Here is a 72089-nt window from a genome sequence, read left to right as displayed (position 1 = left end):
GCAATATTTTTACACAGCAATGGAAAACTAATACTCTTGATACCCTGTAGAGGAAGGTGTCTGAATGCTTAAAGGGATAAAAATGCTGGAATGCATCTATTACAAGCAAATCGCTCAGCCACTCTCTTATCACAAGGGGAGGACCTAGAAAATAGTCCTTTGACCAGATATTAATAAGTAACTGCTAAGTGAAGCACTGTTACCCTTACAAAGCTCTATGGGAGACATCCTTTGTGTAATGGAGAGGATGGTGCGGATGCTGCGATGGAATTGTTCTCCGATCCCAATGGGAGGAAGTGGATGTTTGAACTGCAATGGCAACTTTATTGTCAGAGATACAGGAGGCATCTTTAGCCTCTTCATATTCTCTCTCCGATACTGCCATCTACCTAATCGCATGAACAAAGATCCTCTGGATCACATTTTCCTCTATTTTTCACATTTTTCAAATGCGTGCCATCTCTTCATCCATAATATCATTGCCTTCTGTGGTGGCTTTCTGCTTGTCAATTAGCTAAGCCGAGCCTTGTTTGCCAGAATTCTGGCCACTGAATATTTCCAAGCCAAATTTGACCATGACAGAAATTTCTAGATTTGGAAGGTAGAAATGGAAAAGCGACCATTTTTGTGCTCTGAAGGTTCAGAATTATGCTAAGTGCTTTTGACTTACACGTTATCACTGATCTGCTAGCTCTCCTTGTTGGGCAGCAGCTGGTCAGCAAATTCTCCAGAAATGACAGATCTTCTTCATCAGCACATCTGAATCCCGAGCCAGGCATGTGTGCAGCTCTACAACGATGGGCACCAGCTATCACTCTCGAAGAACAGAAGTGTCAGCAGTATATCTGCTCATTTTGCCTGGAAGGAAAGGTGGCCAGAGGTATGGATCTAATGGCTTGGCAGGGACTTAGAGCACACTTGATAACAGGAGGTTTGGCAAAGAGCTGTGAGCATAGACCATTCAAAATGGTCACAGAATATCAATATATTTGTATTCTATGCAAATGCTACAGAAAGAATGACTTCAGCAGAGAAAGACTAACAAATCAAACAGGATAAATCACCCTGTGCATTGCGGACTTTCTCTAGCTACCTTTGTTATTGCCTGATAGGCTCAGGTACTGCTTTAGTGGCAAGGGTGGATTTTATACATGGACTAAGCAAAATGACTTCTAATCACCAAGACCTCCCTACTTTTAACTGCTGGTCTGTTCTCAATCTATCCATAGTGGAAAACAACCCTGAGTCCCATGCCACACTATTCCCAGGTGGGATCGGCCAGCTTCCTAGTGGCAGGGTGCTAATGATAATCAGTTCTATCACAGAAGGGACAGGGCATTGTACTCCCTGGAACAGACAATTACCCTAGGTGTGTTTTTGCCTTTTCTGACCCAATCTTTCTGTTAAAACTAAAATTCTTGGGCTTATATTAAAACACCTGATTTATTCTCTTAGTATCACACATAGTACAACTCCTGGTCAAATAACTAACATCCCAGTGGGTTCATGAAGTGTGGCAGTGGGGTTGATAATTATGGAGTTCACTGGTCTTATAATATTCCCATCACTGTGAAATGTCTCTCCCAGTACAATGGTGGAATTCATTTCTGACATTAGTTATACACCAGCGGGGAGGACTAGCACGGGCTGACATTAGGTAATGTTTTCCAGGATGTTGTTCAAAATTAGTATCATTAATATCAGCTGTGACAATGTAGCCTGTGGTAGAAATAAGGACTATAATTATTATGAGTACTTCTTCATTCTGATCAGAATATATTTGTATATATACAAACATATTCCTCCTTTTTTCATTTCTACCACTTAATGTATTAATGTAAATTTTTGTTAATTTTATATCTAGTGTTTAAGATATAGACTATTAAAGGGGAAAGTATATTTCAGCTAGCAGAGGAAGGAACATTTGCTAATCACCTAGAAAAATAAAACAGGAATTTGTATTATTCTTGGGCAGAGGGTTATATGTGGGCAACGAGCATAACGTTAGGCGTAAATATGACTTTCATTCCGCACGTGGCCCATGTCAGAATTGTCCAAAAGGAAGTTTGCATGAGAGTTGGAAGGGTGAAGTGAAGTAGCAGCATTTTTACCTTCTGCAGGCTACGGAATGCAGGTATTAGTGCAGTTCCCACGCACTGTCACCCATCGGCTGAGTGACTTGTTGGTAGGGACAGCAGCCACATTGGTCCAACGTCTCAGTTACTGTTTCTGCTTCATTCAGGCCAACAGACACAAAAGCAGCGTCCGTATATAGACCACTCAACCAGCTCCTACAATTCTATAAGACATGATACCAGCAGTGGATTGCTTGTTTTCTGTCATTGTAACTGATTTTGATTTTCTGATCACTCGTCATCTAACACCCCAGATTTCAAGCTCTCTCACTAGTTTTTGACAGCATCTCAGCTCTGAAATCTATGGTCACATATCTCTGCAGGTGTTGGAGAACTATTGGAGATGCACCAATTGTGTCTGCTCTAGTTTTTATGGGAAAGAATATTTTTCAAGATGAATCTGCATCATTTGACTTTCATAGATATTAGATACAACTATTAAAATGATATTTCACGTCCCTGTGGCTGTAGCATCCCACGGTTTTACTATGCGACCATTCTGTAGCCCCTGTTATTAGGCAACACTTAAAAGGTGGCCCTCAGATATGAATTGGTCCATCAGCTACGATGTTTCAAACAAGAAATAATCATAATAAAAACTGAAGAATTGTTATAACTTTTTTAGTTGGTTTAATTTCAGTTTTAAATTCCTTAATCTTGAAATATTTTAAATTCCTTAATCTTGAAATCATAAAACTTACTTCAGTATATTTTTCATTAAAATATGCTTGATTGGAATATAGCTATAGTTTATATAAAATTTGGGCTTGTACCAAGTACTTACTATTCTCATACTATACTATACTAACTTGCTTTAGTTATCCAACTTATTGTAAATAAAACCACCTGAGGACCTTAAGAAATATACATTATTTGGTTTCATCTCCTAAAAATTTGATTTAGCAGATCTAGGAGGGAACCTCAGGAATCAGTATTAAGCAAACACCCAGGTGATACTAATACAAACCTTCTGCTGAGACTGCCCAGTCAAATTACTCATTGAATCAACTGAGTAAAGTGTATAAAATTTCTATTCAATTTTATCTACTGAAATATGCAATACTTTTTAAAATTCTGCATCTGAAACTTAAAGGAGCCCATTGATTGTGGTTTATTCTCTGAAACTTGCTCTGAATCTAATGAACTTTTTCAGTGATGAATAGAAATCAGAGGTAGTAAGAATACAATTTAAAGTAACAACTTCTCAGGATGAAGGGAAACATAACAAAGACTGAAAAATGTCCTTCTCCTAAAACCAATAACACTGCCTTATTTTAATATTTTCACCGTGTTTTATAGTTTTCGAAGCACTTTCAAATATTATTTCATTTGATTCTCACAAATGAATAAGGTTGGAAATTGGATTTATATTGCTCTTTTCATGCCCCATGCATGAAAAAGTGAAGTAACCACACAAATGTATTTCATGTCACCTTTTGGTTAGGGACTGAGCTGATGAAATGCTACAGGGAATCTCTAGGAACAGGAGGACCAAAACAGAGAGATGTAAACTTTTTTGGTAGGTAGAAATTTTGAAAGTCAAAGGGAGTCAGAATGTACCTGTTTTACAGGAAAGTACTAAAAGCAGTAAAATCATCCACAATTTATGAAGATCTAAGTGGAAGGATTTATGTATTATCAGTAAAGTAAGAAGATAACTGAAAAAGAAATTCATTTTGATATCTTTCTGTAATTCATCTTTATGTTATTAAAAACAATTAAAGACAGACAATAAATACTTTATATTTTGAATAAATTGATAAGATATAATTCTAATTATAATGTTTTCATGTATCTACATATTTTGAGGCTATATTGATGATTTCCTACCTCCACCTATTTATTTTATAGTCAGTATTAATGACTTGGAAAGCCTAGTTGGAAAAAACTTGCACAAATTTGAGTGATTAGGATTAAATTATCCATAATAGAAGTGATGACTTGGAGACAAAAACATTTATATTCTACAGGTTTCAAACACATAAAACATCTTTAAATATAAATATTTGTTCTTAAATAAAATATAGATTTTATAGGTTCATAATAGATCTAAATGTAGAAAGTTTTTCAATACAAAGTGACTCCCTACAGTGATATTTCTAAGACATAAATTTGAAAAATAAAATTAATAGAAGCATATTAGATCCCAATAATTTTGCATACTATTATCAACTACAATTTTAAATGAATTCTATGTGAATTAAGAAATCAGCTCTTAAAAAACAAATGCAAGTTCTGGTACAATATTACGGCATTGAACACAAAAACAAATGTACTTTTTAAATATTAATTAATATAAAAACAATTGCTGAAACAGTGCTAAAACTCAGTGTCCAAAGCTACACAATTTGACCTGTCATGAAAGCTAGTTCTATTGATTTACTAACGCAATTTAAAACTATAGAGATTAAAAATAAGGCTTCTGTAAGACCTATGAAACCATAAATGTCATGTGTGATGCAATTAAAGATAATGGGCATTTCTGGATGATATTTATGATGCCCTCTGAGATTCTGTGAACAGGTAAAAACATACTAGTTTGTGTAAAGTGTGGCTCTGTTATCCACATGGTGCTAAGATTCCAATTACCAATTTAATAAAATAGAAACTCCTGGAATCTCTTTCTTTCCCTGTCAGTCAGCTCAGTTGGCTGAGTTCATTTAAGTAATAAAGAAACAATCCAGGCTTTGAGTTGTGGATTTGTGAATCTGGTTCTGCAGGCTTTCCAATACACGGCTGCAGTTCACAGAGAGCTGTTTATTCCATATGTAAGACAGCACTTAAATTTCAGAACCAAACTCAGGGTGAGTTTTCCAACTCCACCCTCCTCATTCCTCCAATTATGCTGCCACTTTAAATTACAATACTCTTATTGTATGCTAATTATCACACCATACTGCCATTGTTTATGAGTGTTTTTTCGTACTAAAATCTGTTTCTTTGCAGTAGTTTATGTAGTATTCTTTACCTTTGTACCCTTAGATTTTGCTTCCTTTTCTGGAATATAGTAAAAAGAATCAATAAATGCTTGCAGAATTAAGGAGCAAGTAGAAGTATAGAAATGATACAGTATATATGGCAGAGAGGTTACACATTTGATAATCCACATGATTTCATTACTATTAAAATTGGACTCTGCTTGCAGAAGACATCTGCCCCAGTCCACCTCTGTGACTTTAATCACACAAATCCAAACAACAGAATGCCATTTCTTCTACCCCTGCCACCCCGTTATTGCTTGTCAAAATCAAATCTGCAAGATCAAGCTCACGTTATCTTTCCTTTGTGAAGCCTCTTCTGGACTGCCCTACAACCCGCTATAATCTTTTGTTCAATAAACACCCAAAGTAATGTGGTTATCATGAGAAAAACCTATTCATAGCCTTGCCTAGAAGAATTAATGAACATAATATATACTTGTCAGTTGTCCCACCTGTGTGCTGACATACAAAAGTACTCACATACACGCCTTGTTTTTTAAAAACCCCTTAATAGCTGTTGGCTCTTACTCATTTCCATATTCTTTGCACACGTAGCATATTACCTGACCTGCATTACGGGGCATTCAAAATATAATTATAATAAATAAATTGTAATGGAAGTTTTACATAAGACTAAACATTAAATAATGGTTTCTCTTATTTAACAAGGTAAATATAAAACCTTTTTATTTTAAAATAAGTTTTAGAAATCTTTTGGTAAAGCTGTATGGATTTTTTTCAAGAAAAAATAACTATAAAAATATAATTGTGTTGCTAACATGATGCTTCAATATACATCAAAAATAGCTACATAAACAGCTATTAAGATGACTGTTTTAAATTACTAGTGCTACCTAGTGAGTGTGGTGCGCACCGTCTGGGGGGTGGACACGCTGGAATCTCTGATTCAGGTGGGGCAAGGGTAATATATGTAACCTAAACATTTGTACCCCCGATATATGCTGAAATAAAAAAAAATTAAAAGTTACTAGTGCTATATTTTACAATGTTTTTTTTTTGTGTGTGTTTATATTGCTTGCCAAACACTGTTCTTTGCCTATGTAGTGCCTGCATTCCTTTAGGAGCTGTTAGATTCCCTTTCACCTTGCAATCTCTAGACACTTTTTAATAACAAAACTGAAGTAATATACATTTAAGATATCATAGAATCAGTTTTGGGTTCTTTTATGTCTCTACTTACATGTGATTTGGTAAAAATGACTTTACCTACAAAATGCTTATTTTGAGGGAAGATACAGGCATTCTCCTTGTAACTAGCACTTATCTCACCTTATTTAACTTCTCATATTTTCAATCTTCAAAACTTAGACTTGTCGTCACTTTTGTGGAAGCCCCCCCCTTATCTAAGTCAGTGTAATGTATATGAATTTGCCCTGTGATGCTAAAACCCATCGAATTGTGCACATTCATTGGGCAAATTGTGTGCTATGTGAGTTAAATCTCATGCTGTTTGAAAAAGTAACACATAAAAAATAATTTCTATTTCCTGGTGATTTTTATGTGTATGTATTAAATTTCCTTATACCTCCATTGGCTATTGGCCTATATTTCATAACAAAACCAAAACAAAACTCTGTAACCTATAAAAATCCACAATTATTTATCTTGCTCACGTATCTCTTGTTTGGCTTGTGATTGGGTGATATAGACTGTTCTTGGTATTGACGCACATCTACCCTTTATGATTTTCATTCTTCTTGAAGAAGGAGTCTACCCAGCTTTTTCATTCTCATGGCAAGAGCAGAAACACAAAAGAGAAAGCTTGCCTGACAAACAGCGTGTGCCATGTTTGCTAGTATCGCAGTGGATAAAGCAAGTCGTGCAAGTAGGTCCATGGTAAAGAGGTAGAAAGTCAGTCCAGTCTCTATTGGAAGCAACTCCAAGGTCACTTTACAGAGTGCAGGACATGGATGCAGAAAGATTTGAAGAATTAGGGCAGTAATATTACCAAAATTACTGAACGACTTACTGCAATTAATCAATTTCTCTCTCTCTCTCTCTCTCTCTCTCTCTCTCTCTCTCTCTCTCCCTCTCTTTCTCTCTCTGTCACACACACACATGTTGTGTTTGAAAGGTAAAATAAATAGTAAGCTTCAAAGATTTTAAAATATTTAAATGATTGAAAGAGAGATTGGGCCTTTTATATGGTCTCATATGTTCTTCAGTATTTGTAATAAACACTGTAGTTTACACAGCTGTCAGCAGATATGAATAAAATGACCTTCAGTTGCCACAGGCCTCTGGATTGTTTTCATTTTTTGTGCCAATTAGTTACTTATTTATTATCAAAACGACAAATTATCTCTCTCCCCTTTTTATTTAAAGTCTATGAGGGTTGTGAATCTCAGCTGTGTTTGCTTTTCTTTCTCCCAATTAACAAAATATGTTTCCTTTAGGGCTGTTCAGGAGATTTATATCAATAAATGATATTTATCAAAAAAGTATATTCTCTAAAAATCTATTAATAAGTTAAATCCTTAGGCCTTTATAAATGCTAATTCAATATTTTATATATAAATATACTGCCTTGCAAAATTTTAAGATAATTCCAACATTAAAATATGATTTTAATTACTTTTAACTACCTAGTATTTAAATAGCAATTTTACATATTATTACAGTTATGTTATATGTCAAATTTCATTAAGTATTGGATCAGTTCCTACTTAACCCCATTGAATCTAGCAGTTTAGTACAATTGATTGTGTAAAACAGAAGATTGTTACCTGCTAGATATAAATCTATGAACTGCATTCTCAATACCTTATCAAGTATTGCTGAGTAGTTTGCTTTTTTTGCTACAAATAAAATAATATTTTATTATAAGCTTAAGATTGAAAAAAGTATGATTTCACATTCACATTCTAGCCAAAGTCACTGTTCTCAGGAATAGCTTACTGTTATGCCATTTCCATCCCTTGTCAAAAGAGGTTCTTGTCATTCCAATGTGATATTTTAAATGCCACCCCTAAAGGAAAATCATAGTTGTACCACACTGACTTCTTAGGTGTCATGTTCTTTGGTCCCCTGATCATTTTGCTGTTTCTTGGTTTACAAAACTCTTGTTTATTATGAGAAGTAAAAAAAAAAAAAAATCCCCCAATCAAAATGTCCTTCTATGTGACATGAATTAGAAAAAAATACACTCATGATTTTAGGTGATACACAGCACCTAATGTTGGTACATAAATACAGAAACACACGCACAATAGTTATAGGCACTATATCAATGTTTCTGTTTTTATATTTAATATATATCATAATTAATATGGTACAGAATTTTATCCAAATGGGTAAAGCACTATGTGCCATGGGCAAATTTTAATGCAGATACAAGTATTTTTGAAGTAAAAGAGTCTTTTATCTGCTTTTATATGCATTTGTAATACAAGTCATACATAATGTATCTAAATTATAAAATGTGGAAATTCTATTTATAAATGCACAAGTAGCATCTTAAATACATCTAGAACTGTTATTTTGGCCCTGGACATATTAAAATGTCTGTCTCCATTATAATCCAAATATGATTTTTCTTATCTTTAAATATCTAGCTATACGTTCATCTTCTAGATCCAAACTCATATAATCTGGATGAATGTCTTCTTCATGTTCTCCTAGTGATTTGTTCCCTTCTACTTTTGAATATCTCAAATCATATTATTTTCTTTTAGAGCATGACTGCCAGTTTATATATTTAAATTTTTTCTTTTTTTATTTATTTCAGCATATTATGGGAGTACAAATCATATTCTTTCAATACATAGTACAGTGCCTTGTAGAAAATACCAGTAGATAGTGTGTTGATTTTTCTGTGCATTTTTAAAACAAGAATAATTAGAATATTACTTTAATAAGGACATATTTTACATAGGAGGGAAAATAAAGAGAAATATGTTGTTGAATGTCATCAACTACATTTTACTTTAAATAATTACTGTTTTTCATATGACATTTAAGTAATTTTTAATAACATCAATTTCTCTCATCAATTGAGCATCTACAGTGTACTATCTATATTATATTAATTTTATAGCATGCTAATACTCTGTCCAGGAGGCATCAATATTCCCTTTTTACTAATCAGTAGAGGTTGTTTTATAAATTTATAGCAATTGACTAAAAGCACAAACCGCCAAGTGATAGATCTGAGGTTTGCTAGCATGGGTGTCGGAAGGTACTTTCAATGAATAAGCTATGGTGCTTTTTTAGAACGGTATGTTCAGTAAAAGATCATTTCTTCCTATATACACATATATATTTAGAACAACAGGAACTTTCTATTGCAAATACAAAATCCTTTGTTATTTGTCCAAAACAGATATTCTCTGTTTCAGTACCAATCTTTACCACTGCTTTTGCAATTTAGAACAGAACAGATTAAGACAGGTAGGCCATGGAATTCCGGGATGTAGTCTTCTCTGAAACTCGTAAACAGGTAGAAGCTGCACTAACTCACTCACCATAAAGTTTGAAGGAAAAGAATGCCGTTTCTAACTTACTTTCCACCTACCATTGATCACTGGAACATTTAAGAATTTTAAAAATATTTCTTAAGCGTGTTTATGAAAATAGATGAAATATGTTATTAAATGTAAAGTGTTCTGGAAAATGAGTTTGTACGATCCTCAAACTTAATCAGCTAGAAGATTCTTTCTTTGTCACATGGAAGGAGAAGGCTTAAGATTGAGACACAGGTTTGAACTAACATCATTTGAAGTTTATGCCATCACATTTTAGAAGACACCTTAGCTAATGATAAAGTTCCATTATTAAGATATTTACTGTTTATGACCCCACCACAATCTTACTTATTTTAAGATGGTCACCTTTGTTCTGTCAGTCTTCATTAACCGACTACCAAGGCTTGCTCTTTTTAAAGAAGTTCTTGGCTAACACATGTTCTCGTTTGTACTTTCCTTCTTCTGATTTAGCACTTGTAGCTACCATTCATTCTAATCCTAATTTCAGCTGGCGGTTGATCTCATTGTGTTAACTAGCAATCAAGTCCCAATAAACAAAAAATTAACCCATATGTAAAAAGTTAGTATTTTTTCCTCTTTTATGGAAAATAAATTTTTATTGTAAGAAAGTATTAAGAAGAAAATTTTAGATTATAAACTTCCAATGATTTCTTCAGAAATCTTCCTACTTATATGGTCAAGCAAGACAAAGAAAATTCTGGGGAGAAGTTAATAATAATCTACTTACTATTTAGATGACCTTATACAGCAATGGAGAGAAGTCGAAGGTTATATTTGGTAGTTGCTAAGGATGAATTGATGAAGACTGGAAAATACAGAGTAAAGACGTGTGCCCAGATGTAGGCTAACAACAGGACGCTTGAAGTCTACTCTTCTCTGAGAAAAATGCTGAACAATCAAGAAATTTTAACATTCACAATGTAACCCTGGATTCCGGGCCGCGACCCCTTCCCGCCCTCTGCCGGTGACCTCCGCGCCCTCGGGCAGCCCTGACTTCTCAGCCAGAGAGGACGGGAGGCTGCGGGGTGCGGGGCCGGCCGTGGGGCCGAGACACTCCGCGCTGCCCCTGGTCTCGCCGGCGGGTCACTGTTGCCCAGCAGGGACGTCCTCTGCTCGCCCCTGCCCGGAGGGAACCCCGAGCCAGCGGGAAGGCGCCGTCTCCCCCAGGGCCCGCCGGCCCTGCCCCGCGGGGAGGTGCCGCCCTGGGGACGGCAGCGGCCAGCCTGAGGGTAGGGACCCACGCCCCGGCCCCCTGCACGGCCTCCTCACTGTGCAGAGAACAAGGAGGCCGCCAGGGCTCCTACGGGGGGGAGCCTGGTCCTGCCAGGACAGCCGCAGTGAGAGATGCCACCGGGCTCAGGGCAGGCTCTCGGAGTCACACAGAACACAAAACCACGTCACTCCCTGCTCCCGGCTCTAGGGCGTCCTGCAGCCCTCAGGCCCCCTGGGGTGTCCACAACGTCCAGCTGCCCCACGGCGCTGCCACAGCCCTGGGTCTGGCCCCACGACCCTGTCCTGCCACTTCCTGCCCCTGCGTCCCTCCCTCCCCAAGAGGCCTCAGTCCTGGCCGAGAGCAGGGCTTCTGAGCCAGCTCCGGCCTCCTGCCCCCCTTTGTGCTTCGTGCGAGGCCGGACTAGTCTCTTGACCACTTGGGCCTCAGTCTCCTCCCTGTGAAATGGGCTGATCACGGCGCCCACCCTCACATTTGCGGTGCAGAGTGAGGTCGTTGCCGCCAGGCGCTCATCCTGGTAGAGTAGGTGCCTGTTGTCACTCCTCACTCCGCTGGGTCCCTCCCAACACCGGATGCTAGAGCAGTGCGGAGGCCGCCAGCCCTGGGCCACAGACACCACAGCTGCTCAGTAATTCCTGTTTCCCTGACTTTTCCCTTCTTCCTGCTTTAGTTCCCACGATTCTCCACAGTGAGGGGCAGCAGCAGCAGGTGGCAGGGACCAGGTTGGGGGCAAGATGTGGGCCTCCCATGGTCAGGCAGGTTCAGACGCAAGCTGGCGGGGCTTTTGTTGCTGCCCTAACATTCCGCTTCTCTCCGCACCCAAGGCCCCTGCTCGGCTGGTTACTACTGCGAGCGGGGTGCTGCCAGCCCCACACCCCGGAGAAACTTTGCCTTCCCCCTCCACGGACCCTGCCCCCGAGGCCACTACTGTCCACAGGGGACTGCGTACGCGGTGCCCTGTCCCATGGGGAAGACAAGGAACAGCCCGGGTGAGAGTCTGCCCTGCACCCCGCCCTGCACCCCTCCCCACAGCCCCTCCCCTGCGCTGCCCTTCAAGTGGCCTCTTCCACGCTGTGTTCAGAGCTTTGTCCCACACTGGCCCTGCAGACTCAAACACCATGATGAGGAGCCCCGGTTGGTCGGGTTCCCTGGTGACACATGGCACCGAGCTGTGGATGGAAGGCCTCCAGGACAGGGCCGCTGCTCCACCTGCAGGCTGTGCCCTGGACACGTCCGCAGGGCCCTTCCAGCTCTGTTCCAGCTCCAGGGTGCGGCAGTGAGCCCACAGTGAAGACGTGCTTGTCCCCAGGGGTGCTATTCCCAGGTGGGGACATGCAGAGCTTGTGCACTACCACCCTCCATTTCCAGGTGGCACCTCTGAGAGGAGCTGCGGGCCCTGCCCAGCTGGCTTCTTCTGCCCCAGCCTGGGCCTCGGCTCACCCACTGGGCCCTGCCCAGCTGGCTCCTTCTGCCCCAGCCTGGGCCTCGGCTCACCCACTGGGCCCTGTACGGCCGACTCCAACTGCCCCTCGGACCCCAGGGCCGCCAGCCCCACGGCTCTCCCCTGCCCTCAGGTACCTCCCAGGCGCTTTGGGAGGGAGCTCAGTCCCTGGGGCTCTGGGAGGCTGGGGGTCCAGCTTGGGGCTGGCGCTCGACATCTGGCTATGGGTATCAGGCTGCCCTTGGTGCCTCAAGGGAGGGACCCGACACCCACATCCCTCTTTCCCAGATCTTTTCCCCAACTGCCCACCCAGCCTCCAGGCCCCCTGCCCTTCAGGCCCCGAGGACTGGACCAGTGGGAAGGAAGGACACCATGCTGACCCTCCTAGCCCTGAGCACCCCACCCACGCCCAGCCTGGGCCTCAGAGATACCACTTTGTGTCCCATACCCAGAGTCACTTCTGCCAGCCAGGGACTGCTTGGCCTGTCCTGTGCCACTGAGGGCACTACCAGCCCTCCCTGGGCTTCTACACCTGTGTCCCGTGCCCTCCAGGCTTTTACTGCCCGCATCCCGGCACCAGAGCACCCAGGCTCTGCCCAGCACATGCCTACTGCCTGGCTGGTACGTCCAGGATCCCTCAGCTCCCCACGCCTTCCAGACCCTCTTCCTTCTCCCCAGCACCCCACCAGCCTGCCTTTCATTCATTCATTCAAACCCACAGACTGCCCACAGCGTGCCAGGCCCTGAGCTCGCACTCTGGCTGCAAGAGCTGAAAGCCCTCCTGCTCCCGTCCTCCCTCACCCCTGCAGGTGCCTCCTTCCTCCAACCCCACCCTGTCTTTTCTTCTCTTCATCTGCTTGAGTTTGAGCCCAGGCACCCTGCGCACACTGTGCACGAGCCCACACCCACGCATGGACGTGTTCACACCTGCACTCGCACACAGCTTCATGTATGTAAATGTGCAGTCACACATTATATTCTGCCTCAGGCAGCCCAACTGACAAATATGTGTCCACAGAAGTTCATCACATTTGTCAAGTCTTAGGTAAACTTGGGAGGAACAGCTCCTGCCAATCACAGGAGTCGTGCGTATGTTATCTTTGTAAGCATTTGATCCACAGGTGATGCACACATTTGATCTGCCCCGTGACTATGGGGTTAAAGGTGTATGTGCCCCATTTAACTGCGTGGCCTTTTACCCTGGAATGTTTACAACATCGTAAGTTTAAAGGAAGCTGGCCTGTTGTCCCCAAAGATGCCACCTCTGCTGACAGTTCTGAAGAGAGGACGGCCCTGTCTAGGGAGCGGTGCCAGCTCCCTCTTTGCTTCCTCTCACTCAACACTCATCTTTCAGCTCGTTACCTGCAGTCCTGATCAGACACTTTTTAAAGTTTTATTTTTCAGTAGATCAGTCTGCTCACGTTAAAGCTTTTTCCCTGTCAGGAAGATCTTCTCTGATCCTCCATGCAGTGTGCGGTTGGTGTGCACCTGGTGCACAACAGAGTGGCCCAGGTGCACCAAGACAGTGCTGGGGCCGACAAAGCCCGGCCACCGCCTCCCAGGGCCAGGGCCCGGCGGTGCAGGGGCGGACAGGCAGCGCTAGAGGAGCAGGAACAGGCGCAGGCGAATCCCTCCGGCCAGGCTGGAGCACCAGGCCCTGTGGAAGGAGGGGTGGAGGCGGCTTCCCTGTGAGACCCTCTTCCGTGTGGACAGACGAGGCTCGAGCTCAGTCCCAGAGGACCCGCAGGGTGTCTGACTCACAGCAGGCGCCTCGCTGAGCCTGCTGGCTGGAGGCCCGGCCCTGGCCCCAAAACAGCTGTGCTGCTCTCTGACAATCCTCCCCTGGGGTTAGTCCTTTGTGATGGGCACAGGACAGTCCCTTGGGGGAGAGATGGAAGTCCTCTGGTGGTGATTTTCTCATATCATTGCCCCCAAGAAGGCAGCACAAGAACACAGCACCATGGGGACAGTGGGACACTGAGGGGCAGGGGCAGCAGGGAGCAGGTGGCCCATCATGGATCGGTCCAGGAGCGGAGGTGGCCGAGCCCCAGGGGCCCATCTTCACTTGCTGTCCTCCCCCTCCTCCAGGGACGTGGTCCCCCTCTCTGTGTCCTCCGGGGACCTTCACTCCCCAGCACGTGCTCGGCCTCCAAGAAGAGGGTGACTGCTCCACCTGTCCCCCTGGCCACTACTGCAGGTCAGTCACCACCCAGAGCCGTTCACCTCCTGCCTCTGTGTCAGACTGCAGCAGCCCCCAGCCCCCAGCTGTCCTGCCCGTCCTGCCCTGTCCTGAGGCTGCGCACCGTGGGCGGAGAGCGACCTGCACCCCGAGCTCAGGTGTGAGGGGCCCTCCTGGCCTCCCAGGCCTGAGCAGGGAGGGCAAAGCCTGAGCATTCGGTAAAGAGAGCAGGGACGATTAGCACAGACCTAGATATGCTGAAAGTGAAAACTAGAAAAGGAAAATGCATTCAAGTGAGGTAGGATCAGTTTGAAGTGAAAATACCTCTGCTCCTCCCTGACTTAGCACAGGGAAGCTCCTTACAGGCAAAATCATCCCTGCCTCAGGCAGATCCAGACAAGGGGACCCCCATACAGGGGGGGCTGTTTAAACCATACAGGGTAACTTCTGTATGGGAGTTGTCATGGCATTTGTAAACTGTCCTGGCACTGGTGGGAGTACTTTTAATAGCTAATGCGTTATAAGCAGGCTATGATGACCAGTAAGGTAACCTGAGGCAGTTTTTCATGTACATCTTGCTTCTTTCTGGTTTTGGTGGTTTCTCTACCGCCTCTTGTTTTATCAGAGACCTCGGTTTGGGTCTCATGGGGCAGGCCCTGCCCTTCCCCTATCTCAAGGTGACACCAGTGTTCTGCATGTACACTGGGGGGAAAGATGGACAATTCTTCTTTCTACTTCTATTTCCAAATTTTCTGCGATATGAAAGGCTCTGGTAATCATTTGGTCTGGGAGAGATGACAAGTGGTACCTTTAAACAGGATGGTCAGAGCCCAGGTTTTAGGGCATCCAAATTCCTCCCAAGTGTCCTATGCCCACTCGGTAGGTGTGGGTTCCCCATCTGGCTTCCCCATTCGGGCAGAGGGACGTTCTCGCTGGAGGAACAGAAGTCACGAGAAGACTCTGGACTTAGGGTCGGGGGCTCACGGTCTGCAGGGCCGGGTGTTCCCTGCCTTTCACAGTGGCTGTGGGTCCACACCCCCAAATACACCCCCAGGGCACAGGGGGCTCTGGCCTGGGAAAGTCCCAGCACTTGCTGAAAGCAAACACTCCCAATTCCCCAAGACGGTATAGAGCACATCAAAGTAGGAGCTGCCCCATATTCCGTGCAGAAGTGACCCTGCTTCAGAGCAGATTCTTTCCATTAAGAGGTGATGGCAGAGGGTTCCCCAGGCCCTTTCGGGAGGTGGGTCTCCCTCTACTCAAAAAGTTCACCTGTAGCCCCAGCCTGCTTTCTCCTGCTGCAGAGCTGGAGATTAGACTCAGGGCTGCCTGGGAGCCAGGCCCAAACCCCAGGGAACCTGGCAGGCCCGGGGCATCCCGGGGACAGCGCAGGAAGCAAGTGGGACACCTTCTGGTCCCCTCCATCCTTGTTCCCACAGCAAGTGTAGCACAGCCCCCCAAGCTCTCCAGGAGGGTTTGTCCTGCTGTTGGCAGCCACGTCCTCTCCTTGTCCACTGCACCCCACAAACTTGGTGAGGGGAAGATACGCAGGGATCCACGGAGTGCTGGCCTGGGGCCTGGGTCTCAGCCTCTCGCCCTGCTTCCTGCCGTGCCTGCCTGTGTTCTGTTGTGTATGTGGGCTGTCGGCCTAAAGGGAAGAGGCTGAGGCACAAAATATAGTTTAAGTGTTTACTGGAGCCAAAGTGAGGACATCTGCCCAGAGGACTCAGACCCAAGCGACCTTGGCTATGAGCCATCGGGCCTGTGTTACAAACAGGTTTTTAAAGGCAGAAAGACAGCGGGAGAGGGAGTGGGCTGATACAGTCTTTTGTGAGGAATTCTCATTGGTTTACAGAGATCACATTGATTAGTGAATGGCTATACATCATTAAGCTATAAGGTGTGGATTATAGTGTCCGTTGTGTCATTATTAGCTTAGTTTGTAGCTACTTGTGGCAACAGCAAGCAGTTTCAAGAAATAAATACACAGCTACAGCTCACAGTGGGGGGGAGTCAGATGTAACTGCTCTCTCATTTTAATGTATTTCTGGGCCTGATAGTTTAAAATGACTCATATTCCTCAGATACAAGCTGTTTTCTCAGTGCACATTCACGTGTTCTCTTGGGGCATAGGCAGTGGTGGCTCAGTCTGTGGGTCCCAGTGAACACTGAAACCCAGGGGCGTCCCCTCCAGGGCTCAGGCAGAGGGCTCAGGGCTCAGACCGGCCCCTCCTCCCTGGGCTTCTCACTCTTCCCCCCCTCCTTGGCTGTTAGAGGTGGACAGGTCTGGGGAAAGTGTCCTGCTGGTTACTTCTGCCCACCTGGCATCTCTGAAGTGACGACACCAGGTCCCAGGCAGCCCCAGATGCCGTGTCCCCAGGGAAAGCTGTGCGCAGAGCAGGGCCCGCCAGGTAACTGCCCTGTGTCTTGCCTGTGTGTGTGGAAGAGGCACAGGACCCACCTAGGCAAGGACTGTTTGAATTGTCACAAGCTGACTAAAAACAGGTGATGCTAGTTGTGCTTCTAACATGTACCTGTGCACGTGTGTGTTTGCAACGTGAATATGCACCAAATGCAATTCACCTGGAAACTGATTTGACAAATTCACAAAGTAACTGGGGTCAGGACTAAGGTCCAGACTTCTCAACTCCTGGCCAGTAGAACTCCCCACCAGGCTGCCCTTGGACATGGATCCTGCACAGTCCTGGCACTGTCCCCCACCCTGCCTACTGCAGGCCCCAGTGTGTCCCCCTGTGCTTTAGGCTTTTACTGCCCAGAGGGTGGTGGAGAACCCATCCCGTGTCCACCTCACACCCTGGCGGCTGCCCCTGGAGCCCAGAGGAAAGAGGACTGTGGGCCCTGCCCCCCTGGGCGCTGGTGCAAAGCATGTGAGGCTGTGGGACAATGGGACCTGTGTCATAGCCTGGAATGTGCTGGTCCCTGAGGAGGCCATGTGGGGGAGGAAAGTGAGTGTAGCCCTTGCTCTGCAGGGATCCTGGCCACGCAGCCCTGTCCCTCCGGCCACTACTGCCCTGGAGGGAGTGAGACCCTCCCTGGAGTCCCCCAGGCCTGTCCTGAGCATACCTACCTGGCAGCAGAAGGGGGCCAGAGTCGGGCGGAGTGCCTCCCCTGGCCCGCCGGGCACCACTGCCCACGGCCAGGTGAGGGCCTGTTCGCAGGCTGGATGCTGAGGCCTTGGGGAGGAGAGGGCACAGGCTGTCAGGAGGCCCCGGGGAGCAGCCCTTCTTTTCCTGGTGCTTTTTGCCCCCATGTCTCTCTTCCTTTGAAGACCACCCGTGTCCTCCAGGGTACTGGTGTCCAGGGAACCAGGGTCCCCTTCTCTGCCCACCTGGCACCTTTCGGTCTGAGCCAGGGGCATCAGTGCCGGCAGACTGTGAGCTCTGCCCGCCTGGCTACTACTGCCCCGATGTGGAGCTGAGGGGCCACACCAATGTGTTTGCCGCCCCCTGCGGAGCTGGATCTGAATGCCCGGCAGGTGAGACCGCAGGGTGCGCCCCAGCCCTGCCCTCCACCCCTCACCCCGAGGCCAGGGGCTCAGAGGGACACCCTTGTTGAGCTCTGGCTGCAGGTGAGGCACAGCCACCTGCTCATCCTGGGAAACCTCCTGCCCAGCCCTGGAAAGGCCCACCCAGTCTTTGGCGTGTCCACACCACCCGGATCTCCCCAAGACCAGTGCCCCTTCGAGCCCGCTCTTCCTGCCTGTCCGGGTCAGGGAGAGGCCGGCCAGAGGTTTGACTAGAAACAGCAAAGCCCAGGACAGAGTGTTCTGTGCCCCCAGGTCTCAAGGCGCCGCAGAAACCTCCCTCCTCCCTCTGGGAGCAGGGCAGGGCGTCCTGCAGGAGAGGAGGCGGCTCCTGGGTGGGAGCAAGATGGACCGTGTGGTGATGGACTCATGTCCTGGGGTGCAGGAAAGGCACCCTGAGCCTCCTGGCAGGGCTCCAGGCCGTGCTGGGACAGCGGGCAGGGCCTGCCTGTGTGGCAGTAGGGGCTCCGGGACAGCACTCAGGGAGGGGGCGAGAGAGCTGGGATGTGCAGCTCCAGCTGCAGGGCACAGGGAGCCTGTGACAGCGTCCTTCATGGGCGAGCCGGGGCCTCACTGCCGCCCACCCTGTGCTGGCCTCGAGGAAACTGCCACCCCACCCCCACTATCATGTACGGCCCAAGGCCTGTAGCCCCGAAAGTTTCACTGAAAAAAATCAACTCACAAAAAGTGGATTCACTGGAGAAAAGGCGTACAAATGTATTTAACTTACATGCAGGGGAGCCTTCAGGATGAAGACCCAGCCCCAAATGGGCAAGGAAGCTTATATACCACCTTGAGGCTACAGAGAGAAGCGGTGGGGACCCTGCAGAGCAGGCTAAGGGAGGGGAGAAGAGGAGTCTGCGCAGGGGCAATGAGCGATCACTAGGGAGACTGGGCAAATGGGGAGCAGAGGTCAGCTGGGAAACAGCTCTCTAGACTGTGAAGAAGTCTGAGAGACAGACATCACCCAGTAAAAGAACATGTTCAGCGGTGGTTGTGTTCCTGGTCTTCCTTTTTGCAATACATAATGAGATAACAGGCAGGAAGAAAAACAATTGTTCTTCATGGGTTTGAACTGTAGGCAGAAGAAGGAACTCAAGAGAACAACTTTATCCTAAGCACTGAGAGAGATGGTGTGAGGAGAAGGGCAGAGGGACTTGAGGCTTCCTCAGTCCAGCAAGTCAAAATTTCATATTTTGGGTCATTAGTCTCTGAGCCCCAGCACTCAAAATGCATACCCCAACTGGCTCCAAAAGGATGGGGGCAGCCACTTGTCATTTGACCTTATATGTTCGTGGCTGCACCTGTTATGAACCGAACTGGGGTCCGCTCACCTGGCGCGGTAAAGCCAGACGGTGATGTGGAGATTTGCAATGAAAGAAGGTGTTTTGTTGCATGGCACCTGGCAAGGAGAACAGGCAGCTAATGCTTGAGACCCGGATTCTCGATGGCTTACAGGCTCGTGTTTTCAAAGGAAGGTGGGGCATGTTTCAGGAAGGCAGAAGCTGCAAAATCATAAATCAACACATGGAGGTTATACCTGGGTTTGGACAAAAACAGGCAGAATATCTTGAAGCAGAGACTTGTGGGTCATAGGTGGACTCAGAGATTCTTTAATTAGCAATTGGCTAAGGAAGCAAGGCCAGGTCTGAAACTTGGGGTCAGCAGAAAGGAATGTCGAGGTGGGTGTGACTCTCTCCGGCCCCTCAGGGAGAAATTCAGAACAAAGAAGTGTGGTCAGAGTTCAGTCCTCAGTCCCCGCTTACCTGCCTGTTCTGTCTGTCAGGAGTTTCTGGAAAACCGGAAGACACGTTGAAATGTTACTAGTCCGCACGGGGAAGTAGACACCTCCTGGAGCTGCTGGCTTGGGGCTGCTGCTGTCACTACCTGCTTACTCAGCTGGTTGTCATTTGCTCTTCAATGCCTGGAATTTCTCTTGAAGGGACCCAAGATTTTTCTTTTATTTTCTTCCTTGGGGGGCCCGGCAGTGCCCTAAGACAGGTCCCTGCTCCATCTCACACTGCCCAGACATGTCCCCCCTCCCTGACCGCACTGTGCCCTCCCTCCACCCTACCCCTCCTGCCCCTTCCTGATCCCCACGCTGCTCCCCACCTTCGCAGCTGCCTGCACCCCATTGATTTCCTGCCGACCCAGGCCCTGCTTGGGAACCTGGGGACCCTCCTGGGCTCTTCGGCTCTGTGCCCTGGCTGCTGCAGCCCCAGGCTGGGGGTGTCACAGGCCCTTCCAGAGAGAGGAGAAGCAGCTGCACGCCCAGACCCGTCAGCGTGACCCGGGGCGGGTCTGTGTCTCTGCGCAGTTGCGTGTTTGCTCACTACCGCCCGCCGGGCAGCGCCCACCCTCGTGCCTGCCCTGGGGGCTCCGAGGCCCTGAGTGGGAGTGGCCTCAGGGTCTCCGAGGAGACTTGCTGTCGCCTCTGTGAAGCGGGCACCTACCGCAGCCGGGCCCTGGACACCCTGCCCCGCACGCCCTGCCCACCCGGGTTCAGCTGCCCCCAGGGTGAGTTCTGGGACACCTGGGACCGAGCGGAAGGGGCCAGGCCTAGAGCTGGACCCGGGCAGAGCTCGGTGAGGAGAGTGGGGGTGGCAGGTGGGGAAGGACCCACAGGGCCCGGGAGCACCTGGAAGCGTGCAGGGGAAGGGCCTCGGCCGGCCCACCTATTCCAGAGCCAAGAACACGGAGACGCGGTGAAGAGGCCCACGGAGCAGGCAGGTGCCGTTCGTCTCCAGGAAGCACGGGCTGTGTGACACTCCTTGCACATCAGTGCCCCACGCCCTGCCCTGCGCCCGGCCGCGAGGGCAGTGGAAGCCCGTGCTGCGTGCCCGGGAGACCAAGGGGGCTGCGGGGGCTGAGGGGGGCAGGATGATAGTGTACAAGTTCTCCATCACCTCAAACAGATGTTGTCTATGCATGTTTCCACATTGTCTGTGTAAGTTACACATCTCAGCAGAATTGGTCTGAAATAAGCTATTCTGCCATTGCCAAAGGTATAAAAAATCTGATTTATTTTTTATCTTTTAAGTATATATACTTTTGTAAACTCCCTCTTTCCCTTTGGGGATTGGGTAGAGGGTTTTTTAATTTATTTTAAAGTTTATCTGAAAAAAAACACACATCTCATCATTCTCAGTAGCACAAAGGCACTATAAAAGATACTAAGATAGGCATAATAGGAAGAAAGAAAAAAACGAGCCCACAGGTGTGAGAAATGTCAAGTACACAAGACAGGACTCCAAACCCTGGACATTCAAAATGGGAAGAAAATGCTTCTGCATGGCAGGGTCAGAAGAACTTTCTGCAAAAGTGTGTTTAAATTTGTCAACCTAAAATAATCAAAAGAATCTAGTTTAAAGAGAGATTATTTAAACACAAAATTTAAGGCCAGTCACTCAGAAGGCGTAGATTTTGAAGAATGAAAGTCAGTGTTCCTAATTCTAGAAGTTTGGTATCGTTTATACAGATAAAACATAGGGAGACTTCACAGAGTTTCAACATCTTCCTATGTAGAGCTTAATGCAAAGTTACAGTGACCCGATTAGTTGAGCAGTCTTTTTCTTTCAGGAAAGGTATATTTACCATTCCACAAGGAAGATATAATAGTCATGGGGTTTTGGGAGCCATCTGGTCTGAAGTAGAGGGTGATAAAAGAGGAAGTAATAAAAATCAGTGATTGGAAAGGGTAGGTCTGGTGTTTGGTCTCTTTGAGTCATTAGAGAATAAGAAAAATGAAGAAGAGAGTTAATCTATAATCTTAGAAGCAGAATTGCCAACATTTTACATAACTAGTTCCCCAGGTCTTAACTTACCCCTTTGAGTAATAAATTTAGAGGGTCCTGAGATTTTATTTTCTTTTACAAACTGGGTCTTGAGGATGAGTAAATATTTGTGGGTTGACATAGTAGGGTGACATATTTTAAAATGATACTTTTAATTTAGATCTCTGCTTAATTCTACAGCCACGAATGCCAGGCCAAGGTTGCAGACTTTTGTTTGAAGTGTTCTTTAACAATGAAACATTTTTTCTAATGAGTTCTTACTTAAGGAATTAATATAAAACATGTAAAGCAGAGAAGCTTGGACTGAAGGAAGGGTGAGGTCTCATGGCTGTTCCTATCTGGTCACTCGTTCACCCAGTGAGACCCTGGGGCACCTCTGTGGAACCACAGGGCTCCAGAAGCCGAGTCTGAAGCTCAGTGCATTGGGCCGTGAGAAGAGACGTCGGCCTCCTGGATCATATAGGTCACAGCACTGCACAGGGTCTCAGCAGGGAGCTGAGAATATCAGAGAGGGTTTGACCATCCAGAACCTGTCTGGGGAGGAAGGATATTCCACGTGTCATGGCTTTGCTGCCTCCCTCCCTTCTCTGCAGTGGAAATAGTCCTCTCTCTTTTTCATCATCCCTAAATTTCTTTGGGGGATAAACATGACCACGTCAGTAAAACAAATGCCAGCTTTCCACCAACTCGTTTGACAAGCCCTGCTGAGGGTCCCCTGGACACCATGTGTGGGAGTGGTGACCTGCAGCAACCTGACAGGGTTGAATTTCAGACGAGTGTTATTTGGTCTCCCTGAGCAAATACCAACCCCAACAGTGGCAAACAGGCCGAGTCACAGGGACCCCCAGTCCACCACCTGGCCCCAATCATCTCTTCTCCCTCAGAAGACAAATCCACCTGGACTCCTTATGTCTTCCAGATAAACTGTGAACTTTCCCTTGCTCACCTTCCTGTCCTCCTGGCTTTGTCCATCAAATCCAGTCCATCCTTCAGGCTTCGGTGTGAGCAGATCTCTCTCCTCCTGTCACCCGGAGACAGCGGCCCATGCCCATGCTTTGGGACTGGCCCATGCCGCTTTGTCTGACCATGTATGAGAACGAGGCCTCATGTACCGGGTGCGGTGCTTTCGATGGCGTCGGCAGTTCTCAGCCCAGGCTGCGCGTCATAGCACCCGGGGGCCTTTCCAACAGGCTCAGTGCCAGGCGCCTGTGAGGCTACGGGACTTCTCCATCCCCAGGTGCCTCCAACTGTACTTGGGGCCTGAACAAGGTCTTCCAGAAGTCAGATGGTTCTTGCATCTGCCAGGCAGGACATGTGTCCTATGACAACAGGGGCCAGGAAAGTGAAGACAAAGAGGACAGCAGCGGCCATGAGGACTGCCAGCCCCAGGTGAGGTCCTGAAGCCCTGGCGACAGGCAGGCAGGGATGAGGGGAGGCAGGAGGGTGAGGTCTGGGGAGGCCTCTGGGCTTAGACACTTTTCCTGAGGCTTTTGGCTCTGGTTCGGCCTCTGAGCCCCACGCGTTACCTCCTCCACAAGCGACAAGACCTCCCTTGACTCCTCAGCACAACAGTAGCATCGTGAAGGTCTTAGAAGAATTCCTCACTGAATTCCCCCCACTGCTCTGTGTGTGCGTGTGTGTGTGTGTGTGTGTGTGTGCGTGTGTGTGTGCGTGTGTGCATGCGTGTGTGTGTGTGTGTGTGCGCGTGTGTGTGTGTGTGTGCGTGTGTGTGTGTGTGCGTGTGTGTGTGCGTGTGTGTATGTGTGTGTGTGCGTGTGTGTGTGTGTGTGCGTGTGTGCGTGTGTGTGCGTGTGTGTGTGCGTGTGTGTGTGTGTGCGTGTGTGTGTGCATGCGTGTGTGTGTGCGTGTGTGTGTGCATGCGTGTGTGTGTGCGTGTGTGTGTGCATGCGTGTATGTGTGTGTGTGTGTGTGCGTGTGTGTAGGCAGAGCTGGCCCTGAAGCTGGTGACCATGTCCTGGCCCATCCCTGAAGCTGCAGCTGGCAGGAAGGGCCGTGTCCCATGTGGCATGGAAGCCAGCAGAGGAGCACAGCGCCCCTCCCCAGGCATCAGCCCCGGGGGCAGCAACTTCAGAGCCCCTCCCCACAAGACCAGCTCTGGAGGCACTGGAGTGGATTTCTTTTCAAAAAACAGCAACTTCTTTAGAGGGGCCACTTCATCCTACCATCTATTTGGTGCAGAAAGCCCCTCTGTGCTGGCCCGTGGCTCACAGGCACTCGTGGATGGAGCACACCCCCGACCCCCTCTCCTACTCCAGGCCCCACTTCAGACAACCCCTATTCGTCCAGAGGTTTGCCCTTTGAACCCAGATCTCCAGTTTCCGGTCAGTCCCAATCCCACATTGGAACAAGAGGCAGGACCCCAAGGCTGGTCTGGGCCACTGAGGCCAAGCGGGGACCACTGAGGCCCACCCTTCGCCTCTTCTCCTCTCTACCCAATGAGGCAGCTCTACCCTCCCCTTGAAGACCCTGCTGCTGGGAGGGAGAAAAGTCCACAGGACATGCCGAGCTGTCTTAACTCCACCAAATGGAGACAGTCACCAGCCCTGGCCGAGGCCCCCAACTCTGTCCAGCCCTGGCTGGTGTCCAGCATCCTCAGGGCCCCCAGCTCACCTGGCCCGCACTTTCCAGCAGTCTCTCCCTCTCACGCACACAAATGGCTCCGCACTCTGCCTTCCTCTAGCCCAGTGGTCCTCACAGGGTGGTCTTTGCACCAGCAGTAGCAGCATCACCTGGACATTTGTTAGGCACATTCACAAGCCCTACTCCAGGCCCACTGAGTCAGAAACTCCAGGGGTGGGACCCAGCAGTCTGCACATCCACAAGCCCTCCAGTGGCATCTGAAAACCTCTCATTCACCGACCCCCACCACAAGTCTGGGCTCAGCTGAGAAGCCTCAGCGTGGATGGGGAGCTGACCCCACAGAGCAGTCTGGGCGTCTCTCCCTCAGGCCAACTGTCACTTCCTTGGGCCAAGGCCAGGGCCCTGACAGGCCCCAGGACACAGGCTCTCTTCCTCCCTCCTCCCCTGTGGCCAAGAACACCAAGTCCCTGTTGGTATTCTGACTTCCCTCCCTCCCTCAGGGCTGAGTTGCCAGAACAGCCTCCTAAGCAGCTCCTTTCACTCCAGAGACCAGGACACCCTCCGAGCCACCCCCAGACACCTCCAGCCCTCCAGCCCCAAACGTTCCCACGGCTCCTCCGTGCCCTGTGAGCCTGACACACACTGAGTGGCCCCCCTGGCCCCTGCCTTTACCCGCGAAGAGGTGGAGGGGCTGGCAGGTGACATGGTCACACACAGAGCACAGGAGGCAGAAGCAGGGCTACTGCTGACATAGGGTCCCCTATCAGAGCCATGGTTTACCTCATGGAAATCATCTGAACTCATCTCCGATTTTAACAGGCAAACTCCCTCATCCCTGAGAGGCCGAGGCTTCTCCCAGCGCCCCACTGCCCCGGCCAGTGGCAGGCCAGGCACAGGGCCTCCTGGCGAGTCCCAGAGTGGGTGTGCTGGGGACCCCCTGCTGGGGCACAAGAAGGAAGTATCCAAACCACCTGCACTCAATTTTTTCTTCTCATTGTTTTTTTCATTTATATCTTAATATATATTTTAAATACAGTATAACATACGTTATTTTTTTTATAGTAATTTTTTACTCTTGGTGGAGCAAGATGAAAAGTTTGGCTACCACTGGCCTAAAGAATTGTGCTGTTCAGATGGGCATGTGTCTTCCCTGAGTCGACCCCTGGGAAGGAGACTGCAGCTCCCGCCTCCCTCCATCCCAGATCCACACTTCCAGGAGGCAGCCCAGGATACCGTGGGGACAGCCTCGTCTGATGCTGCTTTCTCTTGCAGACCTCCACACCAGCCCAGAGAGAGGAGCGGCCTGTTCTCCTATTACTGTATTCTGACCTCTGAACTACCCTCCCTCTGCAGTGTCCTCCCTCATCATCCTACTTCACAGTGTCTCACCATCACCTCCTCCAGGAAGCCTTCCCTGAGTAGCTCCCCAGGGAGAACCCCAGTCATCTCCCCAAGGCAGCCCACTTGTCTTCTGTTACTTTTGTGGGTTCTTTCTATTCTCAAGCATAACTCTAGTCTTAGAACAGTGACTAAGTGATCTCCTCAGAAAAGCCCAGCGCCCCTGAGGCCATGCCCCATGTTTGAGGAATGTTCTCTGATGCTGAGAGTATCCCCAACCAGCCCTACAGAAGTGCTGCAGTCCCTGAGTTCTGTGTGCCTGGAGATGCCTGCCTGGCTGTCATCCATGCATGTGTGTTCCCCCAGCAGCATGACTGTGCCTCCTGCCACCACCCAGCATCAGCATCAGTGGGAGGGGAGCTCATCTTTTTACCACTAGTTAACCAAAGTTGTTGTTTTCTTTTTATAACCTATTATTTCAGACAGACTGGAAATAACAAGATTTTATCTTTTTTTTCTGCACAGGATGATGCTTCACAAAAGTAGTTTGAAATTCCATCCATTCAAGTTTTATGCATTTTTTATTCATTTAAAAAGGGATTGTTCAGAGGAAAGAAATTATTTTCACCAATTTCAGAACTGGTGAGGTTGGCTGTTTCACAGTAGCAGACAGTGCAATCAGTATCTGCCAATGGATGTTCTCTGTAAACACATCCTTCCCTGTTCCGGTAAACAAGTCCCTTGTGTCTTGTGTCACTCCGCTCCTCTTGCCCATAAGAATCGTAAGTCTCCCCACAGAGTCTGAGCCCATAACATAGTAATCAGCACAACTTAGGGCTGGGGTGCTGTAGCTGTTAGCATAGGAATCGCAGCTCTGTTCATCATCAGTGGTGCCGTCTCCATCACCTTAGTCATATTGTCCTTATTTCTCTTATATTGGGGGTGGTGGTGGAGATCTCCACCCAGCTGGGGACACTCCTCTTGATCTTGGAGTGAGAAGTCCTCTTTTGCAACTCACTGGCTTTGGAGTGGAAAGGATTCTCCTAGGAGTTGGTGTCCCTCTTGGTACACGAACTCCACCAGCTGGGCCGCGACTTCTCCCCTTCCTCTGGTAATTGCTGGGATTGGTACATCTCTTGTATCCAAGGCGGGTTTCCCTCCAACCACTGGAAGATCTGGATTTTCTGAACCATCATTCAAATGTATTAATTCCTGGAGCTGTACTTGCCTCACCTCATCATTATAGTCAGGGATGAGAAACTTTTTTGAGTTTTCTGAAAACGTGTCATCCAGGCATAAGCTTCTGTAGGCACTTCAATGACAGAACATGGAGATGGAAGTACTTTGAAGTACTTTGGTTCTCCACTTTTCCTCAAATCTTCCTCCTTCACCTCGTCTTTCATGGAACCTTTTCCAAGGATGGACATTTTTGTCAAAGTTTCTTCTTGTAAACACTTCAGAAACTTGCCATGTGGGCCCAAAAGTTTCCCCACAAAGTTGAACTTAAGGAACTGTTTTACAGGAGTTAACACTGTGTTCCAGCTTTATGTTCCTGTTAATCACCACCTCAATGTACTTTTGTTCACCTTTGCTCTCTCCTTTTCGACACCCCCAGCAACAGGGCGTGCTTTGAAGGAGGGGTCCAGGGAGTCCCTCTGGCCATCAGCTTGGCCAGACACTTCTCTAAGCTCACTGGCTGCCCAAAGCTCAGCCTGGAAGGGAGCGGGCAGCAGCGGCTCAGCAACCTCCAAGCCGCCCCCCGTGCCAGTAGCAGAGAGACCGGCCACCTGCCATAGAAGCGGCCAAGCCTGCTGGACAGCGAGGCAGGTGTGGCTGCACAGAGGCTGGCAAGGGCTGCTCAGCCTCGATCCCCAGTGGCAGCCGAGGGCCAGCACTGGAGACCCCTGCCTATGGACTCTGGGTGAGGAGGAGCAGGCACAGGCTGTGCATTCAGTCAGGCTGCTGGGCCATAGGCCCGGTGGGTGGCGCACTGGGAGATACTGAGGCTGCCCGGGGCGAGCCCAGCCAGCCTGCGCAGGTGCATGACATGCGGACGGTGGGGACAGAGCAGCCCCAACCGGCCACGCGTCCAGAGGAGCTTGGTGGAGGGGACGATTTGTCCGTTGGCAGTTGTGCGCATGCGCAGTGACATCACATTCTGATGCGCATGCGCACTTGCTTTAACGGCTGTGCTTGGCTGTGCTTGGCTGTGCTTGGTGCTGCTTGGCTCTTCCTGGCAGTTTATTCCTGTCAGTCGTTAGAAACCGAGATTTTCCTTGGAGGTCGTGGTCAGATAGGGTTGTCTTGATTGTACTGGGCTCCCCAGGTGGGGAATAAGCAAGGGGGTGGGGTGGGAGGTGGGGGTGAGCTGAGGTTCCTGTGAAGCCCGAAGCCGCCACCATGAGGAAGATCTTTTGCTTCGGGAGAAAGAAGGTTGGGCCGCCCTCTGGCCCCTCCAGCAACCATGGCGAGACCAGGGTGGGCCTGGAAGGCGAGGCTGGTGACAGCGCCTTCCTACAGCCATGGTACCACATCCGGGAAAAAGATCTCAGCAAAATTCACCAAGCTGCCAGCGCTGGTGACTTAGCGAAATTGGAGCGGATCCTTTCACTGAAGAAAAAGGCCTTGGATGCCAGAGATAGAAAGAACAGGTAATGGGATGGCCATCCTGGGCCTGGGTGCCCGGCGGGTGTGGGGGAAACGCCCTTCCCAGACTGGCGGGAGCCCGGACTGCCGTCAGCCAGGGCGCCGGGCTGTCCTCCCTGCGGGCTCCGCAGCACCTGGGACGTGGGAACCTTCTAGGCGTCCAGCGCCAAGGCCGTCTTCATGGGCAGCAGCACAAAAGCCAAACTTAAGCTGGTTCCCCGTCCACTCATGATTCCCCTTCTAGAACCCTTTATTGCCAATTTTACCTATTTAACTAACACAAGTGTATACAGTGTTTTATTTTTAATGTACACATTTTAAAACATTGTTATATACGTTATAGAAAGGTACATAATGAGAGTAATAATTCACATAATGTATCAAATTCTGGGCCAAAACATCTTTGCATGAAATCCAATATCCATTTTATGTCAATGTACATCTATGTGACTGTGTCCTTTACTCAGGGAACTTAGAAGGAAACTTTCAAGTGGGTATATGGTACCATAGTCTTCAACAGGAAGACTCATTTTTCTGAAAATGTGAGTTCCTTCTATATTTATCAATTTTACATAAGCCAAATAAAAGTATTAAGGTTTTCACATTTTTGAGTTACACAGGGTATCTCTCTTTTATTGTGTTTTGTAATGGAGTGAAGAAGGCTTGTTCTTCTAGATTTCAAAATGTGCTATTAATTTCCACAAATTAATCATTTATTAACAGTTACAGAGACAGATAAATGAACAGAACAGGATAGAAAATCCAGAAACACCCAAATATAGGAAAAAATTTAGAACTTGATAATGGTGACAAATCCAACAAGGAAAAAACTGACTGGTAATTTAAAACTGGGCAAAGTACATTTTTTGCAGATCTGCACACATAGGGAAAAATAGTGTCCTAGCTAAGAGAAGGATTTTAAGTTAAAAGAGGAATGAGATACTGTTAATCTAGCCACAGAGTTAATAAGAATGAAGATATTAAATACTAATATTAAAAATTGAAAATAGTTATACTGGTGCTTATAGTTTGTTGCTGATTTCTTTTCACATAAACAACTTGGTGGTAACTGTGAACTTAATGACACTGACACGCTGCCTATTGCACTAAGGAGGCAACTGTAACTACACATTTACAAAATATATATGCCCTTTACACATGAATTCCATTGTACTAAAATATCTTCAAGAAACAGAGATCATACAATTTGTTTTTCTTAGCACTTCTTAAAATAATAATGTATTAGGAGAAACACATAGGATGGATTTTATAAATCAATTTGGTTGTGTCCATAGGATGAAATAATATGTGACCATAGAAGGTGGCATACATATGTATGTGTGCCGACAGGTAAAGAATATTTAGGTATATCAAGTAAGAATAAAACTTATTTTGATTATACATATACACAAACACACTGTGGTCTTGTGTTAGCTGTAAATTGTACAAAATGTGATACAATTTGATATATCTGGGCATTTGTATTATAAGTGAATTTTTTTCCTTTTTCTTATCTGTGATTTCTGCAATTAGCATGTATGCTTTAAAAGTCCTAGTAAAAATTTACTATTAATGATATAATCCCTGGGAAGAGCAGTACTACGAGTCTTGCAGAGACAGAAATAATTTCTTCATTTCTATTGATTTATTTTTAATTTTTTTGTGGATTGGAATCTTCTGCCAACCTTTAGCCCTTCAGAAATAAAGGGGATCTTTTTATCTGTACCTGAAGATTTTGTTTTAGGTACATTTGTATAATGTGCATATGTTTTGTTACATATATATTTATTACTTATATGTAAAAAGTTGAGATTAATCATATTTTAGTTGTATAATTATGAAAATGAAAAATAGCAAGTATAACTGATTGTTAGTATTACAGAGTTAACACTTTATAAGAGTTTTCTTTAAAAATATTGAACTTTTCAACTCTATCCTTTCAATCCATTTATTCATCAAACATAGTGTGAATACTTATTATGTAGCAGCATATTCTACTATCTTTTAGGATACATCCATCCTTAAAAAATTCCTATTTACCTGACCAGCCTGAGCAATTGAGATATTAAAAATTGGAGTAAGCCGGGCGCGGTGGCTCACGCCTGTAATCCTAGCACTCTGGGAGGCCAAGGTGGGTCAATCACTCGAGGTCAGGAGTTCGAGACCAGCCTGAGCAAGAGCGAGACTCCGTCTCTACTAAAAAAAATAGAAAGAAATTATCTGGCCAACTAAAATATATATAGAAAAAATGAGCCGGGCATGGTGGCACATGCCTATAGTCCCAGCTACTCAGGAGGCTGAGGCAGTAAGATCACTTAAGCTGAGGAGTCTGAGGTTGCTGTGAGCTAGGCTGACGCCATGGCACTCACTCTAGCCAGGGCAACAAAGCAACACTCTGTCTCAAAAAAAAAAAAAAAAAAAAAAAAGTATTAGGGCTTAACTTCAGTTAAAGCTTTTCCTCACTCCTTTCAAATGAAAGCATTTCTGGAGGTAGAAAATTATAAAAGATGAGCTTTAACTGCCCTTTTAAAATTTGTAACAGTATTAAATACTAATATTAAACATTGAAAATATCTGATTGTCACACATCATGTAAATGTGAATATTGAATAAAGGAGACATACCTATTCATTTGAGTCCTGGGTTTCCTTTGCTTTGAAGTTATTTGAAAATCAAAGTAAGAATTACTTGGTTTTAAAATTTTTGTTATTTCAACCTCCTTTTATCATAGCATTTCTTTTTATTATTTCAGCATATTATGGGGGCACAAATGTTTAGGTTATGTATATTGCCTTTGCCCTACCCGAGTCAGAGCTTCAAGTGTGTCCATCCCCCAGACAGTGCACACTGCACCTGCCCGTTAGGTGTGAATATACCCATATCCTCTTCCCCCCTCCCATCTGCATGACACCCAGTGAGTATTACTACTATATGTGCACGTAAGTGTTGTTCAGTTAATACCAATTTGATAGTGAGTGCATGTGGTGCTTATTTTTCCATTCTTGTGATACTTCCCTTAGTAGAATGGGCTCCAGCTCTATCCAGGATAATACAAGAGGTGCTAGATCACCATTGTTTTCATGCCTGAGTAGAACTCCATGGTGTACATATACCACATTTTGTTAATCCACTCCCGTATTGATGGGCACTTGGGTTGTTTCCACATCTTTGCAATTGTGAATTGTGCTGCAACAAACATTTGAGTGCAGATGTCTTTTTTAATAGAATGTCTTGTTTTCCTTTGGGTAGATGCCCAGTAATGGGATTCTGAAATTTATATAAATGGCAATGATACCAGTAGAACTGCCATAAACCTATTGTAGATGCCGTATTTCACTTAATGTAGGGCACCATTCATTGTGTGATGCCCTGTTATTTTGTTTATCAATGAGATAATTTTTAAATGCTGCCCATTATAGTTGAAATAAGTCATGAATAAAAAGTACCATTCCAGTATCAGTGATGTTAAAATGTGAGAAAATGAGCACCCTAGCATCATTGAAATACAGTGTTATCTCTAGTCTTGAAAAAAAATACCTCACAAAGTAGGTATAATTGTGTCATTTTACTTAATTAAAAGGTTGTCTTTGTTTAATAGTAGTAATAATTATATTATCTAACAATCATTGAGCTATTATTTGCATTAGGAAGTGTTCAAAATACTTTGTACAGATTCTCATTTAAGCATCACGGTGATGTCCTATGAGATAGCTACTATTTTTTTGTGTGTGCCTATTTTATTGAAGAGGAAATTGAGGCACAGAAAAGGCCAAGTGATAGCTAGTAATTGATAGGGCTTAAAGTAGGATGCAAACCCAAGTCGAACTGACTCCAAAAGCCAAGCTCTTTCTCTTCAAATAGGCTGCTCCTTTATTAATGCAGTAGGAATAGGAGCTAATAAATGTTGTACTTTCTTCACAAGAAAATTAAATATTTGTTTTGAAGGTGGAGGAATAACATGCTGTTTAATATTTACAGTTACCTGAATCACTGTATATTTTAAGATAGTGCACTACAATTTCCTAAAAATCCCTCTCACTTTCATAGGACTGCTCTCCATTTGGCCTGTGCCAGTGGCTATCCAAAAATGGTTACTATCCTTGTGGACAGAAAATGTAAGCTCAATGTCCCCGACAGTGAAAAAAGGACAGCTCTGATTAAGGTATGTAGCAGCCATCTATTTCAGTATGAGATGGATTTGATTTCAATACACACAATAAGAATAAATTTATTTCATTTAAACAGAACTAGTTGGTGGAATCTGTGGAATGTTTTGAGTTCCTAGAATTTATGATGTATTTCTTGATCTGATACTGATAGGCGGTACAATGCCAGAAAGAGGAGTGTGCCAGCATCCTGTTAGAACGTGGTGCGGATCCAAATCACAGTGACGTCTATGGCAACACAGCTCTTCACTATGCTGTCTATCATGGGAACCTGTCAATCACAGAAAAACTCCTTTCACATGGCGCAAATATAGAAGCAATAAACAAGGTATAGATCAACCAACTTTGTTTTCAAAATATAGAAAACTGACATATGTAACCATCAATTTTCCATATTTGGAAGCTCAAATATTCCCTGAATGAAAATAGTTTGAAATAACTTAATTGTCTAAGATTTTACTTTAAATATTTAAACACTTAAAGAAACATTAGAGGATGCAGCTTTCTTTTATACATTCATGGTTAATATTTGTGAACACCCTCCATGTATTAAAGGAAAACTTGCTTTTTCAAGTTTTTTTCCAAACAAGTTTTTCCGCCCCCCCCCTAATTCGTATAAAACAACCCAGGGATGCCAAATATGCCCTGGAAGTAGGCTTTATCTTAAAACTCATATCTAAAGCACTATACAGCAAATGGAAGTCTTGCTGCTGTTGACAAGTTCCCTAAAAATGCGATTTATATCAAAGTGACTTATCTCTAATTGGCAAGTCTTAAGAGAGAAAAATGGAAAGGGAAAAAGAGAACAATCAGAAATATGCCAGCCAGTTTGGAAATCAGGTAATTTAGGGAAAATACAATGGAGATGTTTTTTGTATGTTTATTTGTTTGATTGTTCCCAGTTTATATGTTTAGACAAAGTGATCTTCAATTTTCAGAAAAATAATTCTCATTTTGGGAAAGAGTGGTAGTGAGTTGTAAACTTGCACAGAAATCAGACTGGCAGTGAATAGGTGGTGATGATGTGGGGAAGACTTCAGAAGAGGGAAGAGTAAGTACTCAACTGACTTCTTATCCTACTCTTGCAGAAACAGCCACTTAGACAAGACTCTACTAGAATTTCTTGTTGGGAAAGTGGGTGATACAGAGCTTATAAAAAGCAAAATCAGGCTGTATTTTGAGTTTCTTAGTCCCTGTTCTAACCCTGTGCAGTAAAATTAAGTGGAGTTTTCAGTAAATAACTCCATGTTTTACTATTTCCTGTTTTTGGGCAGATCTCCAAATGATCAGGGGACTTGGCTATGTGAGAGAGATAAGACAGTGAAGTGATTGTCTACTCCACTGATTCTCAGCTAGAGTTGTATACCACAGTGACCTGGGAAAATTTTTTAAGAATCTACAAGTCTGCCAATCCCTGAAGACTTTGGTTTAGTAAATCCAATAAGGCCTGGACATATATATTTAAACAGATTTCCTCAAAGCTGGCTGCAGTCATATATGCCTGTTGTCCCAGCTATTCTGGAGAGTTGAGGCAGGAGGATCACTTGAGCCTAGGAGTTCAAGCCCACCTGTGCAACATAATGAAACGCTTCTGTAACCAATGAAAAAAATTTTCTTGAGATTCTGATGCACTCCTATTTAAGAATCACTGAATAAATAAATATAACATATATTACCATATTTCAAAAACTGAAGAAATCTCCAGAAGATTTGGAGTTTGATAGATGCTACTTCCTTCAAATCTCTCCTTTCTAATAATATCAGTCTGACTTTATCTGCCTTTGTCTAGCTCTGTGGTTGAGCAGTTCAAAAGAATATCATTGGGAATATCTATCAGCTTATAAACTAACACCTTTTTCCTTCTCTTTAACAATCCTTCACTGCCATTCAGAGAGTCTTTAGAAATTTGCTTTCAGACAGTCTTTCAATAAGTAGCAGCGGGCCCTTTCAGGATTTCACATTTCTTTGTTAACATTCAGGGGATTAGCTCAACAAATGTTTACTACAAGCAGGGTTTTCTCAAATAGAATGATAGCAAATCCTGAACCTTTTATTCAGGTACAGCTGTATTAAGGACTATCTCTGTATGTCTGTTAAGTTCATAGAGCTTTGGCATAATGAGGATGGCAGTTTTAAACACTGAGAGCCTTGAAGTTCCTAAGAACATAGATACAAATTCTTTTTTTTTTTTTATTTCAGCTCATCATGGGGGTACATAAGTTCAGGTTATATACATTGTCCATGTCCCGCCCATCCTCCTGAGTCAGAGCCTCAAGTGTGTCCATTCTCCAGACAGTGCACCTGGCACTCACCATGTAGTCATACCTCCATCCCCTCCCCCCACCCTCCACCTCCCCGAGTCAGCACCTTCAAGCATGACCATTCCCCAGACGGTGCACAATGCACTCATCATGTAGGCATGCACCCATCCCCTCCCCCCACCCCCCATCTCAGTCTGATATCCACTTGGTACCCTTCCCCCATGTGCATTTAGGTGATGATCAGGTAAACCAATTTTCTGGTGAGTACTTGTGATGCTTGTTTTTCCATTCTTTGAATACATCACGTAATACAGTGGGTTCCAGTTCTCTCCAGGAGAACCAAAGAGATGTCGTATCACCATTATTTCTTATAGCTGAGTAATACTCCATGATATACATATACCACAGTTTACTAATCCATTCGTGGATTGATGGGCATTTGGGTTGTTTCCACATCTTTGCAATTGTGAATTGTGCTGCTATAAACATTTGGGTACAGATGTCTTTGTTGTAGAATGACTTTTGTTCTTCTGGGTAGATGCCCAATAATGGGATTGCTGGATCGAATGGTAGGTCTGCTTGAATCTGTTTAAGGTATCTCCATAATGCTTTCCACAGGGTTTGCACTAGTTTGCATTCCCACCAGCAGTGTATGAGTGTTCCTGTCTCTCCGCGTCCACGCCAACATGTGTTGTTTTGGGACTTTTTGATAAAGGCCATTCTCACTGGAGTTAAGTGATATCTCATTGTGGTTTTGATTTGTATTTCCCTGATGATTAGGGATGTTGAGCATTTTTTCATATGTTTGTTAGCCATTCTGATATCTTCTTTTGAAAAATTTCTATTCACGTCCTTTGCCCACTTTTTGATAGGGTTGTTTGATTTTTTCTTGCTGATTTTCCTGAGTTCTAAATAGATTCTTGTTATCAGTCCTTTATCTGATGTGTAGTATGCGAAAGTTTTTTCCCACTCTGTAGGCTGTCTGTTTATTTTCGTGACTGTTTCTTTGGCTGTGCAGAAGCTTTTTAATTTCATCAGGTCCCATTCGTTCATTTTTGTTGTTGCTGTGATTGCCTTAGGGGTTTTCTTCATAAATTCTTTGCCTAGACCAATGTCTGTAAGAGTCTTTCCTACATTTTCTTCTAGAGTTCTGACAGTTTCCCACCTCAGATTTAAGTCTGTTAGCCACCGTGATTTGATTTTTGTGAGAGGTGAAAGCTGTGGGTCCTGTTTTAGTCTTCTACATGTAGCTATCCAGTTTTCCCAGCACCATTAATTAAATAAGGAATCTTTTCCCCAGAGTATGTTTTTGTCTGCTTTGTCAATGATTGGATGGCTATATGAGGATGGTTTCATATTTGGATTTTCTGTTCTGTTCCATTGGCCTCTGTCCCTGCACTTGTACCAATACCAAGTAGTTTCAATAATCACAGCTTTGTAGTATAGTTTGAAGTCTGGTAAATTAATACCTCCCGTTTTGTTTTTGTTGCTTAAAATTGCTTTTGCTAAACGGGGTCTTCTCTGGTTCCACACAAAGCATAGAATTACTCTTTCTATATCTGTGAAAATTCTTTTAATAATCCAGTTTTATCAGTCCTGTGAGCTAACACTAACCCTACATCAGTTAACCATTTGGTTAACAATCTGAGAAAAATGAACACAAATGGACAGTAGATGAACAGATGCTTGAAAAATTCTTGAAGTGGGTATTATGAGTCTTAATAGCAACTTTTATTACACGTTGGGGCTTGGTATTTTGGTAAAACCTATGATACTAAAGAAAGGAAAGATTTCACATGTACGTATGTGCTTTATGTACAACTATTTGGAAACATCTTTAGCAAATTTGAGAACACAAGCACTATAGTCAAAATGCAGCCCATCAATAGGTTTAGTTTGTTTCCATAAATTGAGTCCACATGTAAAATTTAGGAGACATGGAGGAAACTGGGTTTCAGGCTTCCCCAAAGAATCAAACCTATTGTCCCTTGAGCTCATATGACTGTTTGCTGTGCTGTGCGGATCTTCCCCCTTTATACAAGGTGTATGTTCTCCAGTTTGCTCCTGTGCCCACCTAGGTGCTTCCATGTTCAGGTCACCTACTTTGCCTACATAAGCATTTGAGAGGAGAAATCTTGTTTCATAGTATATTTTGAAATGATTTCAAGGTTTTCAGGAGAGCTTATACTTGTTGATAATGTATGTCATCTATATTATATGTTAATCTATTAGTAATATGGTTGGATTTTAGGATATAGAAGTTCTTTTTTACAAAATCTATTTTTCTTTATATATACCATAAATAATCATTCTCCTATTAGCAAGCCTATAAGCTTTCTAGGTTACCCATGGTTATAGTTGGCTAGGCTGTGCATAATTCAGACAACAGTATATCTTTCTCCTCTGCGTAGACCCTGTGAAGTGCAAATGATTTAGGGGCTTCCATTATGTTAGCAATAATCCACGCAGATCACCATTAGAACTTTTATTGATAAGCCATTATATTTTTATTTCTGATTTATATTTTGCATAAAGTAAAAATAACTTTGTAAGTACCAATTAAAATGGAAATCAGAATACAGGTGGAATATAATAAAGTAGATATGCATTAGCATCCCAGGATTGTCATTATAATTGAGGAGAAAAGTCATGCATCATCTTGTCATAGGAGAAACAACATGGATCATGTAATAATAAGGAATTGAAGTTCATTTATTCAGAGCCCATTTCCTTAGTGACCCATTTGGGGAAGTAGTGCCTGACATTGGCACCTGGGGTCCTACACCACTGTTAGAAGAGAATCACATGAGTTTGTGTCACCTGGAGGAAACCTCCATATTTACTGGAAAATTCTCAAAACTGTATCTCTGAAGATTTAGTTCTTCACATGTTCTTTTGCAAGAAAAGTATTGTCACATGGAGATGAGGCAAAGTTTGAGAGATTTCTTTATTACTGGACATATGATACACAATTTTGCTCACTTTCTGTAGCATAGATGGTCATAGAATCTGTCTCTTGGGGTATAGTCTTTAATTGTGGTAAATAAATACTCTCTGCAATGTCATTTAAAAAACGTTGCTGTAGATATAATAATTGAGATCATTAATTCAATAAAAGTACTTGAAGCATTTACTACTATGTCTTAGGGTTTGGGAATGAGGAGATAAAAGATACAACCCCTGCCCTCAAGAAGTTCTTGATTTGGATAGAAAACAATAAAATACGTACAGTGTACCATGGTAAATGTGATAGAAACAAAGATTCTTGGAACCCATAAATGTTTGAAGTGAATTTTGGAGATGGCAGGAGCTAGCGTGGAGAGGGAGAGGAGGGGAGTTTCTAAGGGAAGGAGCAGCACATGGGAAAGCACAGAGGGGCGGGAGGATGAAACTACCTTTCATTTACTTTCTGTATGATATGTTTAAGTTCATAGGATCTTACATCAAATTTTCAGTTCAATTGGTAGATATGAAATTTTGTAAATGATATATCAATTTTGCTGTATTACAGGATCACCTCACTCCACTTTTACTTGCTGTGAGTGGAAAAAAAGAGGAAATGGTAGAATTTTTGGTAAAGAAGAATGCAAATGTAAATGCAGTCGATAAAATGAACAGGTACAGTATTTAGTGCTTTTTTTTTAAAAAAAAGTGAATGTTATTTTAGGGTAGTAAGAGTCATTCAAGTCAGAAGTATTAAAAGAACAAGAAGATTAACATAATTTTTGGGAGGATAGAGTGACAAATGTCAACACAAATCATCAGTTAGGTATACAAGCAACTACGTGGACTGGGCAACCTAAAGAACAGTATGCAGTAGGATTTGTCATCTCTTATAATGCTGACTGATATTTGTTGTTTGTAATCTGATGTTTTTGATCATGTGATCTTATATCAGCTAAAGATGTTTCATACTAGTTTTATTAAAGTGTGGACTTTAACTTTTAGTTCACTTTATGCCTCAATATCAAAGTTCTTAACCCTTTTATAATATTTTTTAACTTTTTCTTCTAGGGTTTTCCTTCAAAAATGCTATATGAAACATAAATAGAAGTTGAAAGTCATTTTGTCTTTTTGATAACTCTTTGCTTTAAGTTGCTTTGTTTGAAGAATGTTGATGTTAGGTGATGCCTAAAGGATTATTAATTGCTATAGCTAAATACTGTGGGTTCATCAGGTTTTTTTACTGTTTTTATTTCTAACGTATTTTGATTTTTTTCTTTTTAATTGTTATGAGAAAAGGGAGAAAGAGAACTTTATTGGGATAATGTTTCTCTTTAATGAAGAAGATAAGCCATAAGTGGATGATAAAGGGAAAAGAGGCTTTCCATTCACATAAGACCGGGTTTAAATTCTAGCTTTCCCACTTGCTAAGTAAGTGTGTGACCTTGGGAACACTATTTATCACCAAATGTGTATTCTAACATGAAAAGGAGAATAACAATATGCCTTTCCAGGATGGTTGTGTACAAGTCAGATTATATAGAGAGCATTGAATTCAGTGCCCAGCGCATGCTCATCAGCATGATTAACTGAAACCAATATGACTCCTATTTTTATCATTATTATTGATGTTATTGTTTTAAGCCTGCAGATAGCTCCTATTTCACTGACCCCTCGTTGACTTTGAATTACAGTACATTATATCAAAATAGGGAGGACATGGACAGTACTTCAGTTAATACCTTGCTTACTTTAGATAAGTGATCTCAGCAAAGAATGACCAACTCCTCCTATGTTATACCTTAATGAGACAAAAGGCTACCTTTTTGTCCCTTGCTTTTAACCTTGGTGGTAATTTATAAAGATAAACACTTGAGCATCCAAGATGCTTGTGCCAGTTAGTACATGTAAATGGTTAATTCTACACTAGCAGGCAGAATATTCAGCTGGTAATATATATTAAATTAGCATTTTAAATAACTTTTTTAAAGTTCCTAGGCATGAAGTTATCTCTCTGTTATTTTAGAACAGCCCTCGTGCTTGCTGCACATTGTAAATCACCAAGTATAGTCACTCTTCTTCTTGAGCAAGATACTGATGTTTTTCATGAAGATATCTTTGGATGGGCTGCAAAAGATTATCCCACTGCTAGTGGTTTACATAAGTAAGTATTTACATTAAAAGACTAATTAACACTAAACTGAGGTTTAAAATAATTATCAGTCTTTTCGCTCATACATCAGGTGAAATTTCATAGTGTGTTTCAGGTAGCATGGGAATGGCAGTGAGTTAGTCCAATTGATCAGTCAGAAATGAAGCAAAAGGCTAAAGTAGTTAAAAGTAGTAATAGGTACAGAATTCTTTATTTCAGAAGTTTTAAGACCATTATCTTTAGTGATATCAATGTTTTCCATTTCATTAGATGAATAACCCCTCAGCATGGGATAATAATCATGTGACATATTTGATTCTTCTAATTAGTTATTTGGGTCTTGAAGTGTCTAGTTAACAGAAAATTTTGTACTGTCTCCTAGGGGCTATCTTCTATAGCCTCCTCCTTGAATTTCTGAAGAAATTAAAGTGTTCTCTAAGTGCAAAGAAGACAGCCATTTTTACAAATCAGAAGGAGGGGAATGAAAGGACATTTCAATCATTCTATTGCCTCCTTTGATTCTGTCGTTGCATTTGACACTGGTCTTGCTATCTGGAAATGATTGAACTTTGCAACCAGGGTGCCCTTACAGGTTCACATCCCTCAGCGTTCACGGTGATCCATACTTAGCCTTCAATGTCACATCTTTTTTGATTTCATGTGCATAGGCACATATGCTCCACCATTGTTCCTAAAGCACCAGTACCCTGGTCTGGCAGCTGGGCCTCCTAGCTATGCCCACACACACGGTCAGCAAAATGGCCCTCCCTCCACACTCAAAACCTCACATGGGGCCCTCATCTCAGCCTGGACTTAGCCTAGATCTTCTTGGTAAGTTATCCTTTGATTCCCTTCTTTGTCTTCCCTCTAACAAATAGTTGGGATTGTTCTAAATAGTCAGAGAGTTTCAAATATTGTTGCAGGAAGATATTAGGGCTTCCTTTCTTCTTTGCTACTGGATTTGTGTGCTAAGCCCCCTTTTCCCCCTGTGTGGTGCCTTTTCTTAGGTACCGGAAAGTTACATTTCATCCTTGTGCAGAGTTACGGTCACAAACTTGTACTTGGCCCCTCATGTGATCTGTTTTTCACAGTGAAAATCTCCCAAGCTATCAATACTTGCATCTGTACCTCAAGTTTATTAAATATTTTCAAATTCCACCACACAAGGAAGCCAGTCAACAGAATTCTCTGAGTCTAAAGTAGGTTAATTGGTTGACTGGCTCCTCTGTTGATTAAATAAATAAATAAATAAACAGGAGGTTGGTTGGATTCAATGGGGCCAAGCCTCATCCATGACTCGTCAGTGTCCATGTAGGACTTTGTGCTTGCTTCATCAACACTTACAGTAAAATTGAAAGAATATGGAGAAGATTATCATGGTCCTTGCCCAAGGATGGCATAAAAATTTATGAAGCATTTCATATTTTGTGCAGTCCTTTGAACATCATTTGACTAGTTGCTGACTAGCTCCAAGGAAACAGGGTGTGTCAGAGCAAAACAGGTGTCACCCAATATTAAAATTGTGATTTTCACTAAAAAGAAAATTGTGTAAAGTGATCTGTGAAATGACAGTGGAGTTGAGTATTGGACATGTAATGTTATCGTGCAAATATGTTGTTGGTACTTACCTCAGACATGAGAAAATGTTAACTAGCATCCCCTTCATTGAACTTAGAAAAAAATAAAAGTAACGTGTTGCTTTCCACGTCACTTGGAGAGAAACATGGAGAGTAAGCATCATGCTAACAAAGATCTGCTGGTTCAGAGTTTGAGTAGGTAGAGAAGGAACAGTAGCAGTCCAAACCAGGTCTTGAGGTTTATTAGTTTTCCACCCTTGGTGTGATTGATTAGGTCAGTAATGGGGGACATTTATTTTATCTAATTTAAGGCTATAATATATTTATTAATACATTTTGTTTCAAAGTATAAAATAGCTGAGATACCCTGAATTATGAGCCACAGAGAATAGGACAACTAATAATTGAAATTAGGACTCAATAACATTTCCTGAAAACTTTAACATCTGGAAAAAATACAGAATGGGTTTTAAATTTTTTTTTTTTTTTTTTTTTTTTTTTTTTTTTTGAGACAGAGTCTCACTCTGTTGCCTGGGCTAGAGTGCCATGGCATCAGCCTAGCTCACAGCAGCCTCAGACTCCTGGGCTCAAGCCATCTTCCTGTCTCAGCCTCCTGAGTAGCTGGGACTACAGGCACTCACCACCATGCCCTGCTAACTTTTTCTGTTTTGGGTAAAGATGAGGTCTTATTCTTGCTTAGCCTGGGTTAGAACTCCTGAGCTTAAGCCTCCTGTCTTGGCTTCCTAGAGTGCTAGGATTACAGACATCAGCCACCACACCTGGCCTCAGAATGAATTGCATTTGGGATTCTAAAGTAATATCAGCAATTAAATTCAAGAACAAAATATTCCATTACTTCACTATTTCTTCAAGCATTGTAAAAATGTTATATTGTCAGTATCAAATATATATGACAACCTATTAATACTGACAGAAGGCAGAAAAATTCTCATGTCTTAAAGATGTTGAGCCTAAGAAAAGCAACTTGTCAATGAACAAATAACTGTTGGTTATAGCGCTAAGACTTCTTTTACGTTCAGGACACTTTTCATTATGTCAAGCGTACTGTAGTTAGTTGACTGAACTATACTGCCCACACTTCATGAGGACTTCACCTTACCTTTTTATTCTTTAATTAGAAGCTTAATAAGAACTTTGCAGAGCTTACGGATTTGAAGTGTTGGGGTAATTAAAGTTCTGATATTAGCTCTGATTTTGTTGAAATACTCTTGAGAATTTCATATATTTGGTAAATATTTTCATATAAGCACTAAAATACTAATATTATTTATTACATTTTTATACACAGTATTCACCACCAAACTTCAGAATATAAAGAAGAAAAGATACCTGACAACGCTTCTCAAAATAACAATGCAGGTAAAACTTCTAATAGTGAATTATTCTTGGTGGTTCTACCAGGGGTAAAAAATTAAGAGTAAGGAAGTTTTGAGCACAGAGGAGCAGTTAAAAAGTCAATCTGTAAATTGCATGTGTATTTTTAAAATTTATTTCTTAGTAGTCTAGAATTTAGAATTATTTAATAAGGTAGTTGTAGGGACTTTATAATGTCAAACAGTATTGTCTAAAAAGAGTCTTCATTTAATTATGGTCCCTAAAATGCTCTATGATGTTCTTGAATAAATAAAAAAAAGGTTTTAAAGTTAATATGTTATATGGTTCCTCTATGATCACATTATAATAAATTGGACATCTTATTAAAATGAGTTGTTTATATTTATATATCTCAGAAATGAATATTAATTACAGTTGATCTGAAGAATGCACAGGTTAGGGGCACCAATTCCCTGTTCAGTCAAAAATTTGTGTATAATTTCTGACTCTCCCAAAACTTTACTACTAGCCTACTGATAACATAAGCAGTCAGTTAACGTGTTTTGTATGTTATATGTTGTATTATATACTGTATTCTTACAATAAAGAAAACTAGAGAAAACATCATTTTTAAGAAAATCATAAGGAAGAAAAACTGTATTTACTATTCACAAAGTGGAGGTGGATCATCAGACAGGTGTTCATTCTCATCATCTTCACACAAAGTAGGCTGAGGAGGAGGAACAGCAGTTGGTGGTGGTGTTTCTGTGTGGCAGAGGCAGAAGAAAATATGAATGGACCCCTGCAGTTCAAATCCTTGTTCAGTGATCAAGGGTATTACATAGCGATTCCTGTCACTAAGAAAGTAACTATCTTTAAAACTGGGAACTCGGCAATAGATTTCTGGTACCATAAACAAATAGCAATAAGAACTGTTAAACTTGGCCAGTGTGCACCAGTGCCAACAGCAGGTTATTTTTTAAAGATACTGAGTATAGAAGTCAGAAATGAAATTCCTTGTTGAGAAGCACAAGCTATCTTACACATTTTTATGCTAACATGGTCTCACTATTACCGACCTCATTCCCATAAATTGAAACTGGAAGAGATACATTTACTTCATTAAAACAAGATATATTGTTCTATCTGCCAGATAACGGTCATGATGACAGTAATTTTATCAGCATAGCGTACCCTGTTACCATTAGCCAAAAGGTTATCATAGTCAGTATTGCAATAGAGTAATTTTGGGCTTAACAAATTGTAATAGAAGTACAAAAAGATTTCACAGTGACAAAAATGCTGCTATGCTATGTAGGTGTGACACCTAAAGCACCTCCTAATCTGAACTGTATGATGACACCTTTAATTCAGTACGTATTTATCAAAGAACTTTTATAAGTTAGGTATTGCAAGTTGCAGGAGACGATGATAGATGCAGTTTCAGTCTTTAGCGTTCTCATAATAAAATACAGCTGTATCTATATAATTTCTGTGTTTTTTTAACAAAATTGTCAAAAATCATTTTTATTCATTTATTTCCTTGCCCAGTTAACAAATAACTATCAAGTGTCTTTTAGGCAATAAGCATTTTTTAATGTTACAGAATACAAACATGTAAGAAATACACTCAGAAGCTTTATATTTTATTGCCATTCTTATTATTTATTACTTTATTCAGTGCCTACTATGTGTTTGATGCCCTCTGTGAGCTCATAACTATCATTTCTTATGTACTTACCACGTTAAATATGTGCCAGACAGTTTGAGTCCATGGCAAGAAATTCATGCTTTAAAAAATTGGGTAACATGTCAGGTAATCATGCCAGGTAGAGCGGCAGCAGAATGAGGCTTGGCAGAAGGAACATCTAACAAGATTGCATGTTTGGCAGAAGGAACAGCAAGTGCAAAATCTGAGATGCATGAGTGAACTTTGCATGGTGTGTGAGCAGTTCAGTTTTGCTTGTGCAAAAAGCATAAAATGGGAGTGGTTGGGAATGAGATGAACCCTTAGGTAAGGCAAGATTGTGGAAGTCTTTTTAATGTTATAGAAATGAATAAATCTTACTTTAGGCCATGGAAAATTTCTCAGGTTCAATGCCTTTGGCTGCAAGTAATAGATAACCTAAGGAACAGTGGCGGAAACAATAGGAACCAAGTTGTTTTGGTGCTTCAGTGATGTCATCAGGATCCCATTTTTTGTCTCTTTTTTGGGGGGTGCTCTTGGCAGTGTTATGCTTGTGTCTCCTTTCCTGGTTGGCTAATCAGCACCAGTTCCAATTATGATGTTCTCACAAGACAATATCCAAAGGTGGGAAGGGCTGCACTTCTTCATATGTTTCTTGTAACTAGGGAGAAAACTCAGAATGATGCAGTGGACTCCTGGTAACATTTAACATCTGGGTTACACCACATGCTCATTTTTAAAGCAGTCACTGGGAAACAGATTTAATTACTGTGATTAGCTTAGAATAATTATTTCTCTTTGTGGACCCATGGAGGGGGATTAGGATGATAAATATCCAAATAGAATTGTGTTTCTTCAGCAAGAAAAGTTTGCTGTAAGGATTCATTAAAGAATATTGAGCAGGGGAGTCTGAAGATTGGATTTGAGTTTTAGGGCATTCTGTACATGGTCTAAATCAGGCATGGGCAAGCTTTGTCTGTAAAGGAACTAGTAGTGAATATTTAAGGCTGTGTTATCTCTTCCACATCTGCTCAACGCTGCCATTGTAGTGTGAAAGCAGTCATAGATAATATGTAAACAGATAGGCATGACTGTGCTCCAGTAACACTTTGTTTTACAAACCTTATGGCTCACTTGATTTGACCTGTGGGCTATAGTTTGCTGACCCTTCATATAGGGGATAGATGGGAGTTAACCTGGGAGACAAAGGCAGCTTTTGCAATAATCCAAGCCATAGTTTCCTGGTTACCAGTCCTTGGATTAGTATCAATCTATGATGAGGTTTTCACCCATCCTTTGTGAAGTAGTTAGCAAGGTGGATTTATTCATTTTAAAATATTGTATTTTTATTGGTACTGGACCTTTTTCACTTCTTTTGCTTAAAATATATTTTTTTCCAGTAAGAAATAGTAATAATTGTTTGTGATTTTGGTTTTCTTTTCCCCGTGGAAGCCATCAGTTAAAAGCATTGCTTAACCTGGATCTATAAACATGAAACAAACTTAAGTAAAATTGAAGAAAAACATTTACTGATGTTTCTCATGGCAGTGGAATATAAAGCAGAGGCAGAAGGGAGGTACAGTTAATATGATTTAGTGATTACTGAATGTAAAAATTAGGGGTGGAGAGAAATCTCAGATGATGCATAGGTTTCCGGTGTGGACACTAACATTTAAACTGAATATGAGGAAAGAGTGAGAATTGTCAGGTGAATAGAGAAGAGCAGCAGGTCAACAAGGAAGATGAACATTTTTCTATAAATGTTGAGTTTAATGACTATTCGTATAGAGTATTTTCAGTTGGTAGTTGCATGATAGGTGTTTCTACCTGTCGGTGGAACACTGAAGTTGGCGATGCAGATTTGGAGTGATGTTGTTATAATTAATAATATTTATAGACAAAGTCCTAAGTCTAAATGAACTTGTCCACAATGGGGAAGATGTACAATGAGAGGAAGGCCCGTGACAAAACTTTGGGAATGGCCACATTTCCCAGAAGGAAAGGAGTTAGTGAAGAAGATTGAGAAGTGGCTACAGAAAAATAGGAGAGAAATCAGAGGAAATGACATTGAAAAAAAAAAAAAAGAAAGAAATGTGAGAATTTCATGCAGGAAGTATCAATTCTTCCACATAGGATTACTAAAAAGTAAGTTTGGTTGAACTTTTAAAAATTCTTTGGTGGTACCCTTTTCAAAAGAACAATTTTGGAGTTGGAAGTTCTACTATTTATGTGATTTATACTTCTGTTGTCCCAATTTGGCAGAATATATCTACTGTGATCCTAGTTAATTTTTTTGTAACTGCAGCAGCTATCTACAGAGTTAGGGAAAATCATCTAGACTGCTGAGTATATATGCTACCATTTTTCTAGAATTATCAAAATCTAAGGATCACATGTGAGGACAAACACTGTGTTTTTTATCTGATTCTTGTGGAAGTGCTTGTTGTACTCAAGTCCTTGATAAGCTGTTCTGGATGCATTCAGAAACAAACATCTGGCAGAAACACCTGGAAGCCACTGTCAGACATACATACCCTCCCTCTGTCATGGAATCATAAAACAGCCTTCTTTTTTTTTTTCTCTTTTACAGTCAGTGTCTTGCTCTGTTGCCTATGCTGAAGGGTAGTGGCCCAAACATATTAATAGTTTACTGCACCCTTGAATTCCCGGGCTAAAACAATCCTCTACCACAGCCTCTGGAGTAGTTGGGACTATAGGCATGTGCCATCATGCCTGGCTGATTTTTCTTATGTTTTATGGAGATATGGGGTCTCACTCTGTTGCCCAGTCTGGTTTTGAACTCCTGGTGTGATCCTCCCACTGTGTGATCCCAAAGTGCTGAGATTATAGGGGAGAGCCACCAGGCCTGGCCAAAGCCATGTTTTGCCAGAGTTTGAAGTTTTGATCAGAAATTGTTTACAGATAAGCAGTTTGGAGAATCTGACTTCTATTAAATACTTTCTTGCAGAAAATAACACAATATCATAAAGAATCATATCAGGTCATATTCTGAATATACTGGTTTTCACTATTTTAGAAATTTTGGTGACATCAGTAGAAAAGTCAGTCCCTGAATCTTTTTGTTAGTGCAGTTCTCTTTCTATTTGCCTTCTGGTATCTTTGCTCTTACTGTTTCCTTTTGAATTTCATCCAGAAAGAAAATCCTATTAAGACACATTTCTAACATATATATGTCTGCCAAATGGATATTATTTCATGTTAAGAGAACTAGCTACCTTTCTAAAGTATACCCAGTATACTTTTAGTTTCTGACTAAACTTACTTTCTTGCTAAACTTCTTTGTGTCACAATGACAGTATTTCTGATGATGATTTGCCAAGATTTTAAGTGTCCTCTTGGATGTCAGATATGAATTGTTTTATCTGACATAGTTTTCCTGTGAAGTACTTTTCTGGTATTACATTTCTTTAGAAATTGGTGATCTGTGATTTAACTGCAATATGTGGTGAATTGGGTTAGCACACTTTTAAGCATCTATTTATGAGATAACTCCCCTTTTCCTCCCAGTACTTAAAAGTCCTATTGATCCTTAATGATCAAAGCCACCCTTTGGGGTAGCAGTGGATAATTCATCCTATGCTTTGGACTCAAGGTTTTTGACCTTTGACTTGTTCTGCCAAGAATTGCCTTTAATGGATGAGCCATGTTTTTAGTTTTAGAAGAATTTAAGAAATACTTGAAATCAATAAAAGTAACTCTATGATCACTAGTATAGTATTATACTATATTCAATGGCCATGTGGTTTTCCGCAATTATTCCAGTTACTTGAATGATAAAAAATGATTTTATGTATGCATTTATTTGTTGAGAGATGTGGTCTGCCTGTGTCACTCAGGCCACAGTCCAGTGGCTATGAACAGGTGCAGTCATGTTGCACTGCAGCCTGGAAGTCCTGGCTTCAAGGGATCCTTCCACCTCAGCCTCCTGAGCAGCCGGAGGTACAGTCATGTGCCACCACACCCAGCCTGATGTACAATTATTATAAAAATGAATTAATCCCTGCTGAATCAGAGAAAATTGACTGTTATCTTCTTAATTTTTTTCTAGAAACTTTCATAGTATAGAATATATCATCAATCATTAAGATTCTCTATTTTTTATTCTGGTAAAAGTAGGATTGTTGCTTGTTTCTCATTATTTTCTAGCTTCATTATTTCATCTACCCCTCGTACGCACATGTTCATAGAAATGCAGGAATATCCAAGGCAAATATCAAAAAAGGCAGATTAGGGATAATTACTCCATGAAATAATACCAACTTAAATAATAACCATTTATACAATGCAGTTGTGTCAGTGTTTCCCAAGACCACACCCAGGTTTGGTAATCTGCCAGAAGGACTGACAGGACTAAGAAAATGGTCCTCCTTAGGGCTTTCATTTATTACAGTGAAAGGATGCAAAGCAAAATTAGCAAAAGGCAAAGGTACATGTGGTGAAGTCTGGAGGAAAGCAATCACAAGCTTCTATGACTCCTCTCCTGTAGAGTTACCAGGATGCGCTTCCTAGCCCCAAATTTTGACAACACTTGTGCAGTCTTATCTACCTGTACCAGAGTCTCATTAGAGACTCAGTGTCCAAGTTTTCTATGGAGGGTAGTCATAATAGGCATTCTGTCCCTCACATGTACCAAAATTCCAGACTCCCAGAAGGAAAGTAGCTCTTCAGAGTGAGTCACATTGTTTATATGAAGAGTTTAGGCACAGTGTGCCACTCTTTTCACTTATGGAATGGTGGGAATGCTCTCAAATCCAAGGTCCCGGATGCCAGCCATGGGCCAGTCTCACAAGCATGCCTTTCCAATGATGGCAGTCTCATGCTTGCTATATGAAATATAGGACAGCAGTTATTGCCCAACTTAACTTTTGGTGGTTTTAAAATTTTATTTAATAGTGGATAATGTAATGATAGAACATAACATGATACTGGTTTCAGTTGCATGATCCATATTAAGTTGCAATGCTGTTTACTTTTATTGACTGTGAGTGAATATTTTACAGATATTTGTACATACGTTACTATGCCTATACAGTCAATTACAATCTGTCCTCATCTGATCAAATTTTCACTGAAATTTTAGGCAAAATAAGCGTATTGATTTCAGATTTAAAGTTAGAATAAGGATTGTCTTTTATATTAATTATATGAATAGTCCAGTTTCAATTCTTCTTGTATTAATTCACTATTTGTAATTATGAAATAAAAAATAATCATTTTATTATTTATTTCCTTGCCTAAGTTGCAATTAAACTTATTTGGCTTATATATTTTTGTATATTTCAATTTGGGAAGTAATGCACATATTCCGTAACTTTGGTGGTTAAATATGCCTAATTTTCAAGGTGACTGCATTCTGCCATAATATTAATATATGGTAGTAGCAGGTTAACTGAATATCTATTTTTTCAAATAAATGAGTTTATTTTAAGAACACTTCTAGGTTCACAGCAAAACTGAGGACGGTACAGAGATTACCCATATACCCCATGTCTCTCATACATGAACAGCCTCCCCCATTATCAACATCCCTCCCAGAGTTGCACATTTGTTACAATTGATGAACCTCCATTGACACATCATTGTCATCCAAAGTCTATAGATTACCTTAGGGTTCACTCTTGGTGCTGTGCGTTCCATAGGATTAGATGACTGTATAATGACATGTATCTCCATTGTAGTATCATATGCAGAATAGTTTCACTGCTCTAAAAATCCTCTATACTGTGTCTTTTCATCCTGCCTCTTTCCCTGCCCATGAATCCCTGGCAACCGCCAATCATTTTGTTTTCTCCATAATTTTGCTCTTCCCAGAATAGTCACACATTTTGAATAATACAATAGATATCTTTTCAAACACTTAAAAAATTAAAATTCTAAGGCAATTAAAGGTATTCATTTAAGATAATTCTTTGTTCCTGATCCCCCCCCTTTTTTTTTGTTCATCAGTGTGGGTTCTGATGACATATGCTTTACATACTGAAGAAAAGCTTGCTTTCTGTAGATATTTGCCACATAATGGGGAGGGTTGAGAAGAATGACATCATGCAGTACTACACAGCACTAACTGGACCATCTTTCCATATGAGTTGGGTCCAGATAGACTCTCGCAATGGAAGAGGGCAATCTCACAAGGTTGTATTTTATAAAACTTGGATGACAAATATTTCATACTTACCATGCAATTGGAAATGAGACCCAACAGTGAATACTATAGGTGAATAAATATGTTCCATCCTCATTCTCTTCCTTTGAGGGATGAGTTTGACAAAGGTCTATGTAATTATAACAAGGCTCACAAACTAGATTACCAGTCATGAGGAATGCCAAGAGAGTCACACTGTTTTGCTTTACGTGAAGTGAAAATGCATTTCTTTTCCTCCTACTATGGAGTGGTACAACTGTTGGCCCATTTTTGGAGCTTGAGCAAGTTAATAGTTTTAGCTACAGACATATTTTTTCATATCAGAGAGCACTCCTTGGCAACTTACCATCACCTCCCCAGTATTCTGAAGCTTTCCTCTGAGTATGACATACAGTTCAGAGTGGATAAGCTATTGCCTGAGGGAGTGATCAATCCGGTGGTTCTTTCCATGAGAGATAAAAATGGCAGGTGAATGTGAGACTTGCTTGCAACATACATAGGGCAGAGAAATAGCTAGAAGTAAGTAAACTTACCAGCATCTGCCTCAGAAGATTAGTGAAAGTAAGTACATTGATCTCTCTTGATCTCTTTTCCACTGCAGCCAACAAGTCTTTCAAGGACACTTGTCCCTGGCCTGTTTACTGTTTTGCCTTGCTTCAAAGTATAATGCCCCCATCCCTAGTTTTCCTTCAGTGGGATGTTTTATCCTAAACTGAACAGGAGAGGCTGTGTTGTGCCATAGCAAAATATGTACTATAGTCCACCCTTATCTGTGGATACGTTCTGAGACTCCCAATGAATGCTTGGAACTCTGAACAGCACCAAACCCTATATATATAATGATTTCTCCTGTATATATACATTTATATGATATGTACACACATACAATATACATGTATCATAACGTTTAATTTCTAAATGAGGCACAGTAAAAGATTGACAATAATAACAATAAAACAGAACAATTATATCTCTACACAGTCATAAAAGTTATGGAAATGTGGCCTCTCAAATGATCTCCTTGTACATAATCACCCTTTATCTTCTAATGATGATGTGAGATGATACAGTGTCTACATAATGAGGTGAATTACATCGAATAACATAGCAGTTTCAGGCTACAATTGACCTTCTGACTATATATGAGAAAGACAAATACCTGCTTTGGATGATCCTGATCAGGGAGCCACAATGATGTTGATATCTGCATATCAGGAGCAGAGCATTCTAATGACTATTGGGTTGATAGCACGTCCAGTTTAGATATGCTGAACAAGCCAATGAGTCAGGTCCTAGACAGGGTGGAGTGGGGTGGTTGAAGATTTCATCATGCTACTTAGAATGGCGTGATGAATGGCAGCTGCATTGCACATTTCTAAAATTTTCCACTTAACAATTTGGAACCGTGATTGACTATGGGTAACTGATACCACAGAAATCAAAACAGGGAATGTGATATTGTGAAATATATATGTGGTCTTTTATTTGGTTTCCTGGCATACAACTCCTAAAATTTTTAGACTCTCTGAAGTGCTGTCTTTTTGTGTGTGAAGGATTGACTGATGGCTGGCATCTACCAGGTAGCTGCAGGATGGAGACTGGTCATCACAAAGACCAAGGCATGATTAGAGGATTGGGACTTGCACCCCACCTCCAACCTCCAGGGAGGAGAGTGGGGCTGAAGATAACTTGATCTTCAATGGCCCATGATTTAATTTGTCATATCTCTGTAATGAAGCTTTCATAAATACCCAAGGACTGAGTTTAGAGAGCTTCCAGATAGCTGAATATGTGGAAGTTCTTCTAGGGTGGCAGCCCTGGGAGATCACGGAATCACCCTACCCCTTCCCCCATACCTTGTCCTATGCATCTCTTCATCCACAATTTTTGGAACATGTTTTCCTGAGTTCTGTGAGCCATTCTAGGAAATTAGGGGAACGCAAAGAGGAGATTGCAGGAAGCTTGGCTTGAATGTAATCAGTCAGAAGTTCTGGAGGCCCATATTTGTGACCAGTGTGTGAAAAAGCCAGCCTTGGGGACTGAGCCTCTACCCATGGGATCTGAATCTATCTCCACGGAGATAGTGTTGGAATTGAATCAGAGGAATCTCAGCCGGTGACTCCTGCAGAATGAATTGCTTGATTGTTTGTGGGGAACCCCCTGCACCGCCACCACATTTGGTCACAGAAGTCTTTTGTGTTGATAATTGCTGTTGTGGTGTGAGAACATATAGCAACAAGGGTGACTGCTCTATACTCTGTTCTTATAGCTCCCAGTGTGTTAGTCCAGAAATCATGCTGTTTAAGTTTGACACTGTCTTCTTGTAATATTGATTCTATTAGTGAGACCATTTTCTGTCACTCTGGTAGGTTTCAGTTGGGATTATGATTATTGTACACAGCAGTTCACTTGTAGGTATCAAAATTTTGATAAATTCCAGTCTTCCTTACATTTGATAAAAATGAAAGGAGGGGAGGCAAGAGTTACTAATGCATTAATTGCCTACTAGTAGTACACATAATATTAATACTGGTATAGTTCCCAGGTATGACCCCGAAACAATACCTTGTAACAAAGCATCAGTCTTTTTCTTACTTTGGTACAAAGTCTAAAACATGTACAGAAGTGTGCATTATTTATTTATTTTTTGTGAAGGTGGAGTCTTGCTGTGTTGCTCAGGCTGGTCTTATTCCTGGGCTCCTCAAAGGATTCTCTTGCTCCAGCCTCCCGAGTAGCTGAGATTATAGGCACATAACACCATGCTCTTCTATGCTTTTAATGTTCTGTATTTGTCTACTGTTGATTTAAAAATACTTTATTTTTTTCTTTAATAGTGGATGGAATTTCTGAAGACCGTACAATCAGGTAGGATTTTGCAGATTTTTAAAAACTGTATGTTAACTAAGGGAATGCAGAGAAAATAACTTAATATTTGAGTGTTCTATTCTGGGCTACACACCACATTATGTGCTTAACATTTTATATCATCTATAGTCGTCATAACTGCTTCACAAAGAACCCATGCTATTACTTTTTACTAATTAAGTAACTGTGGTTCCAAGAAGTTAATTAATTGCCCCATGATCCCATAGCTTGATTATCAGCCTGCCTGGCTCCCAAATCTGTTTTCTTGCCCCATAGCATAGATCAGTAGAAAACTGTGCAGTATTGGGATCAAGGTACAGGTACAAATAAGATCAATTCAGAAAGTCAGATTTAGTTATATGTTAATTCTCATCAAGAGTTTTTCTTAGAAGTCTGGTTATTCCAAGAGCTTGTCCTGACATATTTGACAATTACAGTGGTCCTTATTTTTAACATCGAATGTTTTAGGGCAGATCTCACTTCACTGTGGCCATAGGACCATAGGTTTTACATAAGCAAGACCAGGAAAGTCCTAGAGAGGAATTATTTTACTGTTAGTGAAGGATATCTACATATAGGACATGTTATGTTAATTATACTTAGTGTCTATTTAGAAGTTGTTTCTAATTGATTTTTCTAATTGACTTCCCCCTTTGGTTTTCCCATTAGGCTGGTATCCCTGCCTAATCCAATGAACCTTTATTATTTTTTTTCTAGAGTCTTTTTTGTTGTTCCGTGATTTTCTATAATTTTGTCTTAATTTTTTTTTTGCTTCCTACTTTGCATTTCTTGTTTTTTTATTGGTTTTTTTTTTCATTTCTGCCAGTTAAATATTCCCCATTTTTCCACACAGAGAATCCAAAGCACAGAGAAATTCAGGATTTTAAGGAATCTTAGAGATTAATAAAAATATCCTCTGGTACTTTTATCTGTGTTTAACATCCTGGTCAAGTAGTTGTTCAGGTAGCACACCTGAAACTCTTTACTTTGGTAAATAACAAAAGATAGAAACCCAAAGATATTTAAGTGATTTATTTGGATATAGTAAATGGTAGAAATGAGATTTGAACTCATCTTTCTTCATTCAAAGCCCAGTACTCTTCCTTCTTTATCATCCTGTGGGTGAGTGTTTTAATAATAGAAAGGGATGGAGGAGTGGGTCTAGTGAACCCAGTGGAAGAGAAAAAGAAAGGAATTAGCTGCTGAACCCAGTGGCAGTGGATAAGGGTGGAATTAGCAGTGGAAGGCCAAGTTTGAAGAAAAACAATGCTGGGTTGGAGAGAAATACAGGTTTAAGAAAAGAGATCAGAATATTGGGGCTTCTAACAAGTTTGATAAAGACAAATCATATGAATGAATGAGTAAGGATGTTGGGATTTATCTAGCAAGGCACAGTAAAATAGAGGCTTCAAGGGAGTTCTGAACAGGTTGCTGCTTTTTTGTTTGTTTAATTGAAGGAACTGGCAAACTTGAAGTTTCTGTCAAAAGATGTTAAAAGAATATGAGCCACTGGGACGAGTCTCTATAGCAGATAGGAATGTGGTATCGTTTGCTTCCACTCCAACCTACACAGGGGTGGCTTACAGCCCCTTGAGTACTAGGAGGGTAGAGGTTGCTGAATTACATAGATCTGTGGCCCATGGCATGTGTCCCCTCACCTCTGCCTTTGTTCCCCTTTCACTGATGTCCTTCCCATGTACATGTAGAGTACAGCAGGGGTAAGATTTGCTGGGAAATCAGTCATGGAGCTGGGGTAGCTGGTAACATGCCTGTCCTGGGAGAGGATGACTGAGACTCCATTTAGTCTGCTTATCAGGAGGGGGGAAATAGAGGGTTCTTGCTCTTGGTCATTTGAGCCTATTTCTTCAGGAACCTGTGCTTTATTAGACTGAAGATAGAAAGGGTGGAGACTGCCATGGAGCCCTGCAGAAGAGGGATCTGGAATCGGGAGCCCATAGGAAGAAGATACTTAGATAGTACTTTGGGAAATAGAAGTATGACTACCAGCATTCTTTTTTTCCAGTAGTCTCTCTTCTTGAGTATCTGAGTGCCTATTAAGGTTTTGTAAGGGTTTGCTAGTTTATATAGAACTGCATAAGGCTGGACCTATATAGGCAAAATAATTGGAAATTACAATTTTTTATTTTGTACTCTTTCTTGAAAGAATATCCCCAATAACAACATATAAATTTTCTTTGTCTTTTGTACATTTATCTTTCAAACATTTTAAATGTTTCAGGGGAATCCCTGTATGGTTTATAGAGTAAAGGGAAGTAATAGGGCCTTCTTAGGTGCTTTCCTTCCTGTAGAAGCAAGACTGCCAATTTTCTGAGTGATACAGTCTTTGAAACAGAGATATGTAGTGGAGAAGGGACAGCATATTTTTCTACCTTGTTTTCTATCTCTGTCTTCCAGTTCAGGTAAGAGAAGTTATGCCAGTCATTAGGTGAATAGACAATTTGTGAAGACATATTATACTCAGGCTTTGCCAATATATTGGCTGTCAATATTTGTTATGAAACTAACAGTAAGTCTTCATTGACTATTTCATAGATTGTGAGAGGTGAAGACAGAAGTAAAATAACTGGAATATTTCTTAAAACAGAGACCAAATTTTATTAATAATTATATCAAGAAACATCATTTAGTATAGACATAACTGACCTTTCACCTTGTTTTATTGTTTCTGGGTGGGTGCATTGGGATATAACCCTGCAGATGTTTTTATTTTAAGGAGATGAATTCACTTTTTTTGTTGTACATTTTTGCTCTAAAGGATTTCCAGCAACATGGGTATTGATGATTTACGACCTACGTCATATGGTGAAGACTTCAGTGTCAATACCAAGGTAAATTGGTTTCATGTGAAATTAATTTTATTACTCTGAATCTAATTTTGTATAGTATTTTCTCTTAAAATTTAGCAGTGGCTTCCCTATCATCATTTTATGTTTATAGTAGAAAATTGGTCACAGAAAACCATTCTATACAAGGTTGATGAACCACCTGTGTTACCTCTGACTTGTTGTCTTCACCTCTTCCCAATGGAGTGTAGGGAGTTTGGTCCCCCAGCTTAAGCTCCAAGCTGGTGGACTGTACTTGTGCGTACGAATCCACTGCTCCCTAATGGCTTGAGATGGAAGGCACTGTGTTTAGCTATGGTGTTGTTTCTGCTGTCATTGATTTTAGTTTGTGTGGAGGAGCCAGTTACTGAGCTAATCTATTGTGCCCATGGTAGGCTCTGGTCCCCCAGGTAGGGTATACAAATGCCTTAAGCTTTGGGAGGGGTCATGTAGCTCCCAGGGTTGCTTGGACCCTGCTCCCCACTGAGGTGGGGGAAGGAGCAAAAGATGGATCACCTGGGCTTTGATTTCACCTGAACACCTGAAACTTTCTTTTCTTTTTGAGATGATCTGGCTTCTGATGTCTCTAGTCAGCCATCTAACCTATATCCACTCCATGTTTTTCCTAGTTATTTCAATAATAATTTTATAACTTCTATATTACTATGAGCTACTAGAAGTTAGGAAACGTATTTGTGTGTGTATTGGAGTATGTAGAATGCAATCTTGCATGTAAGAAGCATTTTAATATTTTTTGGATGTGAATAAATGAATAGATAAATGAATTTTAGTGAAATAAAATGTTAGAATATTAATATTATAAAGGAATCTTAGAAGTAATATAATATTCATAATATAATTAAGAATTGAATCTACTAAATTTCTAAAATATATTTTAAATTTATGTTCCCTTTTAATAATTAGAATGTATAACTTCAGGACAGTTATTATGGGAAAATGTGTCATAAAAAGGAATAAATTAGAAACATATAAATAGGAAAGGGACTTATTTTCTAGTATTCTCCAACTAGAAGTTTAGATTAGGATTTTAGATTAAAATTCCTTAAGTTTTTGTTATCTTCAATACAAGTTCTGTTAAAAATATCTTTTAAAACTATACATTAATCTTTAAAATTCAGATTACTAGTTTTTTCTCCAAGTACAAAATTGATGGAATATTTCTGTTTCTGATTTTTTATCTCTGTAGTAATAATGGCATAGCTTCCAGGTAGTGGAAGATGACCATGTTTCAATAATGTAATGTATTATTTTATGGTAATGAAATTAAATTCTTTTTTTTCCTCTCCAAGCCAAGGTTTTATGAAATATTTGGGGTCACTTAAGGGCATCTCAAAGGAATACTTACTTCTTTCCATGCAAATACAACACACATCAAGTTGACATGCAAGGTTTGCTCCTAACTGCAACCTTACCAAGACAGTTAAAGCGGAAAAGTTAAAGTTTTATTTTTCTACTGCATTCTACCTGTCTGTGTGGTTTCTTAAAGAAATGGGGAGAGGCCAGGCGAGGTGGCTCACGCCTGTAATCCTAGCACTCTGGGAAGCTGAGGCAGGTGGATTGCTCGAGGTCAGGAGTTCGAGACCAGCCTGAGCAAGAGCGAGACCCCATCTCTACTAAAAATAGAAAGAAATTATCTGGCCAACTAAAATATATATATATAGAAAAAATTAGCCGGGCATGGTGGCGCATGCCTGTAGTCCCAGCTACATGGGAGGCGGAGGCAGAAAGATCGCTTAAGCCCAGGAGTTTGAGGTTGCTGTGAGCTAGGCTGACGCCACGGCACTCACTCTAGTCCGGGCAACAGAGTGAGACTCTGTCTCAAAAGAAAAAAAAAAAAAAGAAATGAGGAGAGATCTTCTAAAGCAAAAGCTACCTGGTCGCCAAATCATGGGTCCTGATCTTGAAAGGTTTGCAGAACGGAGATCTCAAATGCACATGAATGCTGCTCCTGACTGTGCCCAGTTCATCCGAGCCTTTAGTATTTTCTCCACTGCTTGGGGGAGGGGGGAGGGGGGAACTGTCATTTTAGGATGAGCTTCTTCTAGAACCAACATGTAGCCACATCAAGGTGATAGAAAGCTCCCAAACTCCATTGGAGACAGAACATACCAGACTATTTTGATTTCCCCACTGGCTAGGTTTTGGCGACAGCTGCGCTGGTGTGAGGAGGGAGTCCAGCTCCCTGGTACCCAGGTAGTGGCTCTGGGCATCACCACCTGGCCACCGCTATCCTCTCCCGCCCGCTTCGGGGTCAGGGCGCTGGGGCAGCCTGCGTTTCCAATAGGCGAGCAGAGGGGCTCCACTTTGGCCAAGGAAAGGCCATTGGGGAGGGGAAACCTTGGAGGAGAGGCCTTGGGAAAGCAGGGGCGGGCCGCGGGGCACAGGGAAGGGCTGCTGCCAAGGTACACAGCGCGGGCTGAGAGGACCTCAAGGCTGGGGCCCCGCAGGTGTCCCGGGAGCGCACAACTATGCGACCGCGGGCAGCTGGGAGCGGGAAAAGGGGTCCACCAACACCCTACCAGGGCAAAACCCCGCAGGAACCAGGGCCTGAGGATGCTGCCCCAGGGCGGGGTGGGGAGGGGGCTAGATGCCTGGAGGCGCGTCCCCACCCTCCTGGAGAGGCTGAGCGCATCCCGTCTGCTGCCCCGTGCGCCCGGAAAGGGTCCGCAGGGAAGCTTGAGGTTTGGGGGTGAAGGCAGGCGGGCTCCCGTGCTGGGCAAAAGGCAAACTTGGGCAGAGGGCTCCTGGGTTCCCAGGGTCCCCCCAGATCTGTCCGAGTCCAGGAGACGCAAGCTGCCACAGACTTGAGGAGGAGGCAGACGCCCGCTGGGAGCCAACTCCGTGCGCGCGGCCGGGGTCGGGGATGGGGTCCGGGGACGCGTTACGTGGGCACCGGAGCGCGGTCAGCGCCAGCAGGAGCCCGAGCGGCGGCGCCCGGCCCGGGGGCGGCACGGTCCTCGGCGCGCGGTGGGCGCGGCGCGGGGCTGGTCCTCTCGCGCGCCCGGCCCGGCCCGCGGCTCCCGGGAGCAGCCCCGGCGGCTACGCCCGGGCGCCCGGCCCAGTTCGCTCCCGGCGCGCCGCTCCTCCTCATACACCGGCGCCGGCTCTGGCGGGGCTTCCTCGGCTGCGCCTCTGCGCGCTCTCCTGGGCTCGGCCGTGCGCGGCCGGGGAGCCGGGGGCCGCCGGAGCCCTCGCCCGCCGCCCCGCGCTTGGCCCGAGTTGCGCGGCCCCCGCCGCCGCCGCCGCCGCCGCGGCTCCTGCGCCCCAGAGCCGGTCCCATCCCAGTCGCACCGCCGCCGCCTCAGCCAGCCCCGCTGCCGGCCGCCTCTCCAGCCAGCCAGAGAGTGAAAATTAAATTCTTTACTACAGAAATATATACAAAAATGAATTGTAAATACTAAGAAGTTTTATTATGGATATACTCTGAATTAAAATCTGTTATCTGTTTGTATCTGTCTATATATGTATATGTATTTCTCCATGTACCTTATCATACAGACTATTTTCTCTTTCTGCCATGGTTTCAGCACATACTTGATTGAGTGGTCCTGTCTCTTTTTGTTTGTTTCTTCTTCCTCCTCCACCTTTTAAAAATGATTTACCCCAGCCTAAAGTTCTCCTTGCAGAATACTTTTCCTCAGTTGTCTATCCTTTCAGTGCCTGTCTGTCTTCATCGTCATCGTATTTAGTTAAAGCTTTTTATTGAGTAGCTCTTTGTGGCTTTCATTCAACAATCATTGCCTCACGGGGTTTATTTTTCCTTTTTCTCTCTTTCTTGGGAGAACCTGAATCTATACAATAATTTATCTTTAGCATTTTGACAAACATAATAGAAGCGATTTATACTATTTGCAAAGCCAGCCCATTAAAATAAGTTATTACTAAAAACCAAACTTGAACATTTTCTCCGGCAAGAGATAATTTGTCCAAATGTGAATCATACAAACACATCTCACAATATAACTCAAAATTGATTAAGTATCTTAATGATAGTTATTTTAATAATCCTTTAAGCTGACTAGGTACATTTTTGTCCTAGGCTGTTTTGGTTAAGAATATAATCTAATGGATATTATAGTATTTGTAGAAGAATCAAGTATGGGTAAAGGGAGTAACATTTTGAGGACATTTGTATCATCTTTTCATAATCTTCACCCCATGAGAAGATGTAGATTAGTAAATGACAGAATTGAGGGTTGAATCTACATCCAAGTGACTCCAAATCCTCTTTTCTTTGTGTTAGATCATATAGTAATGGTCAATGTTATAATTATTTTACCAGTTTGATACTTTTTATTCTTAAAGCTATTGTTTTTTGTTCTAGGGTGTTCCACAACGAAGCTTAACAAACTTAATTACTGCTTCTCAGAGATCCAGGAAAAACTGTAAGCTATTTGAAGATAACCTATTGTTGTGTTATTCACTGATTGTTCATTACAAATATTTTCATATATTCTTTACTTCCTTTTTACTGTAGTAGAAGCAAAATATTGTACTGTGAGAACAGATGATGGAATCGTGTTTGAGGACAAGATCTGTGATCATCCAAATGAAGATGTGCTTGAATCCTTTCCTACAACATCAGCCAAAGTTCAGGGCTTTTCACATCCTTCCTTTCCATCACCTGATGCTCCTCTGAAACCTTCCTTTCCGTCATTGGAGAACTGTGGCCTTACAGAGGCAAGTTACGATTTTAAAAACTTTTCTCTTCTACATATTTTTTAGTATACCTCCTCATCCTCAGAATGCAGACAAAAATACTATAAAGAAATGGACCTCCTCAAGGCCATAATAGAAAACAAATGTAATAACAAAAGGAAGGATGTACAGGATTGGGATTTGTAAAAGTTGAGTTGAGTAAATCATTATAGGTTAGAAATTGTGGAAGGAAGGAATTATAAAGCAACCCAAAAGAACAGCTCAACAGATAGGGAAATGAGGAGGGGGAAGAAGGGGAAGAATTCACTGACAAAGGGCAGGATGAATACAAAGTTTGAATAAGAGAGTCAAGATGACAGGGTATTATGAAAAGACAACAGAAATGAGTTAAATGAGAGCAGCAACCCTCTATATGTTAGCAATTATTTTCATGCAAATTAAGAAAAGAAAGGCAATGAAAAAGAGGCTCAATTTCTTTTGAATGACTTATAGATGGTTTTATGAAAAAAGAAAAGAGAAGGTAAGGGTGAGTATAATTAAAATTAATATATTGTACATTTAAAAATTGCTGTAAGAGAAAAGTTGAAATGATTCTGCTATAAAGAAAAGACAAATATTTAACATGTCACATATCCCAATTACACTGAGATTCTATGAATGTATCAAACCACATGTCCCTTCAAATATGTATATCTTTTATATATCAATTAAAAACAATTTAAAAGGAAAAATTTAATCATCATTTTAAAAAAAATTATTGAAGTAATCTTACATTTAATCAAGTAAAACCCGTGTTTCCAGATAATGCAAAGTGAAATATATTTTAGGCCTTATCTGATTTTTATGAATTATTAATTTTTGACTCTTTCATTTTTTCTTTAAGGTTTCTAACTTGTCTTTTGTGTATCCATAACTTACTTAACTAATTTATCTTACTGTTTCATTCAATCTTTACAGCCATTTTAGATCTGTTTGAGAATAGAGTGAGAGAAAGGAATAAGCATTTTATTTGATCCTTTTATTAATCAAAATTAAAATTTCTGGTTATATGAAGGAGGTTCTTAATCTGTATCCATTAAATAAGAACTAACCCTCTTGAAGAAATAAAGGTAACAATTATTTATTTCTGGAGGTATTCTGATTTATCTTGTGCCAATAATTTCTCCATATAATGGACACACCTATGTATACATCACATAAATGCAATCATAATTGATCATTGTTCTCTACAATAACTTACTTATTATCATAGAATTATAAAGAAGGGGCACCTGCCAACAGAGTATACACAGTCATCCCTGGAAGATGATTTTTTACCTTGAAAAATATCTCCAACATTGGGGACATTTTATATTATTCTCAGGAAGCTTTATCAAGTTCAGTATTGATAGTTGTTATACTTTGCACATAAATGTGTGTTCATCTGTAAAACTCAGAAATCCTGTAGACTTGCTTTTGTAGTCCTCTCTCCACTCCTCATGTGAATATTGGGGCCTGATTGACAATTGTAGATGTGTTTGAAGATTCTTAAATCTTCAATTTGGGTAATCATAGCTTTATTTTCTTTATAATAGATGATATCCCCAATTTTTAACTACCTTCTTATATAATGTAAATACAAAATTACAGCTATGAGTATGTTGCTTACGTGGGAGTAAGAAAACCACGTGAAATTTAGTGGAGGATTTTATGTTTCTTTCTTACATGATGGTAGTACTTAGAAATACCTCATAATTCTGCATCACATAAGCATTTCTCCTCTACAGTTTAAAATTTTAAGATTAGTTTTAAAAACAATCTTGCAGCATCTTAAATTGGCATTTTAGAATTAAATTTTTTTATTCAATTTAACAGTGCATATTACCATAATATTCAAGAAATAAATACTTTCACATATTAATACTATTGTATCTCATATCATTCAAATATTAAAAGGTATAACTGAAAAATTGAATCATATTTTTTCCTCCTCTTGTATTCATTTTCAAAATTTCAGAGTTCTGTGTAGGTTTTCATTACTAACTTCTACCCAGTTTCGTATATCTAAGTATATTTTACAAATAGTCATTCTTTTTCTCACACTGCCCTGTCTAAAAACCCTTTAGGTCCTTTTCCAACACTTTGTCTGTCTTTCATAATATGGCCATATACCTTGGAGCATTTCCTGTGCTTCCCAGGTAGAACTCACCGCTCTCTCCTTTGTACTCTTACTGTCAGCAGTGAATTATTCTTTTCTGTCTTTCTTTCATTTATCTGATTTCATATATCTCATACATTTCATGCATCTCAACCTCCTCTTGAATCTTATCAGCGTCTCCCAGGATAGTGCCTATGATTTGACAGACGCAGTAAATGTTTATTGTCTTACTGAGTTAGTGAGTGAGTGAGTGAATAATAAGTGCAATGTTTTCTGAAGTTGGGATTTTTTTTTTAATAGGATGAAACAATGAAGCCAGTATCCGGACAAAAGGAAAATGGTATTGGTATTATTGAAAATGCTCCAAGAGAGCAAAAAAATATTGTCAATTTCATATGTGTGCACACAAATAACAGAAGTGGTGAGTTAGTGAATACCCTTGACAATGTTTGATCTTTAAATGCCATCATGAAAAAAACATTGAAAGTATGTAGACCCAAGTATATTATTCATTTCTTTTAAATATTTTTCTTGTGCTGTCTTTCTTTATACCATCTAATTTTTCTTCCTAAAACTGGTTCAACCTTGAAATTATTTTTGCTATTAATTTTATTTTATTGAAATAAAAATGAATGGTGATAGACTTGTATATGAATTTAAAATTTACATTAAAAATGTTCTCATGAATGTATCTGTGAATAACGTTTTAGACAAGATGTCTGCATTGGGACCTGGACAAAATGAAGATGCAGGATCACCTCGGGATTTGGAGGTACCGCCTATTGTTATTATTTTAAAATATAAGTATCAAATGATGTTAAAACCTAAAAGGAGATGTTTTGACTTTACATTCTCACCTCTGCATATGCCCATAAGAAATTATTTTCTTATATTTTCAGCTCATAATTAAAAAGGTGATTATTATTACATAGTACAACTCTGCTCATTTGTGGGATTCATTTAAGAAACTACTATAGTATAGTGCAAAAAAATAAGGCTTAGAACAGGAATCAGTTTGGGTTCCGATGTTATGTTTATCTAAAATCTAAAGAATTATTCCAGGTCAACCTGTGGTCAAATGAATCATTAGATGTGTGAAAGTCCTAATGATATTCAGAGAGAAACCATCTGGACTATTGCATTTTCCAACTTGGAACATAAAAAGATAATATCCATAACTTGAAGGTGTTAGTGTAATTGGGTTGTCAGGTATAGATCTGCAAGCAACATTTCAGGAGAAGGAAAGGTATGGGAACAGTAAATATGTAGGACTGTAGTAACAGTTTGGTTTAGTGCTATTTAGTAAGTAGAATTCCTTTTTAAAAATAGAACACATTGGATATTTTTGTGGCACCCATGTTTGTACTAGTGTAAGTATAAAATAATGACACTGTACATTAAAGTGACAACTGTGGAAAGAGATGGGAAGGGTCTGATGATAGAAGAGCTGCTGCACGGTGGCACTAGCACTGAGTGGAAGACATGTTAGTGTCCTGGTACTGTCACTTACTAGCCATGGAATCTTGAAAGTAATGATTTATTCTATTCAGATATCAGGGACCTTCTTCGAAAACATGGTACTGACATCTATTCCTTAAGAATGTGTAATGAACCAATATGGTAAGAAATGTGAAAACATTTTGTAAACTGGAGAGTGTTTATACCAATGGAGGACCAAATGATTACACTGATATTCAGTGACTTAATAAAGCTTGCAAGTACTTTTTGCAAAACAGAAGGCAGTAGTGCTAAGAAAAGAATGGAAGTTATAACAGGCATATGGATTCCTAATTTGGGTTATGTTAAGTTTGAGCAGAGTATTACTAAAGATGTCCTATAGGAATATAGTGATTTGATGCTTGAGACCTTCCTGAGGGGATTTTAAATGTTTCACCATTGATTAAATGTCTGTTATTGAGTACCAACTACATACTGAGCAGTAAGACATTGAAAATACAAGATGAGGGACTATGCTATAGGAGTAGGAACAGAAAAATAAGTAAACAACAAAGACTTATAGATCACTATAAGTTCTGCATATAAATGAAACAAACGGTTTGTTTAGAAAATATTGAGGTAATTTGTAGTTAGGATGGGGATGGAAGTGGGAGTAGAATTCTGTAGTCAGAGAAGATGTTTCTGAGGGTGGTGACATTTTAGCTGCCCACTTTCACATGACTAGAGAAGGAGCCAGCCATGCAAAAGTCTAGGAGAACATTCTGAATGGAGAGCTCAGTGGATCACATCTCTTCATTTTACCCTTAACTTCCCGGAATGACCAGGAAGTGGGATAACTACCATCCTACTCATTTTTCTTGTTATTAAGTATAGGAAAAAATGTGGAAATCAGTGTCCGGCACATTTCAGATGCTTCATGAATAAATATTCTTATTCTTCCCTATTTATTAAGGCTTGCTATTCTTTTTTCTTTTTTTTTTTTTGAGACAGAGTCTCACTCTGTTGCCCAGGCTAGAGTGAGTGCTGTGGCGTCAACCTAGCTCACAGCAACCTCAACTCCTGGGCTTAAGGGATCCTACTGCCTCAGCCTCCCGAGTAGCTGGGACTACAGGCATACGCCACCATGCCCGGCTAATTTTTTCTGTATATATTTTTAGTTGGCCTGATAATTTCTTTCTATTTTTAGTAGAGACGGGGTCTCACTCTTGCTGAGGCTGGTCTCGAGCTCCTGACCTCCTGCGATCCACCCACCTCGGCCTCCCAGAGTGCTAGGATTACAGGCGTGAGCCACCACGCCCGGCCTTACTATTCTTTTTTGAAGTTTATTTTTCATTGTGAAAGATTTAGTTTGGGTATCTCTAATGTTTGCTTACTTTACTTTTTACATCTCTAACATTTGCTTGGTTTTATTGAAATATGACATAAAGAAATGTTTTTCTTACTACTTCATCAGTTTATTCAAACATTCATACTATTAGTAAAAATTTTATTAAAATATATTAGGTATCTGCAAGCCCTTGTTTCCAAAATAGCACAGCTTGTTAAATGAGCTATTCATCCTGAACTTGACATATGCTGATGTTTCTTAGCATGCTAAGTATCTTATTTTAACCCTAAAAATTTCTATAGCTAAAATTATGTTAAACATTTAATTACCTAATTATTACAGTAAGTGTATTAAATATATTTTTTAAATACTCTCTTATTTTTGGTGGGGATTGCAAAACACAGTTAGGTATTTTGAAGTTACTTCCTTGTTGAAATGTGCATACCCATTAATATTTTGTCTGTGAATATACTCCCTTTCTCATCCATTCTTGGTTTTCAGAGTCAATAGCCATAAATAGATAAAAGGTAAGCTTGATCTAGATAACATATGTGAGGTTCCCTATTGAAATGTTTTTTGATTTTCAATACATGCTTCTCTTATTTTTAAATCTAATTGCTTTTAAAATAGGAAATTCAGATATTTTTAAGAATGTGATTATGAAATCTTGATGGAACTCATTGTTATTTTTTTAATTAAAACTCATTATTGATATTACTTTTTACAGAGTATCTCCCTGAATTTTCCACAGAATCATGGTGGTGATTTATGTGGGTCTGAAGTTAACAAACAAAAAAATACAGCCAATGGACAAGTAGAAGGTAAGAACCATATTTTATTAAAAGAAAGTCATTTAAAAGACTGTTTATTTAAAAACATGAGCACTGATAATATTCTACAATCCAAAAAATATCATCCAGCATCAAGAAGCAGGCATATGTAATCAAGGGTGTTCAACTAAAATAATTCTTCAGAAAAAGGAAGAGCAGAGTGTTAGAAAGGTGGGACCAATAGAAAGTGAGCTTCCAATACCAGAGTGTGTCAGAGAAATATAGCAAACATTTCTCACTCTTCTTATCTCCCTCACTGTTGGGAAGGTATGAAGGATTGAGGCACGTGAACCTGTAGAACTACATTTTCTGTCCTACAGAGGAATGGAAGCATATATAGTCAGCGATGCATGTGTATAATTCAGTGTGGTATGAAACGGTGTTACTTCATAGGATAGAATTATACAGTTCAAAATAAAAGCATTGGAAAGAAGAAGAGAGTAGGGTCAGTTATGGAGAGATCAGGGAAGATAGAGGCTGATAAACAGCACATTTGAAACATTATGACTTGTAATGCAGTTTCAGTTTGGGTGACATGATAGGGAGGAACTGGAGGCTAGATTCCAAAAGGGTCAGTTCAGGTAGAGGAAGGTGGAAGCATACTCAGTGTAGACCAGAGCGTCTCAAACTTTCATCAGTCAGCTGGGGACCTTGTTAAAAATGCACACTCTGAGTCAGCAGGTCTGGGATTCCGTATTTCTAATAAGTTCTGACCTGATGCTGGTGCTGGTGGTCCTTGGGTATAGACTTCCTTTTAGAGAAATCTGGAAGAGGAGGTATTGGATAACAGTTTAGACATTACAGGATTGGGGAAAACATTATTTATTTATTTATTTATTTATTTATTTATTTATTTATGTCTGAGCATGTTTTTAGCCAGAGGGGAAGGAGCCAAGTGATGAGGAAGGAGAAATTAGAGATGTAAGATAGTACTGCTAAATAAAGAGGAAAGATGTGGTGGGAATAATACATCAAAAAATGTAGAAGGGGTAGAATAAGGACCACAGATCTCGAGATGACTGTTGTGAAGGAAGAAGGATTGTGAGGGGGAAGGAGGGAAGAAAGAAAGAAGTTAGGAAGGTGATTTTGGAGTTGATGAGGAAACTTGGGAGGATTTCAGATGACTTCAGTATGTTCACACTCAAACAGAAGCTTAGATTATTGCTGCTCTAAAGGTTACTGGAAGCAGGAGGGAGTGAACAATAGTAACTTAATTTTCCTTCCCATAGCTGTCAGCCATCAAATATACATGTTGTATTAATATTAGTTAATCAAATGAGATTAATTTGAATACAGAAGCATCAGCTGCTTTTTTAACATAGCTGAATTTTTTGTAAGATAATTATTTCATAAAAGTCTTTTATTTTTTTTACAATTTTTTTTTATAAATCTTTTTTTTTTTTAATTTTGGCTCTCATGGGGGTACAAAAGCTCAGGTTATATACATTGTCCGTGTCCCGCCCATCCCCCTGAGTCAGAGCCTCAGGCGTGTCCATTCTCCAGACAGTGCGCCTGGCATTCACCATGTAGTCATACCTCCATCCCCTCCCCCCCATAAAAGTCTTTTAAAGACTACATGGTAACCAAACTAATTTTAGAAAGAAAGCAAATTATAAAGTTCATTCCTTAAATTCTAAAATTGTTATTTCAATATTGAAAACTTATTATGCATTTTTTCTTAGATGTGTTGTTGTGGCTTCTTGCATAAGTATATCAAGAAAGTTTAAGATGACTAATCCAAAGGATACAAGAAATGTAGGCATACCAGTAGCCCATATAACTAATATAAAAAATTAATATTTTCATTAACTAACATTCTACCAATGAATCCAAGCTGATCAGAATACTTTTTCTGATGAGAGATGAATTATACTGTCAACTCAAGTGCATTGCAACTGCGTACTTCCTAAATCATAGGATAAATTAAAGGACATGATAAATAATTATAGTATAATGGTACAGCTAATTCTGATGGCTTGTGTTAAGATATGCTGTTGCATTCTACCGTCAGCTTTGATGGTTATCCTCTCAGGGTCATGATTTTCTCCACTGATTAATGATCCCTTTTCCTCTCATTGATCAGCATGTTCACACAGATCTATGCCCACTTTTCTATTTAGTTGATAAAAATAGCTAATAGTTAATAGAATTTGTGAATGAATCTTTGAGATGTTGTATGCCGGGGACCAGGTGACATCTGGTGTCTCCCGAAGTGGTTTGTTGAAGGTTTTTTGTTTTTAATTAGAAGTATTTCTTCAGGAAGTATTCTATCACAGATTTAACTTCCTTTAAACTCTCAATTTATACAATAAAAATGTTATTTTCTATCTATTTCTATAAAGACTGCCTCTTACCTCACTCTTCTAAGTAGTCCATTTTAACTCAATGTGTGGATTTGTTAGCAGAAGAAGACCTAGAAGTGACATCGGAGGATGAGCAAGAAAGGCACGAAGAAAGTAAAAATAATCAGCCACAGGTATGTAAAGATTGAAATCTAAGTTTCTGACTTAACATCATTTTTAAAATTTCAGCTTATTATGGGGGTACAAAAGTTTAGGTTATGTATATTGCCCATGCCCCAACATCATTTTTTTAATAATGCAACTGGACTAAGCTTTTAGAATAAATAGTTCATGATTTACTATTTTATAATTTTAAAGCATTTAAAATAGTTATAAACTTAAAATATTCTTAGAATATCTAGTAACTTATAGCTAATATTTACCTTGGAATTGAGGTAAATGTATTTGAGAATTTTGTTTGCTCTTCCATTTTTATAACCTCCTTACATGATAAAGAGGGTGACATCAAATATTGAATTATAAGCAATAGAAATTATGAGCAATTTAACAGTGATGGCCAATGAGTTGGATTCATGTCAAAGGAGTAACCATTGCTAGTGGCTCAAAATTTTCAGTTTTATATTGTCAATCATTAATGCCGTGGTTAAAGATTTATTCTGTCTTATGGTCTCTGATTGACTTCATAGTCTATGTCCAGGGGGAGAATGGGGTCATAAAGTCATCTCTACTGTCTGTTAAGAGAATCATACCTCTAAGAAGGGGACCTCTGGTGTTAGGGCACAAAGAACTTTCTAATTTGTTTTAATGTGGGAAATCATGAAATATTATTACATTTTAAAAGTCACTGTCATTAGCGGATGTTAGACTGTTAGTGGCCTCAGGAAAAGAATTTCCAGATGGATCACATAATACAAGCAAGAAGCTTTTTGTTGAATGAAGCAACGGTGCACTCTCTCAAGAGTAAGAGTGGGGAGGCTTGAAAAGAGCATCCGCTTCAGGAGGAAGTGAATTTTGGTGTTTTCAAGTCTTACTAATTGAGGAGAGGAATATTCATAACTAACAGACTGACTTGTACTAAGAATTTTGGTAGTAATTCCTAAAATTGGGTTCACTCACATTTTAATACTTTATATGGTTGTCTTTAAGCTGTCCTGGTGATTTTAGGGGTGGAGCAATTTTAAAACCACAATGTAAATAACATTACATTGGCCAAAGTTCATGTAAAATGACAGAGAGAATAATGACAAGCTAGCTGAAGCTGGTTCTTGCCTGTGGTGAACAGCCCCTCTAGTTAGCTCCTGCCTAAGGGTTATTTACTTTAACACCTGCACCCACTCTGCAAGCCCCCCCCATCTGATCTCAGCCCTGTCTCTGAAACTTCTCCTCTAAGGAAGACTATATTAGAACTAGTCTTAAATAGATCGTCCATCTGGATTCATGACATTGTCATATTATGGCATACGATTTGAATTAAAATGTAAGAAATTGCTTTTCTTTCTAATGGGTGTGTTGATTTTGGCTCCTAGTAATTTAGTGTCACACTTCCCAGTTAGCAATCTTTAGAAAAAGCACTGAAGTGCTACTCTTTCTATTTTCTCTTCATCAATTACCTGATCCATTCTAATTTTCTAATTATAAAAAGCTCATATGTAAAATGGAGTTATCTAAAGATACAATTGTATGTAGAAATAGATTATGTCTGTTATCTAAATGATAGGAGTTCAGAGTAATGTTCTCATAATCACTATTCCTTAATCAACCTAGGTTTCTGTATCATCCCTCTTCCAAGTGGCATATGGACCGGGAAGCTCATTTATCCATATACCACATAATCTTCTGAACAAGAATAAATGTAAAATAAGTTAATAAAAGTATGTAATAAAGTCTAGGGTTTTTTCACCCTTTGGTATCTTAAAGAGGAGTTGCATTTATTTGAACAATAAAATGAAAATGGAATGGGAAGGAAGCAGTGACTGAAAAGGCATTAATATGTGTCTAACCTTGAGAATTGCAACGAATACGCCCAGCCAAACGCATCTGTTTAAAGTGCTTTTATGTATGCAAGGTTTATCTGTTTGACTCAAACTGTTGGAACTTATAATTCCATCGTGACCACTTTAAATATTGTTGACCAGAAATACACATACTTCCACATAGTTTTTAAAATCAGCAGTCTCAAATGTTTGTTGAATCAAACCTTTACATTATATTGCTAATAAGGTATAAGATTTAACATGTATGAATTCTATCATAGAAGTAGAAAAATCGTCAGCCAAAAATTTAGTATTTCACCCCAAAGTGGAAAGTGTGAGTTCTGTACATTGAGTTACTTATACTGTACATCTTCCAGCTATAAAATTTTATGGTTACTGAATGTGAAATTTGGGAAGCATCTCATTTTTCAGAACTCCACGCTAGCAACTCAGCAGTTGCACTCTGCTACTTGTGTTGTGGCAAACTTGGTTCATATATATTAGTGAGTACCTTCATTTTTTGATATCTCTGTATCCAAATGAAAAAAGAATGATAAAAGGCAGTGAGCAAAAGATTAACTTGCTACAGAAAAGGGAAAGCTTCCTTTCTGTTCCTGAAGCCTTACAGTGTTGCATCCTCTAAATCTGGCTATTGAATGTAAAATGCAGGCGGTAGGACAGAAGAAGACATGTTTTATGTCTTTGTCTTTTTCTTTCTGTTTCTGGGGGTGGAAATTCCTATTAGCCAGAGAAGAGTGGAGGTGAATAACAGAAAAATTAAAAAAAAGGGCCCTTGTAGAAATTTTAGAAAATTCTGTTTTTTTCAGTCAAACACAAATGAACTAGACTTTATAAAAATTTCAATAATACTATAATTATAACTATGTGTAATAATACAATTAAAGTAACCGCAAAATATTTAATGATTAAAAATGTGACAGTTAAGGTGAGTCAAGGGATAAAATCAATGAAAAGAGAAAAAATTATTTTTGTT

The 72089-nt window shown here is 41.3% G+C and overlaps 1 protein-coding gene, 1 long non-coding RNA gene, 1 other non-coding gene and 1 pseudogene across 3 annotated transcripts; 3 read left to right on the top strand and 1 right to left on the bottom strand.

Moving 5' to 3' along the window:
* Positions 1-24948: 24948 nt before the first annotated feature.
* On the bottom strand, positions 24949-27889 carry LOC123629918 (annotated as a pseudogene).
* Positions 27890-28149: 260 nt separating this feature from the next.
* LOC123629917 (POTE ankyrin domain family member A-like) lies at positions 28150-56372 on the top strand (the record flags this gene model as incomplete). The annotated part of the gene is made up of 8 exons (XM_045539284.1): positions 28150-28400; positions 32443-32557; positions 32716-32889; positions 38334-38440; positions 39792-39929; positions 42804-42874; positions 53514-53544; positions 56321-56372. Coding segments are annotated over exons 1-8 (939 nt in total), but the record flags the coding sequence as incomplete, so codon positions are not given.
* LOC123629944 lies at positions 41239-41345 on the top strand. Its single transcript, XR_006732411.1, has one exon. It is a non-coding gene; the product is annotated as a U6 spliceosomal RNA (small nuclear RNA).
* A 2-nt stretch (positions 56373-56374) lies between the features above and the next one.
* LOC123629925 lies at positions 56375-61044 on the top strand. The gene is made up of 3 exons (XR_006732382.1): positions 56375-56393; positions 60733-60793; positions 60886-61044. It is a non-coding gene; the product is annotated as an uncharacterized LOC123629925 (long non-coding RNA).
* The last annotated feature ends 11045 nt before the right edge of the window (positions 61045-72089 follow it).

This window comes from Lemur catta, unplaced genomic scaffold, assembly GCF_020740605.2.
Source record: "Lemur catta isolate mLemCat1 unplaced genomic scaffold, mLemCat1.pri scaffold_63_ctg1, whole genome shotgun sequence".
NCBI lineage: Eukaryota > Metazoa > Chordata > Mammalia > Primates > Lemuridae > Lemur > Lemur catta.
Note: the sequence above shows the minus strand (reverse complement) of the source record. Positions and strands in the feature narration are given on the sequence as shown.